The sequence below is a fragment of the Ips typographus genome, linkage group LG12 (genome assembly GCF_016097725.1).
Source record: "Ips typographus isolate SLU linkage group LG12, UJ_Ityp_2.0, whole genome shotgun sequence".
In the NCBI taxonomy this organism is placed as follows: Eukaryota; Metazoa; Arthropoda; class Insecta; order Coleoptera; family Curculionidae; genus Ips; species Ips typographus.
In genome coordinates, this window is record NC_138433.1 from 8,587,609 (window position 1) to 8,659,697 (window position 72,089).

The following is a 72,089-nucleotide window of genomic DNA, read 5'->3' on the forward strand; positions in this document are numbered from 1 at the left end:
AATAAGATAGACTATAACTAAATTTCTACTGAAAAATAATTTTTTTTCGTAGGTTTTTAGGTTAACAAGTAATACGAACACCAAACGAATACGTAATCTCCTATGGTTTCTCGCTGACTGACTTGACCTCGGACTTGCACCCGCACCGTCGCACTACGCGATAGCGATACCAAACAAAGATGGGAGTATGTACGGGCTGTAACGAAGTTACGAATATTTTTTTGCTTTGTTTACTAAGCCGTCCGTTAGTACCGTTGGTTTTGCGGCGATATGCAGATAAGGGAACTATTAATAGAAGCCGTTTAGTAAAGTAACCAGTGCTAGTACTTTGCCAAAATACGATAAGCCGTATTTTTAAGTTATTATATTTTCTCATGATTGGCCAGTCCGATTTTTACCATTCTTGTTGGAAACAATTGGTAGAATTACAGGGTTTACAACAACGCTGCAGTATGATAGCGCGTAATAGGAAATTAGTGGTTTACGACTTGTTCCTTGTAATTATAATTCGCGAGTTGACGTAGCCGGCTAGGTTGGCCGAAGCGTACCGTTTTCCTGCAGTACTGCGGTTCTGTACGCGTCACTCGAGTAGGGCCGTGTTTCCCACTACCCGAAAGTGGGGAATCGGACTGTCTATAAAACTGGCGTGCGCCGCCAGTTCGTTCTCTGTTGAGATCACTAGCTCTCCCCGAGCAACATCTCAACCTCCCAGCAGCACCGCCGCATCACAGTAAGTATACCTGTTTAGTGGCTAGCCCTCCTAGTGCACTGTGTACCTGTTACTTGAACACCGAGGCTCGCTAGACCGGGTGTTCGTTCCTTGTTTACTCCAACCCTGTACCGCCGTTTGTTGTAGCGTCGTGGTTCGCTAGACCGGGCGCTGCTTTAACGTTCACGTCACCAGTTTTCATTGCAAACGCTACATGGTTCTCTAGACCGGGCGTTTGCACCGTTAGTCCCAGCCCGGCCATTTTTCCGGCCCTTTTACTTCAGTAGCATCGTGGCTCGCTAGACCGGGTGCTACGCCATAGATCCGGCATTGTAGGTTTCTATACAAACACTACATGGTTCGCTAGACCGGGTGTTTGTATACTTTTCCCTGATAGGCCAATTTCCGGCCCTAGTTCACTCTCTAGCGTCGAGGTTCGCTAGACCGGGCGCTACACGATAGTTCCACTTTCAACACAAACGCTACATGGTTCGCTAGACCGGGCGTTTGTGACATTTAGTAGTCCGGCCGCACTTCCTGGCCCTGTCTTTTGTTGACTACGCTACATGGTTCGCTAGACCGGGCGTAGGAGGCAAGTTTCTAGATCCTGTTGCCGACAAGAACCACTACAAGGGTCGTATAGACCGGGTGGTTCAGTAATACCCTTTTCCAACTCTTTTACCGACCCGTGACACCGTACCTTTATTTGCACTGGGACGGTTAATTGCTTAGTTGTAAACGTAGACCTGCATTGTCCCTGTAATTAACTTTGATTCATCTTGTACCTGTAACATTCATTGCATTGCGTGGCTTTTTAACTTTCTGCATTATACCGTTGACCTGTTTTGCATCGCATCCGACCCGTACCGTAACTAAGTTGCACACTCTCACTCTCGTTCTTGTTTAATTAAGGGGAGGGGGGATTTAAGATACGCTTATTTGCCTAATTATTTGGTTTAGTTAAGTTTGCTGGCATTTTAAGTTAAGCAATTAGAATATACTTTAGTTGATTGGTACTTTTGGCTTTTATTAGCGTTGTCACCAACTGAACCACTGTTACCACAGATTGTCGGGAACCTTGTCTCCAGCTGTATAAAAGCTACCAAGGCATACGAATTGTGTTTCCTGGTTCACATTTCGAAAACTCTGAATACTTTCTTAAAACCAGGTGGCGCCCGAGGCAATTCTCCTTAACTTTTGTTCTAGAACATACTTTAATTCGAACTCCCGAATAAATAGCGTCACAGGGCTACTACAGGTGCGGTTAGGCCGAAATGTACGCCTACTAGTCTGTTACAAATATTAGAATTTTTTGATTTAGCAGGTTTAATAATACGCATAAATAAGACACGTTTAATGCTGGCATCCAGTCCCTACTAACTCACTTTATTATCGATCGAAAGTTTTGACAATAAAAACTGCATTCCTTAGCAGATAAGAAAAGGCAAGCTAAATACAACCATGTACCGAGTGTTTGAATCTAAACTCTAACACTGTCAACAGGTTATGGGCCCAGGGCAGTAAGAATAAGTGGAAAACATAAAAAGTGTAAATAAACTTGGAGGAAGGAAACGTGATTACAAAAATGGCAGTGGCTAACAACATTAGGCCAGTAAAGCCCGAACATATTTGGTCATTCGAGCCTGATTTAAACAAGTTTTAAATCAGCAGTCACCGGCAAGTTCGACGTATTTCGAACCATTAACATTGTGTTTTTAGGCGTGCGTCAAATGCACATCTAAAAGGGAATATTTGGAACTGCACCATTAAGTTCTGGACGTCATTATTGCTTATAATTATAGCAAAGTCTATAGCGAGAAAAGGCTTTGAAACATTGAAGCAAAGGAAATCAAGTTTAAAAGCATAATAGCCAGGTATTTTCATACAGAAGGGAACAGTGCTAAGGAACAAATACAAGCCTTCCTGCATTCTGGAGTCCAAGGTAACACCTGCATGTTTTTTTGTGCAACTGAAACGGAGTTAAGTGTCGTGTGCCATCCTTATAAATAACGGGAGCTCAAGCTTCGGTAGCTGATTTCAATAAAAACTTTCGGTGATTTTTCGAAGTTTTTCACAATACCTACCTTCTTTCTGTGTTGGCACATCGCACCGTTTACAGTCTGTTTGCTTAGGTATATTATAATACCATTTACCTTTTCCACGTTTTTTTTTTTGTACATTGAATTAATTCTTATTATTTTTATCACAATATGGCTCCCAAAAAAGATAAACTTAAGAAAGTTTCAACCACTAATGATGCAGAGAGTGTGTTTGTTGATATTGATGATAAAATTCGTTGTTTAATTCGTAAACGTGCAAATATTGAAAGCAAGCTGACTCGTTTTTCAAATTATTTTAAATCTGTTAGGGAGGAGACTCCAAACTCAGCTACTTTACTGCAATTAGAATTACGTTTATCTGATCTAGAGTTCAACTTGTTGAATGAATATTCAGAAGTCTCCCTTGAGCTAGAGAGCTTAGATCAAGGTCAAGTAGATGAAAATGATTTAGTCACTTTTGAAAATTTGTATTTTACAACTATATCAAATGTAAAACAGTTTCTTGTTTCTTTTAAAACGCCAATAAATGAGGTTCCAGTGCTTCCACCTACCGGAGAGGTATCATTTCCAAGTGTTCAAGTTAGAAAACCAAATGCAAAATTACCAGTCATTGAGTTACCCAAATTTGCTGGTATTTCTGAAAAATGGCTTGAATTCAGAGACCTTTTCTTATCTTTGGTACATGATAACTCAACTCTTGATGACATTGAAAAATTCCACTATTTAAAGGCCTCACTTAAAGGTTCTGCTTCTCATTGTATTCAAGCTATCAGTGTTACTGCTGACAACTACAAAATAGCTTGGGAAATTTTATGTCAAAGATTTGAAAACAAACGTTTAATGGTTCACAGCCATATCAAAGCGTTATTTAACATTTATGAAGTCAAACAGGACTCTTCACACGCCTATAGAAATCTTGTAGATACAGTTTCAAAAAATATACGTTCTTTACAATCTTTGGGCATCGAAACAGCTTTTTGGGATCCTTTAATAATTTTTTTGGTTACTTCTAAGCTTGATGTTGACACTATTAAAGACTGGGAACAACAAGAGTTTGCAAATGATTTACCTACTCTTGACGAATTAAAACAATTTCTGTCCTCAAGGGCCGACTTTTTAGACAAGGTAGCAATGCATAAAGGTAAGGTGCGCAAATCATTTTATACAGGTTCAACCAGTAAAAATCCATCTTGCTTTTATTGCTCCGAAGCGCATTTAATTTATGATTGTGCCAAATTTTTGTCCTTACCTATTTCTGAGCGTAAAATTAAAGTTGAAAATTTAAATCTTTGTTTTAATTGTTTACAAAAGGGTCATAGTGTGCAAAGGTGTAGATCACAAAACTGCAAGCATTGTCAAAAAAAGCACAATTCACTTTTGCACAACGACCAAAGTACAAACATTAACATGAACGTAAGTTCGAATACTCCACAAGTTTCTTTGCATAATCAAACAATTCAGAGCCAAGTTATTCTTGCTACTGCAGTGGTTGAAGTTTTTGACACAAACGGCAAATTACATTTATGTCGGGCTCTTTTAGATAATGCCTCTATGTCTAATTTCATTTCTAAAGAGTTTGCAAGCATTTTGGGCATTAAGCAACAAAAAATTAGTTCATCGATTTCAGGCATTGGCCAGACAGGCTCCAACATTACTGCATCCTGTAACATTGCATTAAGGTCACGTCATTTTAACTATGCTAAAAATCTGAATTGTCTGGTTATCTCTCAAATAACAAATGAACTACCAAACTCAACTTTCGATCCAAGTATCTTAAATATACCCTCACACTGCCTTTTGGCCGACTCTACTTTCTACGAACCAAACAAAATTGATCTTCTAATAGGTGCTGAAGTTTTTTGGGACTTGCTATGCCTAGAAAGAATTTCTTTGGGTTCCGGCATGCCATATCTTCAAAAAAGCAAGTTAGGTTGGTTTATTTCTGGTCCATTATCATTACCCAATCCTAATAAAGTGTCATTGTGTCTCCTTTCGAGAAACTTAGATGTTCAAGCTCAGCTTCAGAAATTCTGGGAAATTGAAGAGCTTTCTTCTGAACCAGTTCGATCAAAAGAGGAGCTCGAAGCTGAAAAAAACTTTTGTGACAATGTTTCTCGTTCTAAAGATGGTCGTTTTATAGTGTCCATTCCACTAAAGCAATCACCCGAGGTGTTAGGGGATTCATTGTCGCTAGCCACTAAACAATTTCACTCCCTTGAAAGAAAACTTGCACGAGATTCACTTCTAAAACAATCATATTCTGAGTTTTTGCGAGAATATTTGGAGTTAGGACACATGTCTCACTACTCGCCTTCTAGTGACCAAGAAGTTAAATATTATTCACCTCATCATGGGGTTCTGAGGGAACAAAGCCTAACAACAAAACTTAGAGTGGTTTTCAATAGTTCCGCCAGGTCTTCATCAGGCGTGTCATACAATGACATTCAACGGGTAGGTCCTCAAGTTCAAGATGATCTTTTATCTATTATGCTTCGATTTCGTCAATATCAGTACGTTGTTTCAGCTGATATATGTAAAATGTACCGCCAAATACTAGTCATGGACAAATTTAGACCCTTACAGCTTATTTTATGGCGAGAAAACCCGACTGATGACTTGCAAACCTTTTGTTTAAATACGGTAACTTATGGCACTGCTAGTGCCTCTTTTTTGGCTACACGCTGTCTGCAGCAGTTGTCAATCGAACATCAACATTCTCATCCTCGAACTTCCAACATAATAAGTAAAGATTTCTATATGGACGATTTGCTTACAGGAGCTGATTCTTTACCTGAGCTTGTTCAGTTAAGCAGTGAAATATTATCAATTTTAAAAAAAGGATGTTTTGATCTTCGCAAATGGAAATCCAATAGTACTGAAGCGCTAAAACAACTTGACCCTTCAGAATCTTCTCAAGATTCTTATTTTTTTTTGCTCGTCTGAAGTCAGTAAAACACTTGGCATGCTATGGTCCTGTCAATCAGATACTTTTCACTTTTCAGTATCTTCTCTAAATTTAGTTAAACCCGTTACTAAAAGAGTAATACTATCAGAAATATCAAAGATCTATGATCCTTTAGGATTAATTAGTCCTGTCATTATAAAAGCTAAGATAATTCTTCAAATTCTATGGTCATTGAAGTTAACCTGGGACCAGCCTGTCCCTCCTGACCAAGCAAAACAGTGGACAGGTTTTGCCTCTCAATTACCACGATTAAAGGATTTGTCCATTCCTAGGTGGGTATCTAGCAAACGCACTGCTTCTATGCAATTACACGGGTTCTGTGATGCTTCAAATGCCGCTTATGGCGCCTGTCTCTATGTGCGAGTTTTAAGATCCGATGGATCTGCTAGGTCAAAATTATTAATATCTAAAACACGCGTTGCACCACTAAAATCCTTAACCATTCCCCGCTTAGAACTTTGCGCTGCTGTTCTGCTGGCAAACTTATTTCACAAGGTTAACACAGCCATGGATATGAATTCTATCGATACCTTTCTTTGGTCAGACTCAACAGTTGCCCTAGCTTGGTTAAAATCATCTCCAAGTAATTTGCAAGTATTCGTAGCTAATCGAGTAGCTACTATTCAGTCTCTTACTTCAACTTGTTCTTGGAGATACTTACCTAGCAAGAACAATCCTGCAGATATCCTTTCCCGAGGCTTGTCTCCAAATGAATTAGTTCTTTCAAAACTGTGGTTTTGTGGTCCTGAATGGCTCGAAACCTCTGAAGAAACGTGGCCTATTGACATTACCTCACAAAGTCCTTTTCCAGTTGAACAGCTTCCGGAGACAAAATGTAAAACAAGTCAAGTTTTTGTCGAAGTAGACTATAACGACACCTTTCCTTTTAATCGTTTTTCGTCTTTTATACGATTAGTGCGTACTACAGCCTACTGTTTAAGATTTATACGACTAGGAAAAACACTCCATCTTAAATCTCAAAGATCCACCGGTCATTTGACAATTCAAGAACTTCGCCAAGCTAAACTGGTCTTAGTAAAACTTGCCCAAAGGCAATCTTTTCCATCTGAAATGCACGATTTAATAGCCAGGGGTGTGGTTTCCAGAAAGAGTAGTCTTCTTAGCTTGGTTCCCTTTCTTGATGATGAACTTATTCGAGTTGGAGGCAGGTTAAAAAATTCATCTTACTCATTCGATAAAAAGCACCCGGCGATTCTTTCAGCAAGGCATCCTTTCACAATACTATTGTTCAAACATGAACATAAAATGCTTCTACATTGCGGACCTCAAATGCTTTTGGCCCACATTCGTAATAATTTTTGGCCTGTTGCCGGTCAAAGATTAGCCAAACGGACTGTCCGAGAATGCTTAGTATGTTTTCGCTACACTGCAAAGAATCCTACTCCATTGATGAGCAATCTACCTAAGTCGCGAGTCACACCTAGTTTGCCATTTTCCGAAGTCGGCGTAGATTACGCTGGGCCATTCTACATCAAAGACCGCAAGGGTCGTGGATCTAAAACCATAAAATGTTATCTATCATTATTCATTTGCTTATCCACAAAGGGAGTTCACCTTGAGGTTGTGACAGAACTGTCTACAAGCTCATTTCTTGAAGTTTTACTGCGGTTTATCTCTAGACGAGGAAGGCCTTTGAATATTTACAGCGATAATGGTACTAATTTCGTTGGTGCAAGCAATCAGCTGAAGGAACTCGGAAAATTTCTTCGCGACAATAAATCTAGCTTAACAGAGCAATTTATGTCCCATGATATCAATTGGCATTTTATCGCAGCATACGCTCCGCATCATGGTGGCATATGGGAGGCTGGAGTAAAATCCGCTAAACATCATTTACGTCGCGTCTTATCAAATACTTTGCTCACTTTTGAAAGCTTTTCTACTGTCATAACACAGATAGAAGGTATATTAAACTCGCGGCCGCTAACACCGCTCTCTTCGGACCCTAATGATCTTGAGGTGCTAACACCCGCGCATTTCCTCATCGGTCGTTCGCTCCAGTCTCTACCATTCCCGAACGTTAAGGACATTCCAACAAATCGGTTGACTCATTTCGAGCAAATAGAAGCAATGAAACAGCATTTCTGGACCAGATGGTCGAATGAGTATATAAATCAACTCCAACAGCGTATCAAGTGGAAGCTTCCAGAGAAAAATGTTACCTTAGACACTTTAGTGTTAGTGCGCGAAGACCATTTACCTCCATGTAAGTGGCTCGTCGGCCGAGTAATTGAGCTTCACCCGGGAAGTGACGGAATTGTACGCGTTATATCGTTAAGGACACATAAGGGTATAATTAAGCGCCCCGTTGTAAAATGTTGTCCTCTTCCTTAAGTTATTTGCAACTTGACTGTTTAGTTTTAAGTTGTTCATATAATGTTATTTTTAGTATAAGTTTGACTTTGTTGAAATTTCAATTAATATTTCAAGGTGGGGGGCATGTTTACGTTTAGAATCACCTAGCTGAATTTTTATTAGTGGCAACAGCGCCGTGTTTTCTGACCACACGTTGGCAACAAGCAGCCAACGCCCGATGCGCCAGCGCCATCACCTGTTACGGCGGTCCGCCGCACCGCCGCAGTTGTTGTCTATGAAGCCCCAAGCCGTTGATATCGTTTGCCACGGTTTTATTGGCATTTTTTAGTAGACACCCCAGCCCCCCATCGTTATTAATACGTTTATTTCATTAAAAAAAAAACAAAAAAAAAAAATTATTCTAAACAAAAAAAAAAAAAAAAAAAAACCTCAAAACAAAACCTCACCATTTTCAACCAATCAGATCGGTGTTTACCGAATGATGCGGCATTAATGGTGCTGTTCCTAGATTTTGGAACGCCATCTGTACTTTCTAACTCATAGAGTTGAGTACAGATGTCACCAGATGTTGCACACAACTATCATTTCTGGCATCCAGTTGACTATACTGGAACGAAGGTTTTGTTCTTTGGTTATCAAGCCCTATAGCCTCTCTGATGAGCCGTAATACGGCGAAACCGGTCAGAGGATTGGGATTGATAAACAAAAAACAAAACCTCACCATTTTCAAATATATATTGTCACGTTTAGGGGGTAGCGTAGGAAGAGAAACAAGATCGTAGCTTAAGTATGTCGTCTTTATTTACTACTTGGTGTACAATGAACTAGATCTTACCCCCAGATTAAGAGGGCTGCTAGCACCGCCGCAGGCGGGACGCGCATGGAACACTTTCCAAGAGGGGGTGTGTAGGTGCGTGGGTGTGGGGGTATGTGCGTAAGGCCTTCTGATGTGCCGCCAAGCAAAACCCGCTCGATACGAGCAGGGTGCCCCTATGTCCGACACGCCCAAAGGATTTACTTAAGGCACTGCAACAGGGTAACGAGCCGTCCGGGCACTAGAAAGTTCGGACTGTCGCTCGTGACCTCCCTCTGAGGATGACCCCAGAGTTCGGTGGTTTAGCCGAGCTACGGTGCATCCTTTATACTCGTCAGCGACCTCATTACGCTAACCTTGCTGACTATGGTGGTTACTGGGTGTGCACCGTAACTATTAACACGGGTGTGACAATATATATAATAATATTGCACCGAATTAGTAAATGTAGCTGACGTTAAAAGTGACATCCAGTCGGAGAGTCAATAATTTGTTTATCAAAACAACGTCATGTAGGTACCGTTATTTACGGCACTCTTCGCAAAGAAAGTATTTTTTTCATATTTCCTCCAAACTGCAAGTCCGAATCTTAACAAGTGATACATCATTTTAACCAGAAAAAAAGCTGATGATGGTTTCGGAAAATCGAAACGTCGGATTCCAAATTTGACTCCGCGATCTTGTAGAGGAGAAAAAGTGACTGTGAGGATGTGTCAGTCATTTTCATTTGTCTCTTCAAATAATACCAGAAAAAAATAAAAACGTTTTTTTAAAATTTCGCTTTTTTCCAGGTAGTTCCGAAAGTAGCCGGAATTTTCTAATTTTTAAAACGACATATTACAAAGCTCGAAAATGCGCATCTTTGCCCTAATTTAACTGACTTTGTATCCCTTCAAATAACCGAAATCCCCATGGTTAAGCTCGTAAAACGGACACCCTGTATACAGGGTGTTCCATTAAAAAAACGTAAGTAAGGTTAAAATCTTGCAAAATAGTTGGTTTTTCGTTTTTTTTTATTTAAATATTCGATATTTAATTAAAAAAAAACTTGCTATAGTCAAATAAAATTTGGTTTTTTGTTACGTTTAGATATCTTTTTTCTAAAACGAAAAAGTTACAGATGATCAAACTGTTATCAAAGTTGATGAAATAACGCACTGTTGTACAGGGGGAGTCAAAGAAAGAGTGAAGTTCATTATCTCATTTGTTTCGAGAAATAGAAAACTCTATCGTTGACTCACCTTGTACAACAGAGCGTTATTTCATTAACTTTGATAACATCACTTGGATTAAGTAAAATAATTGGATTTTTGGATACATCATTAAATGTCTTATGTGTGCCGAAAAAACACTATAAATTTTGGTACAGTCAAGGAAAAAAACAGTGTTAAAGTTTGAATGGCCAGAAATGCAGTATTTGTAATTTATCAATAATTTACTGATAATTTACCGGTCAAAGTTACTTTAGCGGTAATTTACCCATCACTAAACAAATATGATATGAGCTGTCGTTAGCTTCAATCATTGTTATCTATCTAATCAGATCAAGATTGAAAACAATGATCTACTAAGCCCTTCCACCTACGTCAAGGTCACACAGCTCCATGGAAGGGAAACCTTTAGATTAGTGGTAGGTTGGTTTTTAACCTACTGCTTATCTCTATAATCAGATTTTTAAGATTAGTTACATTTTCAGAAACATTTAGAATTAAATCGAAACCTGATTTATGTGTTAACTATAGTTGACATATTTGAAGATGAGTTGACGTATTTGACAAATAGAACAAGATTTTAATTTACATTAAAAATAATTTTTATACCTATAATATGAGTTAAGATACCAAACATATTAAAATAATAATTATTCTAATATGGTTGGTATCTTAACACATATCGTATTTTTGTTTTGAAACAATTCATGTTTCGAAGCATACCTCGATCTTCATAGTTTTTGATGGTCTCGCAGATGTTCTTCCTCACCGAATATCTCAAGAGACACTCCAGAAGTCGGTCGGTGGTCGGAACTTTCTCGGTAAATTCCTTAGCAATTTTTTGCACCAAATCCTCCGAGGGCAGTTCAATATTTATATCATCGTCCCTTTCCTCCTCGGAGTCGGATATCATTAAATCCGAAACCAGAATCTCACTGGCTTCTTGTCCTCCTTGAACGACATTTTGATGCGGAATAGGAATTGTGATCGACTGAATTTCATTTTGTTCTGCAGCAGCTTCATCAGGAGAAGGTAAGTCGAGGTCCAGACAATTCACTTCTTGCTGATCTAAGTAGTCCCTATTAGCCAACAGTCGATCAAGTCCATCGAGATGATCCAGATTAGGAAGAACATCCTCCTCTAATTCATTGAAAACATTATCTTCTTCGAGTATTCTTAGTAACTCGTCAACAATTCCGCACTCCATTATTTTTCACTTATGGTTTCTTATTCGCACTCAAAAAGTGACCAGAGTAAAAACTTCCGAACTTGCCGAAAACCAAAACAGAAATGACTATAATATCGTACAGGCTCTATTTCTCAGGTAGCATCATAAATTTCCTCAAATTTCTATTGGTCCAAAATCTTCAGGTTTGCTGGTTTGTCATCTTTAAAATGTAGCGACGGTTATTTTCACAATAGATTTAATGGAACCCTAATAAATCCTGTCTGAACCATTAAAAGTTGAAAACATGGTCACTTTTGAAAAATATAGAATATAGTTTAAATAGTTAGGTACCGTTCTACGAATGTTTCTACAGAAGCGTAGAAGGGCCACAGATTTTGACTGAGCATGAGCGTAGAAGAGAACTCAGAATTTTGATAAAAAAATATACTTAGTGTTCAAAGATGAAATGCATGGATACCATATAAGAATAACTGCAAACAGGAAAGTTTTAAACATTTTGCTACATATAGTAAAGGTAGCCATTATTTTACTTTGTAATATGAACAGAACGGTTGACCCCTTTTAATTGAGAAATAAATATGGAATATATGGTATATACAGGATAAATCTCAGAAAGTATAAGAGATACGAAAACATTTTAATTGGGGCATTTGCGCAAGAATCGAAGCATCGCGCAATTAAAAACAGAATCAAATGCCGTTTTAAAAATTTTGAATTACATAGAAATTTAATACGAGCACTTTGAGAGAAAATCAACGTAACTACTAAATTTTATGTTTTCAAGAAAAATGTCATCATTTTGAAAACAGTAGTTTCAAAATATGATGACTATGAACCACATAGTTTTTGGCAGTTTCTAAAACATGGCAGTCATAATAAATGACATTTTAACAAATGACACTTTCCGTCACGTTTCAGGCAGTAAAGATAAATTTCGAAATTCAAAAATTGTTCAAAAAAATGTATAGGGTTAATTAAACCGCCGCCCCCCCCCCCCCCCAATTAAAATTGTCAAAAATCTAGTTTTGTATTTTTCAAGATCAACCGGTGAGTTGTACGGAAAAATGTCATATTTAATGAAAAAAAAAATTGCGTCTCTTTGAGGAGCATACATGGTAAAAATTTCACACTGCTAACTCAAACCGTTTTCGAGATGTTCATGAAAATATTCGAAGAAAAAATAATCAACTTTGTAGCCCTCTAGCTGCCAAACGTTACAACTTACTCTAATTTCACAGTTTTGACGTTACATTGACAGTTGAAGGCGTTCAAGCGGTGTTCGGCGGCGTCGTTCATCCCTCCGCTCACAAGAGAGCGCAGAATGCAATCCAGCCCGTGACTGAGACGTTCCGCGCAATGAATCTGAGTGTCGCCCGTTCACGTCCGATCCCTCGCGGCGAGCACGCGGAAACGTAAACGATTTTCGCGCTTCTTCGAGAACGTGGACAATGGAACGACTGGAACGAGGGGTAGATGACCGTGCAGACAAGGGTAAAACAGTCGCGGCCCGCAAACAACCCGAATCGTCACCCAATCGTTCTCCGCTCACCGTTTGGGAAGTAAAATTTTGAATATTGCGATCTAACTGTTATGAGAATATCCAGTTTGGTTTCTTAAAGGTAATAAAAGATGCAGACAGAGGAAATGTGCTTCTTTGACACTCTTTCCGACGGCTTTGAAGTCGTAGTTATTGTATTGTGGCCTTTGTCGCAAGAAGTAATAAATGCTAAAATATTGTAACACTGTTTGGATCATATTGTCACGACTAACACAGCGTGAAATAAAACACACAGTTAACATTACCATTAAATTTATTAAATAAATTTCCTAACCTAAACAACTCATCACTTACTAATAAAAATATTCGGTTTTCTAACCCATTAAAAACGTAACTAACTTCCAATAAAATTAATATTAACCCTGGATTGCTACCCTTATTTTCAGAACTCAATCTGCTACATGGGGTACAGGCGTACCCCAAATACAAAATTAAATATAAATAACTTATTTGAAAAAAATTAGGTATATAACAGAAAAACCACCTAGAATAGTATTCCAAATATTTGATTTATTTAACAAAAACGGTTTTTATATATATTTTCTTTTGGTGCTGTAAACAAATAAAATTTTTGCATACAGCACAACTAACCCTGGATTTTCGATCTTCGCGACTCGGACAAAATGTGCATCTACCTGTGGTAGTAGCTGGTCTAGGTGCTGCTTCTACGACGTTTGTTATTTTTAGTGTATTGCAATTGGTTTGGCAAAGTTCACGCCCCAAAGTCGGAGTTTCCAAGCGATGTTGCATTTGAGGTTTCACTAAATCAAGTGCCAGTTTTTTCTAAAATACTTATTTAGAGCAGCCATTTTATGCGTAGGTATTCTAAAAAATTATATTCAACTAGAAAACAATGTGATTCAATAACTTATATTGATAATAGTAAATTAGCAAAAATAAATACTTACATGGAAACACGAGCAGATATGCTACGCTGGGGTACACCTGTACCCCGGATAACAAATATCTCCTAAATATGCACACAAACACGCTGCACGCATAAACAACCGACCCGTAAAATGAAACTACTCAGAAGGTCATGACCAAAGCGCCATCTGTTTTCCACTAGCAGGATATTTAGATAAGGCTGGGGTACGAGTGTACCCCAAGTAGCATTCCAGGGTTAAATATGCGTAAAATCAATACACAAGATTAAAATTCAATATTCATACTTATACATCTAATGAAGACAGAATCTTGGAGAGAGGCTTGTTGTGACGACTGCGACCATTCCGCCCTGTCTTTTCAGATCAAAGAAAACAAATATTTCTTTTAATATTTCCTTACCTTCCACCCCACTCCATTTCCTGATCTTTGTCACTTTTGAGCCGTTTTGTCGTAAAACACGAACAAAAATGCGAGAATTTTAACTTTTTACCTACACTGTATAAGCGGTTGTCGAGCAACCGTACCAGCAACAATGACCTGTTTACCCGTTGCTCGACAACCGCCTATACAGTGCAGGCCAAAAATCAAATCAACCGTACAGGCGCTAAAAAAAGCAAAACCGTTTTCCCATGTTAATCTCCTATGTCCAGGGTGCTCTTGGACACCTGGTATATATATTGTTACGGTTTGGGCCTACTATGCTCGATACTCCATGAAACCGATGCGCCGCAATATCTGGCCGGGCGCGTATTAAAGTAGGCCACACAGTTAGGAAGCGCTACCTGGAATATTCTTGAATGGTCAAGGCAACCCGCGAAGCGTTTCGCGGTCATTCTAGAACGTGGTTTGCGAATATAAAAGAAGCGGCGTTGACGACGGCGTAGTTAGTTAGTTAGAAGTGTTGTGGTGAAATAGTGAATTTGGGAACGCGGTAAAGTTTAAATAGCGAAGTAATTGTGGAATTGTAGTAGTGTTTTTTAGTAGCTGTGTTAATTATTGTACGGAGTGTTTTGAAGTGTAATAAATTTATTAATTGTTGAGTTAAACTGACTTTGTGTGAACCCACGGGAAAATCGTAACAATTGGTGTCAGAAGTGCGATCAGACTTTAGTGCGACGTGAATTGGAACTAAACTTCGGGTTAGAGACTTGTGTTCAGAACCGGACTAGAGATTTTCGGAACAGTGGTGTGTTAAATTTATTTTATGCCAATAACAAGACGTCAAAGTGCAAACATGGAGGCCCAACTTGCAGCTATTATGGCAATGCTTGAAAAACAAGAAGATAAACAAGAACAAACAGAAAGGATTCGACAACAAGACAAGGAAGAACAAGAAAGGATTCGACAAGAACAAGAAAGGATTCGACAACAAGAGAAGGAAGAACAAGAAAGGATTCGACAACAAGACAAGGAAGAACAAGAAAGGATTCGACAAGAACAAGAAAGGATTCGACAACAAGAAGATAGAGAGCGGCAAGAAAAACGTAACGTAGAAATATTGAACGTTCTAGCACGGAACAAGACAGAAATCCAAGAGTATGTATCCGATAGTCTTAAAAAGATGGAGTGTGATGTTGAGGAAAAATTAAAGGATGTTCGGGAAGACATTAATGATGTTCGGGACGACATTAATAAAATTCAGAATGATGTTGAGATAAAGCTACGCGACTTAGAGCAGAAAATTGACAGCAGAGGAGTCAGCTCTACAGTGTTCACCGGAAACGGGCTCAACAAGATCAAGCCTCCCACATACGATGGTCAAACTTCATGGGGAACGTACCAACTCCAATTTGAGGCAAATGCAAATGGATGGAGTAACGAGGAAAAGGCTGTAGCACTGGTGGTGGCATTACGAGGACCTGCATTGGAGCTGTTACAGACTCTGCCTATCGCCCAACAAAGCAACTATGACGCATTAGTAGCTGCATTAGAACGACGTTATGGGGATCAACATAAGAAAGGACTGTATCGAACGCAATTAATGGCAAGACAGCAGAAAACTGGTGAAAATCTAGAAGAGTTTGAAACCGAAATTCGTCGCCTTGTGCATCTGGCTTACCCAGCCGTCCCGGATGAAATCCAAGAAGAACTTGTGGCACAGTATTTTGTAGATGGGATTCGAGATCTGGAGGTAAAGAAATGGCTGAAGATGTTCAAAGGGAGCAACAACAGCGAATTACTGATTCGAGCGCTGGAAATTGAAGCTGCGTGCAATGATTTAAAGCCAGAGCCTATTCAAGAGGAAGGAGTACCGCCAGTCGATCATGTTGCTACATCAATAAATAAAATTGAATCAATGTTCGGCCAATTACTGCAACAAATGGCAGCATTAGGAAATGGTCAGTCCAGACAGTTAGAACGGTCACGTCCGATCACGAGAGTGGAGTGTTATCGATGCGGACGTACGGGACACATTAGAAGGAATTGCAGACAGCGGTCTTGTTCTCCAAACCCACAGTGTCGACGAAATCAGGACATCAGAACAAATCACCGGAACTCCTCTGTTAAAAGAAATATTACATGTTATATTTGTCGACGTAAAGGACATTACCAATGGAATTGCAGACAGCAGTCTCGTTTACCGACTCCGCGGAACTGGCGTAACCAGGAGCAGGAAATGAAGAATCCGGAAAGACATTTACCGCGATATGTAGAGGATCGTCAAGCTTTGGATAGTGACTTAAGGTACCGGAAAGGACAAATTCATAATGGTTGGAGGATTGGTCAAATCGCGAAGGTGACGGATAAAGAGGCTACAAGAAGAATGAAGAGCAGCGTTTCTAAGGAAGACATAATAAAAGGGCAGCGCTCAGACTCTGATTTGGAAGTAATCAGAAGATGGTTGGAGAAGGATTTGAAACCGGATTGGCAACAGATTTCCAGATATAGACCAACAGTAAGGGGTTACTGGTTGCAGTGGAATTCGCTTCGACTGCGAGATGACTTAATTACTCGCAAATGGGAAAGTCCAGACGGAAAACGCTTTGTTTACCAAACAATAGTGCCCAATTCCTGCAAAGAGAATGTGCTGCGAGAACTACATGACAGTCGCGGAGGAGGACACTTTGGAGTAAACCAGACTTTGGCTAGAATAAGAGATCGATTTTACTGGATTAACTTCAGAAAGGACGTTGAGGAATGGTGTAAACGGTGTGACCAGTGTTCGTTACAGAAGGGATCCATCACAATTCGGGAACTTGAGAGAGAGAAGATGAAACCAAACAACAACCGTATGAAGATGACACTGGACCACAGACCAACTGGTGGCAATTATAAGGAAGGTGATGCTGTGTGGATGTTTCAACCCAGGAGGAGCAAAGGATTAAGTCAAAGATGGCAACGACACTGGGAGGGACCTTACCATGTGGTAAAAAGGTTAAATGACGTCGCGTACAGAGTCCAACGCAGCCCCAAAGGCAAGATGAAAATTGTCCATCTGGACAGACTCAAGAAATACCAGGGACTAGATGAAGCGGATCGGGACGATCAGCTTTAAGAGGGGGGCAGTGTTACGGTCTGGGCCTACTATGCTCGATACTTCTTAACGAGCGCTCGCTTCGGGATGAAACCGATGCGCCGCAATATCTGGCCGGGCGCGTATTAAAGTAGGCCACAGTTAGGAAGCGCTACCTGGAAGATTCTTGAATGGTCAAGGCAACCCGCGAAGCGTTTCGCGGTCATTCTAGAACGTGGTTTGTGAATATAAAAGAAGCGGCGTCGACGAGAGAGAGGGTAGTGTAGTAGTGAATTTGGGAACGCGGTAAACTTTAAATAGTGGAATACTTGTGGAATTGTAGTAGTGTTTTTTTAGTAGCTGTGTTAATTATTGTACGGAGTGTTTTGGTGTAAATAAAGTTATTAATTGTTGAGTTAAACTGACTTTGTGTGAACCCACGGGAAAATCGTAACATTATAATATGCCAGTCATTGAAGATGTATACAATACCTAATTAGACCCTACATACGATCAATGTCCATCTAATTACCAAAGTGAAAATCAAAGTACATATTATCTTGACGGAACCGTCAATGAACAAACCAAAAATGAAGTTTTTCAAGAAACTATGCCTGAGGAATCTGTTCCAACAGTCCCTTCAGCAAGAAGGAAATTTTCACCAACTTTTCGAAAGCGACAACGACACTGAATAACACCACCAACTAAACCCCAAATTATATCCTTTAACCTAGATTCTAACAGCGAGTTATCATATATAATATTCCCTGAACATAACTTAAAGATACTCATTGACTCAGGATCAACCAGATCTTTCATGAATCCTGACGTAGTAAAGGCAATTTATCCTGATCGAATATCTAACGACCCATTTGTAGTAAGTACAGTTTTCCAAAAATCAAACCACGAGTTTAGTGCACTGTTGCCAACTTCAAAAATATTTAATTTACCAAATTACCAAGATTTAAAGTTCTACTACTAGTCCTTTTTAAAGTTCATCATGCGTCCGACGGTTTGTTAGGATTAGATAACTTAAAATATTTGCAAGCCAACATTAACTATAATACAAAACGTTTAAAAACCCCTTTTGCAAGTATCCAAATTCAATTTCATCAAACAAATTCTGTAAATTGTTTTATTACTGTAAGTCCCCGCATGGAGCAAGTAATTAAGATAAAAACTACGGTTGCAAATGGTAATGTGATAGTTCCTTACCAAAAAATTAACAGCTGTGAAATTCCAGAATCGTTGACAGTTGCAAAAGATGGTTATGCGTTAACCACAGTTTTAAACAGCGGCATTTCACCAGCGACAATTGATTTCTCTGAACCTATTAAAGTAGAAAGTTTCGATATTTCAAAAACTGAAAATATAGATTTAAACAATTTCGACGATAATATGGCATCAGAACCTAAATTGGACACATCAAAACTCCGACTCGATCATCTAAATTCGGAAGAAAAATATCACATTGTAAAATTATGCAAAGCCCATTGCCTAACCTAACCTAACCTAACCTAACCTATAAGATTAAACACTCTATTAAAACAACGAGCGAGTTAAAGAAGGGTGCTTCCATCGAGCACAATAATGGTTTCTTCACTTGTTTTGAAACTTCAAAAAATCTATTAATTAATGAATCCATCTTGCAATATCCGGAATGGTGTCATCATTGACAAATAAGTCTTTGGATGTTCAAATGTCCTTTAATATCATGGGGGCTCACTTTTGGTCCTTCTCTTAGTCTTGGTCATCTACAACAATGATATTCAAAAAAAGTTTAATTTGTTCTTCTTCTTGCAGTGCCTATCCGGTTCGGATGCTGGCGACTAGCATGGCTATTCTGACTTTATTGGCTGCTGCACGGAACAGTTCAGTAGTGGTTAAGGCAAACCATTGTCTGAGGTTTTGAAGCCAAGAGTTTCTTCTCCGTGCTGAGTCTTTATGGCCAAATATTTTGCCCTGAAGAATGAGCTGCAGCAACCCATACCAATGTTCGTTTCGTTTTGTTTAATTTTTTATAAGTTATAAACCCAAGCAAGTAAATAAAAATAAATATAAAGTACCTATAATATATAAATTACTTGATAAATTTTAAAGTGAAGTGAATAGCGTGAAGTATAAATAAATAATTTAGTAATTTTGAATTAGGAACACAACTGACTGAAAACTTAACCCTTAAATGCATCTAGTTGCCATTTGGCAAAATACCTCTAATTAAATACATACAACATACTGGACAAGAAATTTTGGTTTATTGCATGCTGTATCCAATTGGCTACGTTCCATATAAGTATGTAAATCCATTCGTTTGTGATGCCGTGGAACTACCGGTGGACAAGGTTGGCTCCAGGTGGTCAGGGAAAGGCATAGCGACCGCCACAATGCAAACCGTTTATTGCCAGTTGCGTATAAACTTTTTCAACCAGTTTATCGTTGGCATAGTATTTATGCTATAATTTTCTTGTAGCGACACTTGGAAAAATTGTAATCTAGGTTTGTATTTCACGGTATGATAATAAGTAATTAGTTTGGTGCTTACGTTTTAGAACAAAAAAAATATTTTGTTTTGATGCCAATTGGCGACATTATGCATTAGGTGGTGAACATTACAAGTGTTGTTTTATTTATTTTAGGATGAGCAAAAATAATAAACTCTTGTCAGAAAGAGACCTGATTGAATACTGGGATAACTTCACAGGTTTAGAAAGCGATGATGAATTGGATGATAGCGAAGATGATGAAATTGATGCAGGGGAGGGTCCTTCTGGTATTTCGGACTTTGCCCTTCCAATGAATGATGAAGAACATTCTAGTAAAGAGAAGCGCCGCACAGAAATGGAATCTGAAGAAGAGCAAGTTAGCGACGAAGAAGACAATTTACCTTTATCTGTTTTACAAGGTAAACAATTCACAAATAAAATACCTACAAATAAGAATATTTTGTGGAAACAAAAATCTCTGCAACTAAATGATGATGACCCGTTGCGCTTCAATGGAGACACAAGACTTGCTGCCGATATAGGGGAATTGGAAGCACCATTTGATTTTTTTGCTTATATTTTTTCAAATGATCTTCTAGAGAAAATTGTACAGGAAACAAACTTATATACGGTACAGAAGAAACCTGAGGGGCCCCCTTTTTTTACAAAACTGGACATAATATCTTGGAATCATAATATATAGTCACTAGTTCATATGCCTAACACTAGGTCTTTTTGGAGTAAAAATCTAAGATTTTCTAACATAGCAGACTGTATGCCTGTGAACAAATTTGAAAAAATCAGGCAGTTTTTACATTTGAACAATAATCAAACTTTCATACCTCGGGATCAACCAGGACATTATAGTCTTTTCAAGATAAGGCCTCTCATTGATCATCTCAATAAAAAATTCTCAACGGTTGCTATGGAAGAGCATCTGAGTATCGACGAGCAGATGTGCTCCACCAAAGTTCGACACTATACCAGGTGTCCAAGAGCACCCTGGACATAGGAGATTAACATGGGAAAACGGTTTTGATTTTTTTTGCCCCTGTACGGTTCATTTGATTGCACTGTATAGGCGGTTGTCGAGCAACGGGTAAACAGGTCATTGTTGTTGGTACGGTTGCTCGACAACCGCTTATACAGTGCAGGTAAAAAGTTTAAATTTTCGCATTTTTGTTCGTGTTTTACGACAAAAAGGCTCAAGTTACAGATCTGAAAAAAATGCAGAAAACTAGTCCGTGATAGGTACTACAACTTTCATTAATACGATTTTTCAATCAAATGAACCGTACAGGCGCAAAAAAATCAAAACCGTTTTCCCATGTTAATCTCCTATGTCCAAGGTGCTCTTGGACACCTGGTATAAAACAGTACATGCCGATGAAACCTCACAAGTGGGGTTTCAAACTATTTGTTTTATCTGGAGTGTCCGGATTTGCGTATAAGTTTGAGATTTATACTGACCAAGAAAAATTTGAGCAACTAAATGAAGGTGAACCAAATTTTGGTGCAACCTCAAATATAGTGTTGCGACTAGCTCGAATAATACCAAGACAAAAAAATTATAAATTATATCTTATCTTATGACTTACCTTGCAAGGCAAGGCATATACAGGGTGTCCCACGACGAAAGACATCGATTGATATTGGAAAAAGTATAAATAGGAGAGTTTTGAAAATTTGGCAGGATACTGATGTGGGCATGCCCAATCTAACTAAAATATTTTCAAGATGGTTGCACTTCCGTTTATACCGGAAGTCGATCACAACTTTCTTATTTTAAATAGAACACCCTATATATTATTACATATTTGGATTCCTCACAAAATTCTGACCAACTTTTGTGTACAATGCCCTATGCCTATCTCTAGCCGTTTTCGAAATATTTGATGTTTTTCCAAAAAAGTGACAGTTGCAACGCTCAACATATTTTTGTACTCTGTCAAAATCATAATTTATTTTATAATTTATTTTGCAATGAAACTTTGGGTTATTGTAAATAAAGGATCGTTTTATTAAACTGAGGGTGCGTAATGACTCATTTGTATACAGGGTCATCATAAAAAAATCATAAACTTGCCACTAAAAAAAATGAAAAATCTCAAGTTTTTTAAATAGAAACCCACATTTTTTATGACGGAATCATTTTGAGCATTAAAAATTAATATACGTTTCAATTTACTTGCCTATACCTAAATCCAACCCATTTCGTTTTATTTGAGAATAAACATTTTTTATTCATAAAACTCCAGATTTCTTGAAAATTTCTCTCTCTAATTACGTGTGGATTTATCACACCAGTAGTGTGAATTATGTCTGTTGAACATTCCATTTTTAGTGAATTTGGCCTCGTCGCTCTAAATAATATTATTCAAAAACAATTCTTCTCCATAGTGACTAGTCAGCAAAAACTCACTAAAAACCACTCTCTTCGGAAATTCAACCTCTTTTTAAGTGTTGCACTAATTCAAATGAAAAAGGGTGAAATTTACGTTTCTTCAGGATCCTTTGAATTGAGCTTTAGGATATGCCTGATTCTACGGAAACTTGTCTTATTGACGAAGTTCGATTTGCAACAAAATAGCCCAAAATTGCAATTTCTACATTTGTATTATTAAGGATTGGTTTTGTTTTAATAGCTTTTATCTTCACAGATCCCGTATTCTTAAAATATTAAATTATTTGCTTGACAGCTTTTGATGATGGCTTTGGTTTTTTTTGGATAACGAGCGGAAAACACCTCACACGTTCTACTCACAACTTTATCACATTCTCCGTAAATAATTAACAGATTTAAGGAATCTTGGTCTGAATAACGTAACCGCTACGGTATATTTGCTGTTGTCAAAACACTCAAAACTAATGTTATTAACATGCTCTGCAGGTCTCCAATATCATGTGTGTCAAAAGCATGACCAACTAGAACACCAGATAATCCCAACCGTGCAGCATAATAAAAAAAAATGTTTATTCTCAAATAAAACGAAATGGGTTGGATTTAGGTATAGGCAAGTAAATTGAAACGTATAGTAATTTTTAATGGTCAAAATGATTCCGTCATAAAAAATGTGGGTTTCTATTTAAAAAACATGAGATTTTTCATTTTTTTTAGTGGCAAGTTTATCATTTTTTTTTTGACGACCCTGTATACAAATGATACATTACGCACCCTCAGTTTAATAAAACGATCCTTTATTTACAATAACCCAAAGTTTCATTGCAAAATAAAATACGCATTTGACAGGGTACAAAAAGATGTTGAGCGTTGCAACTGTCACTTTTTTGGAAAAACATCAAATATTTCGAAAACGGCTAGAGATAGGCATAGGGCATTGTACACAAAAGTTGGTCAGAAAGGAAGTAGTTGTTATTTGCATTTATAGACCCCCTGCAGGAAATATAGAAACTTTTTTTGATTGTCTTGAACGCGCATTGAGCATTATATTTGATGTAAACAAAATAATAATAATCACTGGTGATTTTAATATTGTTGAATTTCTTAAGGACAACAAAAACAAACATAGAATTTTATCACTTAGGAACTGTTTTAATCTTCAACATACAATTACAGCAATTACCAGAATAACGAGTCGAAGTCAAAGTTGCATAGATAACATATTTGTTAATTTTCCTTACATAGAAAGTTCTGTAATAAACACGCACATATCAGATCATTCTGCCCAATGCGTCACGTTTCAGATGTCAACTAAGGCTATTAATACAAGCTATTACACTCGTATCTTTTCTGAACAAAACAAACAACAATTTGTAAACCTCCTTAAGAGTGAAAACTGGGGAATAGCCTTCAGTTCATTTTATCAAACTGTAGCGCTTTTCTCGCGGTTTTCTTCGGTTACGTTGCCTCGGGCGCCACCTTCGTTATTTATAGTGGCTGAAGGTCCACTTTGCGGTACCTGGGTAGCCTTTAGACAGCTGGAGAAAAGTTCCAAAGGGTTCGGGAAGAAAACAAAATTAAAACAACTGTTTTCACCAATTGCACTGTATTACGGCTCTCAATACTTACAGTAAATACTCACGGTAACGAATACCCAATGAAACGGAAATTACCTTATACGGTGGTACGGGGAAAGCGTGTAACGATAATGAAAACTACCTACGGACCCTTCACTACTGATTAGCCTGACTACGGTAGATTAAAACTGACTGTGACACGGTGAAAGAACGGCGGTACGGTACGGTTATGTAAAACTGACTATTCGACGCCGGAATTCGTTCCAAAACCCAATGAGGCCCAATTACGTGACCAGCGGTGTTCCCGTCACTCGACCTAACTTCTAGGTGCCTCTCCCCGATTCCCCGGGGTTCGACAAATAGAGCCTTCGTTGCACACTGTTTCCCCAAGCATGCAACAGAGGTTTGAAGTCTCGTGGCGTTGCCAGTCACACAGCCGCTAATCCCTCCAGTATCCCCAAACCCGTTTACTGCTCCGTTTCCCCGGAGCTAAGCAAACGAGTCACAGGTTTCACCGTTCCCGCTTGCTACACCGTTTCCCCGGTGTTCAACAAACAGGAACAGGACCAGAAGGATTACCTGACTGTTTCACAAACAAAGTAACTGAAGCCGGCGCCGTTTCACCAGAAATACCCTCTAACGGAAAACCCCGGAAAAATATAGCAAATGCCTCAAATGAAAATCCCCGGACAAATTTAGTGAATGCCCCAAATGAAAAATCCCCGGACAAATATAGCAAATGCCCCAAATGAAAATCCCCGGAGAAATACTGAAAATCCCCCAAACGGAAACCCCGGGAAAATACTAAAAATGCCCCAATTTACAGTCTATTAAAATAACTATAGTTAACGGTACGGGTTTTAAACAGCAAACAGAACAAATACCGGACGGTCGGTATGTGTCTATTTTTTACTTACAAATTCGCGGAGATAAGAGATAACGGTCGGCACGGATCGGCTTAGCTGGCTGGTTTCGATCTTTTGATGATCGAAGAATCCCTATTTTCCGGCTCGGGGCCTTCTTTTATACACAAATCCCACGGTGGGGGCTGTTAGTGGCGGTACCCACTCTCAGCGCCCACCGAACCATTTCGAACGGCCCCGGACGGTCCCGATAGAATCGACGCCACGACGGCCTCGGTCTAGCACCCAGCAGTGAAGGTCACGCGTATTTTAACTAAATCAGCGAAAAATTAGTAACTTCGTTACACACCCCCCCTTCTTACGGAAAAAAAAAAATATTTGTCCCAACATAATTTATATTTTTTTTTATCAAACGAACCAGAAAACGAAAAAACTAAAAAAGAAACTCTAACGGTAATTAACGGTAATTTAAGCTTAACCTAACTTAACCTAATCTAAAACTAATCGACTAGACGGTGGCGTCTCTCGGGGCACCCACACCGTGGGCAACCCCGGGACGAGGATCGGCGGCGGACAGGAGACGGATCGGCGGGCGACCTGCGGGAGCGCGAAGGTCGCGGTGGCGGCGGAGGCGGCAGCGGCTGTGGGCAGCATCGACGGGTGGTGACACCCAGCCTCCCACACTGCGAGCAAAACAGCAGAGGCGACAGTTGGCACTCAGTCCGGTAATGCCCCCGGTGACCGCACCTCCAGCACGAGTCTGGGTGCACCGTTACCCGGTGGTCCTCCATCCACCTGGTCTCCTCTCGGAGGCGTCGGATTGCCACTGGCGTCTCAGGTCGGCTCGGGGGCGGCGGCGACGGTGCGTGGCGGTCCACCTCCCGATAAAAGGGGTCACCTCCCGTTGGGACCACCACCAAAACATCGGACGACGCGTCACTGTCGCTCATATCGGCTAGTAAGAGAAGAAAAGAAAAAAAAATAATTGTCGGTACTGAACCCCCGAAACAAACGAACAGACAACACAATCTACCCCCACAATACTTGTTACCCCCTTTCTACTTTTACGGTGTTACCAACTGTTTTCTCCCTTCCCGGCGCCCTACGGCGGTGCCTGCGACCGCCTAGGCAGCGCCACGCGCACCCGCGCCCCTGTGGAGTTGGTCAACAGGACACGGCGGCGCCCGCTGGACGCCGAAAACCTCCCTCCCAACGCCGCCACAATATCGGGTGGCCAGTCCCTCGGGTCCGGATATACTCCGGCAAAGTCCGCAACCTGGTGATCTGGCCAAGCCTCTCCGTCGCGCGGTGCCCGACCGCCATACCGGGCCAGCAGGATTTCGGCCGCCGACAGGCCGGGTGTTGGGGGCGGCAGAGTGACGGGTATTAACCTCCATGTCGGCGGCAGTGGTGGCGACGGCGGTATTGGAGACAATAAGGGCGGCATCGGGGACAGACAGGGCAGCGGCGGCGTTCGAGGCGAGGCAAACGGGGACGGCACAGACGGCGGCGGCGTCGGCGGGCCAAACAGGTCGGTCGACGGCGGCGGGGGTGGCGGTACGGTCGGCGGTGACGGTCGCGACGGCGGGGCGAACACCCGGTTGTCCGGCTCCCCTAAATCGCCGAGGAACTCGAGCAGCTCCTCTGGCCAATCCCGAAGGTGGGGAAACTGCTCGAGACAGGGGCGCTTTGACGGCGGCGGAGACATTCTCTGTAAACATAGTCGTAAAATACGGGTATTTCGGCACATTACCTGCCCACATAATCACTAGACGATACAAAAAAAAACGGCACAACCCCAATTACAACCCCCGGAACTCTACGGTACATTAATACATCACCTCCGCAGAACTTAATGGTTTTAAGTCCTTGATATGTATACGGCGGTACCATTTTCCGTTCTCATCCCTTAAGTCGTACACCACCGGTGACACAACTCGTTTTACCAAGTACGGTCCGGAAAACTTCGGGGCTAACTTTGCAGCAAAACCCTTGTCGGCGGATGACAACGGATTTTCCCGTTTCATAACTCGGTCCCCAACTTTACATCTCCATTCTCGTCGGCGCAAATTGTAGTTACGGCTCTGAGCGGAGAAAGCTCGGCCCAGATTAACTCGGATCAACTCATAAACTTCAGCAAGCTTTCGGAGATGTTCGGTATAGCCTGGGTAGTCGGTTTCGGCGGACGGGCGGTCGTTTGTAAGTTCGGTGACGGGCGGGCGGTCGTTTGTAAGGTCGGTGACGGGCGGGCGGTCGTTTGTAAGGTCGGTGACGGGCGGACGGGACAATGCAGCGGGCGGCTCCAACTCTCGGCCAAAGTTCAGAAAAGCCGGAGTAAACCCTGTAGACTCATGCCGGGACGTGTTCACGGCGAAAACCAAATCTGTAAGATAAACATCCCACTTTCTGTGGTTTTCCTCACAAAAGGAAGCCACCATAGTTTTCAAAGTTTTATTTGTACGCTCTACCGGGTTTGCTTGCGGTGTGTACGGCGGAGTCAGACGGTGGTTTATTCCCATTTCCTTCAGTAAACCACGGAACAGTTTACCAGTAAACTGGGTCCCGTTGTCGGAAATTACGGTTTTCGGACACCCAAAGCGCATTAAGACTTCCTCGTGTAAAGCTTGACTGACGGCCTTGGCGGTAGCTTTGCGGATGGCTTTGCACTGGACCCACTTTGTAAACCTATCCTGAAACACAACCAAATAAGAGTTACCCTTAGAGGACCTCGGTAACGGCCCCACTAGGTCAGTGCTAACGGTTTCCCACGGTTGACAGTTGCGGGACGGTTGCATCTTTCCAGGCGGTTTCTGGGATTCACCCTTAAATCGCTGACAAACAGAGCAATTCCGGACGAACCGAGCGGTATCTCGGAACATCCCTGGCCAATAATAGCGGCGGGCAATGCGGGCTATTGTCTTGGCTATGCCCTGATGGCCGGCGGTCGGTTGAGAGTGGTTTTCATCCAGTACAGCTCTTCGAGCATCTTTAGGCACGCAAACCTTCCATGGATCGGCCATTTCGTTCTCAGTCAAGTCGGTCATGTCCCAGAAATGTCGATAGAGACGGCCATTGCGCACACAAAAATCCGGAAAAGCTTCGGGGTTCTTTTCCACGGCGGTTTTCTTCGAACTGTACCAAGGACAAGGTACGAAGTCTTCGAGAGCGGAAACGGGGTCCACATCGTCTTAAGGCTTGCCTACCGGACTCCTAGACAAAGCATCGGCTACCTTATTAAGTATTCCCTTACGGTATTTAATTTCGAAGTCAAACTGTTGCAAATACACACTCCATCGAGCCAAACGGCCGGACGGGCTCTTTAAGGAGTGTAACCAGCGGAGCGACGGGTGGTCAGTCACTACGGTAAACCGGTAGCCCTCTAAGTACGGTCTCATCTTTTCGGTGCCCCAAACTATGGCCAGACACTCTTTTTCAGTCACGGAGTACTTCTTTTCGGCGGCGGACAGACTACGGCTGGCGTACGCTATGACATGGTCACCATCGGTGTCATGCTGAATTAGAGCTGCCCCTAACCCAGCGTCGGAGGCGTCAGTCTGTAAAATAAACGGCTTGGTAAAGTCAGGACATGTTAATACGGGAGCCTCTGTAAGCCGGATTTTTAACTGTTCAAATGCAGCCTGCTGTTCTTCCTGCCACTGCCAGCGTACGTTTTTCTTTAACAGGTGGTTCAACGGGGCGGCTAATTGTGAGAAATTTTCCACAAAACGGCGGTACCACGATGCAATTCCCAGAAATCTTCGGACGCCCCTCACGTTAGTCGGCGGCGGTAAACTGAGTATTGCCGAGACCTTTTCCGGGTCAGTGCGGATTCCCTCGGATGTGACAAAGTGACCCAAATATCGGAGCGACCGGCGCCCGAATTGACACTTCTCTGGATTCAGTTTCAGGTTGGCGGCTCGTAGACGGTCAAACACCTGTTTTAAAAAGTGTAAATGCTCGTTAAATGTCTCGCCCAGTACTATTATATCATCTAAATAGGCGAAACAGTACGGCTCTAACTCAGGCCCGATCACACGGTCCATTAGGCGCTGAAAGGTGGCGGGGGCGGAATGAAGACCAAACGGCATTACTCGGAACTGGAACAGGCCTCTACCCGGTACGGTAAACGCGGTAATCGGTTTACTTTCTTCCGTCAACGGTACTTGCCAATAACCCTGTTTCAAGTCTATACTAGAAATGTATCTGGCTCTGCGCAGCTTGTCTAGTATTGCGTTGATAAACGGCAACGGGTACGCATCCGGACGAGACACAGAGTTCACTTTCTGAAAATCGATACAGAACCGGTGCTTACCATCCTTTTTCTTGACAATCACCACCGGCGAGCTCCAAGGGCTCATGGAAGGCTCAATAACGCCCTCTTCCAGCATCCGATCAACCTCTGTGTTGATCACTTCCTGCATTTTCGGATTGCGGGGGTGGTATCTTTGTTTTATGGGGTCGCTTTGCGTCAAGTTAATGTGGTGGTAAATCAGCGGTGTTGTGCCCTCTATTGACTCAAAACCGGGTAGTTCGGCGGCCAAAAAGTTCTGAAGTCGGTCTTCTTCATCGGCGGTTAGCAACAGTTTCGGCGGTGCGGTAAGACCCAACGGACTGCATGGAAGAGGCAGCGGTACCACGGTAACCTGACTGGTGCTTAGATCAATCTGAAAAGCATGTTGTTTTAACAAATCCATGCCAAACACAACGTCGGAAGTGAGATTTGGCAAATAGCTCAGATCTGCCTGCAAACTAAGATCATTAATAGAGACGGTAAGCCGGAAAGCTTCGGTGATCTTGACCACGCCTCCACTAGCAACTTGAGCGGAACTGGTGTGCGGGGTGATCTGTTGCGAACGTCTTAGCAACACACAACTCCCTAACGGCGTCACCTATGAAAGAATGAGCTGCTCCGGTATCTATTAATGCCCTAAACGGTGTTTCTAAAATTGTAACAGGCAGGTGCGGACGGCAATCTTCTTTTGTACGGACAGGCAAGGTTTCGGTTTGACGGTGCTGGACGGACCTTGCTGCAATGCAACACCGATCTAGTTTCCCGTCCGGCAGGTGCAATCCCGGCTCAATACACCGGCCTTGCCACAACGGGAGCAAAACAGCCTTGCCTGGTTTCTGCAGGCCGAACGGTAATGGCCTTTTTGACCGCAGTTCCAGCATTGAGGGCCGTTATCCGTAGCCTGTTGGCTTGGTCCGGCTCGTTCTTCGGTCCCAGTGGATGGTCTAGCTGGCGGCACTGTCGTTGGCCTAATTGTCCGGTTTGCTTGATTTTCTGTAAATTGACGGGTGTTAGTAAAATTTCGGGGCCCTGAGAAAGGCCGTGACGACGGTACGGAGGCGGGAATTATAGGCGGCGGCGGTGAGTGCAGCTCCTTGAACAATAGTTCGGTTTCTCGAACCGATCGGGCAAAGCTGGTGCGATCCGAAAAATCGCCCCGACGGATTTGTTGTCGGTACTCCGGCAACAAATTACGATAGAGCCACCTCAGCTCTTCTTCCGGGCTAATTCCCCCATGACGGCGGATTAACGTCTGCAGCTCAGTTATATACGCACCAGCCGATTCATTCGGTCGCTGACGTCGCCGACTGATTTCCAGCTCCAAATCTTCGGCATAATTTATGGGGAAGTAGAAGCTGCGAAAATCAGCCAGAAACTGCCCCCAGGATCGCCAACTTCCTCTGTTGTTACGGAACCACAAAGCGGCCTCACCCTGTAACAAATCAGGCATATGTGGCAATAAAACGTCCATGGAAATGCCTTGAGCGTCACAGAGCTCTTGGACACGCTCCACAAATGCAACGGGGTCGTTTCGGCCATCAAAGTACACTTTCCAGTTGTGTACTTGCACATGGGCAGTCGGCGGCGGTACGGTGGTAAACGGGGATCCAGAAACGGCGGGCGGTGAGTGAACGGTCGGCGGCAGGGCAAACGTGACGGCTGGCAAGCCTGTCATAGTGACAGGAGGCGTTGTCACCACAGAAGTACCTGTAACAGTCGTAAAATACCGGGTGGTCGTCGACGTTACGGCGGTAGTGGTTGGCGGTGACAGTGGGTGGTTTGGAAACCCAACAACCGGTACTGCAGGAAACGCAAACTGTTGCAAGTGTGGGGACGGTGTTGCCACACCCTCACGCATGTAACGCACCAGTCGTCTACGCAACATTTCCACGGTCCCAGTCACATCCAGGCAAAACTTACTGAGTTGACCCTGCAACTCTTCCTTTTTCAACCCGTAAATCCAACTCACCCTCACGTCAGTCGGTCCCGGTACTACTGACAACTCCATGTTGTCGCTGTCTCGACCCTCGGTCACTCCACCAGCGGCCCTGTCTCCGCTGTAGCCTTCCTCGTCCATTTCTCTTCAGCTAAAGAAAACCGGCAAAAGAAAACAGTCTATAATAAAGGGGAAAAAAAAAAATCGGTCCCTGCTCGGGCGCCAAATTTGTAGCGCTTTTCTCGCGGTTTTCTTCGGTTACGTTGCCTCGGGCGCCACCTTCGTTATTTATAGTGGCTGAAGGTCCACTTTGCGGTACCTGGGTAGCCTTTAGACAGCTGGAGAAAAGTTCCAAAGGGTTCGGGAAGAAAACAAAATTAAAACAACTGTTTTCACTAATTGCACTGTATTACGGCTCTCAATACTTACAGTAAATACTCACGGTAACGAATACCCAATGAAACGGAAATTACCTTATACGGTGGTACGGGGAAAGCGTGTAACGATAATGAAAACTACCTACGGACCCTTCACTACTGATTAGCCTGACTACGGTAGATTAAAACTGACTGTGACACGGTGAAAGAACGGCGGTACGGTACGGTTATGTAAAACTGACTATTCGGCGCCGGAATTCGTTCCAAAACCCAATGAGGCCCAATTACGTGACCAGCGGTGTTCCCGTCACTCGACCTAACTTCTAGGTGCCTCTCCCCGATTCCCCGGGGTTCGACAAATAGAGCCTCCGTTGCACACTGTTTCCCCAAGCATGCAACAGAGGTTTGAAGTCTCGTGGCGTTGCCAGTCACACAGCCGCTAATCCCTCCAGTATCCCCAAACCCGTTTACTGCTCCGTTTCCCCGGAGCTAAGCAAACGAGTCACAGGTTTCACCGTTCCCGCTTGCTACACCGTTTCCCCGGTGTTCAACAAACAGGAACAGGACCAGAAGGATTACCTGACTGTTTCACAAACAAAGTAACTGAAGCCGGCGCCGTTTCACCAGAAATACCCTCTAACGGAAAACCCCGGAAAAATATAGCAAATGCCTCAAATGAAAATCCCCGGACAAATTTAGTGAATGCCCCAAATGAAAAATCCCCGGACAAATATAGCAAATGCCCCAAATGAAAATCCCCGGAGAAATACTGAAAATCCCCCAAACGGAAACCCCGGGAAAATACTAAAAATGCCCCAATTTACAGTCTATTAAAATAACTATAGTTAACGGTACGGGTTTTAAACAGCAAACAGAACAAATACCGGACGGTCGGTATGTGTCTATTTTTTACTTACAAATTCGCGGAGATAAGAGATAACGGTCGGCACGGATCGGCTTAGCTGGCTGGTTTCGATCTTTTGATGATCGAAGAATCCCTATTTTCCGGCTCGGGGCCTTCTTTTATACACAAATCCCACGGTGGGGGCTGTTAGTGGCGGTACCCACTCTCAGCGCCCACCGAACCATTTCGAACGGCCCCGGACGGTCCCGATAGAATCGACGCCACGACGGCCTCGGTCTAGCACCCAGCAGTGAAGGTCACGCGTATTTTAACTAAATCAGCGAAAAATTAGTAACTTCGTTACAAAACCATCGATGAGCAATGGAACTTATTTTTGTCGGAATTTACAATCCTGTTTAATCAATGTTTTCCTCAGAAATTAGTAACAAATAAAAGCAGAAATAAGTGCAAAACATTCTACAAATCGGATGAATTAAATGAGTGCAAGCTAGATTTGCTACTTCAGCTGTCAAGACATGATATAAGATTTAAACCTCAGTATATCACTGTAAAAAAAGGAATATGACAACATTTTATTAACATCAAGAGCGGATAGTTATAAAAAACAAATAGAATCTTCTGACAATAAAAATAAATGTATGTGGTCAATTTGTAATGAGATATTGGGGAAAACTCAGTGTTGGCTTGAGACTGATATAGCGGGTGATCCTTGTGTTATAGCAAATAAATTTAACGACAAATTCTTGTCGTTGGTCCCTGATATATTGGAAAATATGCAGCACACGGAGTAACATTCCTAGGTCTACAAGAAACAGGTTGATCATTTTTTAAACCAATTCGCATTTCAAAAGCAACATTGGGTCTCTCAGGTCTGGGAGCCTGTAAATATTCATTTAAAAACTGAGTTTCTACAGTGTGAATAACATCAGAAGGTAAATTTGGGTTTATTTTCAAGGAATCACCAAGATTAACGTCATAATCAATTAAAAGTAGCTCTTGCTCAAAATTATCTAAAGCTTGGTCAAGATTAAGTGATTCAGACAATTCTGAAGATTTTCCATTAGAAATGTACTCAACCATAACATTTCTACCTAAAGTAATTTGAAAGTTTTCTAGAGATGTGAAATCACGACCAATAATCGCAGGTTGTGACATTGTATCGTCACTGACAACATGAAAAATTATGGGAATATCCAAATTATTAATCATAACAGACCCATCAAAAATCCCTAAAATGTTTAAAGTTAAACATTCTTCTCATCTCATATTTTAGGCCTTGCCAGTCTAACAGTACGTATTCTGGCTTTGAATGGTACCACGTCTTGGCTTGATCTGTAAACTTCCCAACAACCATTAAGGTCATCAGACACACCTTGGGCGGGACTTCATAAGTTAACTCCACAGTTTCCACACGTTGTAACCAGGTTTCAATATCTTGGCCTTGTCCACTAAATTCCGGTAGTAACATAGCTATTTCAGCGTTCGAGTACCTTTTCCTTCCTTCATTTGCTTGTTGCTCGGGATTTCCCTGTCCTTCAAGGTTAACTTGGCCTCTACTAGCCCTGATTTCTTCATAACTAATCATGGCTCTAACTGTTGCCTGTACAATGTCGTCTATTAACACTGCTCCGGCATTTCCAGAAGGCTCCTGTTGTTAGAATTTGTTATAACTAATCTTAAATAAGACGAGTTAAAATTATGTCTAGTTTGTAAAAAGGTAAAATTACCTTTTTGTAATATGGTACAAGTTAGTTTTGTTTGAAGTTGATGTTGTGTAATTTTTCGGGCTGTCTAATTTAATTTTCCTATCATAAAATAAAACGTTCAAAGTTATTACTCTGTTGCTGATTACAACCCAACAGGTTATGGGCCCAGAGTTCGTTAAGCTGCGGAAGTGATTTTGAAGATAGTGTTACAGAGGTCTTCAGTAAAAATAAAATTTGGACCTGGTGTTTGGTCGTGGTCATAAAGGCATAAAATTAAAAACTAAAATGACGGAGGAAGACGTTTCTCAGATTGAGAGATTAACAAATAGTGAAACATATCAAATTTGGAAATTTCAAGTCACAATCCTGTTTAAGGCACATGGATTATGGGAAATTGTGTCAGGAATAAAGAAAATGGAAGATCTGGCAGATGATAAGGAAAAAGCAGATTTTGAAAGGAAAGACGCCCGAGCTCAGAAAATAATAATAACAGTCATAGATAAGAAGCAACTAATGCATATTTTTAACTGTAAAAGTTCTAAAGAAATGTACGACAAGCTTAAAAACATATATGAGAAACAATTAACAAACAGAAGACGAAAAATGTTATTGGATGCAACAATTTTGGAAGTGACATTTTAATGCACATTAGCAAAATTGAAAACTTGGCATGTAGGCTGAGAGTACTTGGACAAGATATCCCAGACAGTATGTTGGTATCTAAAATACTTGCAACATTACCTGATCAGTTTAGAAATTTTGCTACGGCTTGGGAATCCACTTCACAAGGTGATAAAACCCTTGAAAATCTCTCAAACAGACTGATTGGAGAAGAAGAAAGACAGAAGAAACAATGCGAACCCGAAGGTATGGTTTTTAAAGCTCAGCTACAACAACCAGTAAATAAGAATAAAACAAGATTTGGAGGAAAATGTTTTAAATGTGGCAAGGAAGGACATATTGCTCGTTATTGTGACAAAAGGTCATGTAAAATATGTAAAAAAACAAATCATATAGAAAGCAATTGTTACTTCCGAAACAGACAAAGCCAAGATCAAAGTCGACAGGAAACTCAAAGCAAAATAGCTTTTCTATGTGAAGATATGGATTTAGAATCAAATACAGCAACTTTCTTCATTGACTCTGGAGCTTCATCGCATATGACAAGCAATAAATATCTGTTCACTTCATTACAAGCAGATTGTTCAGATGTTTTAGTAGCCAAGAAGAATTCATCTATAACATCAGAGGGTAAAGGATTCATTGAAACAGATCAATGTGTTCTTGAAAATATGTTGTATGTTCCGGAGTTAAGCAAAAACTTATTATCGGTCAATAAAATTACTGAAAATGGTGGTGAAGTAATATTTACAAAAAACAATGGGGTCGTTTCTAAAAATAAACTACCAGTGTTGCAAGGTCAAAAGGACAGTAGTGGACTTTATTGTATTAAGTTGTCAACTGAAGAAAAATTTTTAATGACAGAAAGAAAGGATCAAAATGTTTTGTGGCATAAAAAATTAGGCCCTTAGTGGTAGTATGAAAAAACTACAAGATTTTTCAAAGGGCATGATTTTAAATACTGTAGAATGTGTAATAATATATATATAATAAAGGATTGTGTAGTTTGCTTACAGTCTAAGCAAACTCGTAAACCCTTTAACAGCACTAGGACCAGAGCCACAAGACCATTAGAACTGATACATAGTGAAGTGTGTGGTCCAATTGAACCAGAAACCTGGGATGGCAATAGGTATTTCTTGACAATAATGGATGATTTCACTCATTACACTCAAGTTTACCTAATGAGACATAAGAGTGAATCAGCTGAAAATCTTAAAAACTACATACACGAAGTGGAAGCTTGTCAAAATTTAAAAGTCTCAAAAATACGGTGCGATAATGGAGGAGAAAATAAAAATCCAAACTTCATGGATTGGTGCAAAGCTAAAGGTATAGTTGTAGACTATACAGTGGCCCTACTCTTCTCAGCAAAATGGTCGATCTGAGAGGCTAAATCGAACCATAATGGAAAAGGCTAGAGCTCTTATATTTGAGGCAAACTTGGACAAGGCTTTCTGGGGTGAAGCTGTATACACTGCAACTTATTTGTTAAATAGAAGTCCTTCAAGTACTATTGATAAAACTCCTATTGAAATGTGGAATGGAAAAAAACCTGATTTAACAAATTTACAAATCTTTGGATGCATAGTTTATGCGAAAAGACTGGGACCAACGAAGAAGCTTGATTATCGTTGTGATGAGTACATTTTTGTTGGATACTCTTTAGGAAGTTATCGCCTGTGGGACAATAAAAATAGAAAAATCGTAACTTCCAGAGATGTTATCTTTAAAGAACCAGTGGTTAGACCAGAATTTAACACAACTAAAAAAAACGTGTTTCTGGAAGATAATCTAAATAAAGAGATTGAACATCTGGAACCTGCTTCAGATGTAAATTTACCTGAAAATGTCATGGATGAAATCTGCAATGAAAATGTACCTAATGAAGAAGTTTCTGATGTCGAAGAAGAAATCGAAAATAATGTTCAAACAAGAAGTGGAAGAATCATCAAGAAGCCTCAACGATTAAACGAAGCTATAAATGGGGTTGAAAAGCACAAATGGGTTGAAGCAATAAATGAAGAGAAGGAGTCATTAGAGAAAAATCAAACTTAGATGTATGTGGACAGAGAGGCGGCTAAAAGTAAGAAGATTTTAAGTAGTAAATGGGTTTTTCGAATTAAAGAAAATAATAAATATAAAGCTAGACTAGTAATTAGGGGATTTGAGCAAGAACAGGGAATAGATTATACGGAAACGTTTAGTCCAGTCATAAGTACAGCTCCGTTAAGAATTTTGATTGCTTTAGCTGCTAAAAATAGTTTAATAATTAGGAAATTCGATGTCAAAACGGCCTTTTTGCATAGCGAATTAAAAGATAAAATTGTGAAAATAAAATCTGTTTGTTAAAAAAAGCATTTTATGGGCTTAAACAAAGTCCAATGAGGTGGAATGAACATTTTACTTCTGTTTTAAAATCAATTGGTTTGATACACTTTAAAAGTGAACAATGTATATTCAAAAATGAATCCTCTACCTTATTTCTAGCGATTTACGTAGATGATGGTCTAATTTTAGGAAATGATGAGGAACAGATTAATATTTTGATTCAGAAATTAACAACTAATTTTGAGATAGTGTCCTGTAAAAATCCAACTTCCTTTTTAGGTATTGAGATTTGCAAAGGCAAAGATTCTATTAAACTTTCTCAAAGTAAGTACATATCAGAAATCTTGGATGATTTTGGTTTGGAAAACCTGAAACCAGTTAGTACTCCTATGATTTATAATCCAAGTACTGATGATACTTGTTTGAACAAAGTTTTTCCTTACAGAGAATTAGTAGGTACATTACTATATGTTTCAAATAAAACTAGGCCAGACATATCTTATGCGGTAGGATATTGTAGTAGGAAATTAGATAAACCCTCAGAACGTGACGTAGGAAATATTAAAAGAATTTTGCGTTATTTAGTTTCAACAATCAATTTGGGCATTCAATATACAAGTCATAGTGAGGATTTAAATTTGTTAGCTTATAGTGACTCAGATTTTGCAGGATATATATACTCAAGGAAAAGCACTACAGGGTATATCATAAAATTTTGTGGTGGTCCTGTGGCATGGTGTTCTAAACGCCAACCTATAGTATCACTTTCCAGTACTGAAGCAGAGTATATAGCTGCTGCAGAGTGTATTAAAGAAGCTTTGTTTTTAAAGTCAGTTATAGGTGAGCTTTTGGGAGTAAATATAAATATTGTTACGATTTTCCCGTGGGTTCACACAAAGTCAGTTTAACTCAACAATTAATAACTTTATTTACACTTCAAAACACTCCGTACAATAATTAACTCAGCTATTAAAAACACTACTACAATTCCACAACTATTTCACTATTTAAACTTTACCGCGTTCTCAAATTCACTACTCCACTAATCTACTAACTCTCGTCGACGCCGCTTCTTTTATATTCACAAACCACGTTCTAGAATGACCGCGAAACGCTTCGCGGGTTGCCTTGACCATTCAAGAATATTCCAGGTAGCGCTTTCTAACTGTGGCCTACTTTAATACGCGCCCGGCCAGATATTGCGGCGCATCGGTTTCAATCTGACTCGAGTATAGTAGGCCCAAACCGTAACAATATAAATCTACATGTTGATAATCAAAGTGCTATTACTATAATTAAAAATGGACAGTTTAACAAACGCAGCAAGCACATTGATGTCCGGTATCATTTTATTAATGAGAAGGTATCTGAAGGTATTGTTAAATTGTTTTATTGTCCGAGTAGTGAGCAGCTTGCAGATAGTTTAACCAAACCTTTAGATAAAGTGAAATTTCAAAATTTTAAATGTAATACGATGTTGGATTAGATTTATCTGTTTGTACTTGTAATAGATAATAAGTATTCTTATTTAGGATTAGGAGAGGGTGTTAGAATTTGTTATAACTAATCTTAAATAAGACGAGTTAAAATTATGTCTAGTTTGTAAAAAGGTAAAATTACCTTTTTGTAATATGGTACAAGTCCGTTTTGTTTGAAGTTGATGTTGTGTAATTTTTCGGGCTGTCTAATTTAATTTTCCTATCATAAAATAAAACGTTCAAAGTTATTACTCTGTTGCTGATTACAACCCAACACCTGTGGGGCCTTATGCGGTGAATCTTCAGAAGACATAGTAAAAGTACCTCGTGTCTTCGTGCTTGGTTTTCCTCAAATTCTCGTTCTTGCTCGAATCCCACTTCTGAACTGTAGTAATAGGGTAAATATATTGGGATTCGGGTGGATTAGCGGTTTTCTTAACTTTGGGGCGTAGGCGTAGGCTGATCAGGAGGAGAAGAATGCAGTGTCAACAGATACATCAAGGATTGAGAATGCAGCAGGTGCAGTGCGAAATTCCATTTTCCCAACCAACCTTTTTTGTGTGAGACAGAAGACCCAATAAACAAAGAAAAAATGAGTAACTCGTCTCAACAAACATATAGAACATATCTGCAGCAGGTCAAGTTTTTAATAATAATAATAATATAATATTTATTTAGCATAAAAAGCTACATGGAATAAACATTAAAAATAAAAACAAATCACACAAAGTTAAAATAGATAAAAATAAAATACAAACAGTAATTAATAATTCGACAAATAACCTATCCTAAAACATGTTTTCTAATTAGACCCATAAAAACTTCCATATCACACTCTTTAATCACATTGGGTAACTTGTTGTATTCCTGTAATCCACCATACAAAATAGAATTGAACATTTGGCTGCTCTTACACTTATCACTCAATATAAAATCAAAACAGTTTCTCGTATTGTATTGGTGTACATCTTTAAAAACTTTTATCCTATCGCAAATGTATGGCGGTATCATTCCATTTTTAATCTTAAATATAAAAACATAAACATCAAACATAATCCCTTGTTTAACAGATAAAATGTTCAAGACGTTGAGCATCGTCGATACAGGGGTGTATCTGTTACATTTATATTTACACTAATATACACCTGCAGAAGAACCATTGGCAAACAATGGGGGCTGAGACCCAGCATTGTTCATTGGTTATACACGACGGTCGTAAGACCCACACTTATGTATGGATCATTAGTATGGTGGCCAGCCCTATGCAAGGAGGTTAACCGAAAAAGGGTGGGAAAAGTACAGCGACTAGCTGCCGTTCTCACGACGGGGTGTCTTAAGACAACCCCGACAAAAGCCCTGGAAATGATCTTACATCTAACTCCATTAGACCTATATGGAAAGGAGTGCGCAGCCAGCGCTGCTCTCAGGCTCAATGCAGTCTCACGATGGCCTAAAGTAAACTACGGCCACTCCAAGATTCTGAAAGAATTTAATCTCACCTTAATAAACACAGACTACACGAAACCCACCCCGATGTTCGACCGCAATTTCGCAGTGGACATTCCGTCCAGAGAAAAATGGACGGCGAACTTAGTTAAGCCAAATGGGACGCTTTTTTATACAGATGGCTCAAAACTAGAGGGGAGAGTAGGAAGTGGAGTCTTCTCAGAGTCCCCACCTCTCAATCTATCATTTCGGTTGCCGGAATACTGTAGTGTTTTCCAGGCAGAAATGGTAGCTATAAATGAAGCAGCCAAATGGGTACTTCAAAGTGGACTTGAGTCTAAGGAAATATCTATTCTAAGTGACAGCCAAGCTGTCATCAAGTCTCTAAACTCGGTCTACCTGACCTCAAAGGCGGCTATACAATGCCGGGAAGCCTTAAATGAGCTGGCGACTAAAGTAAGAGTCAATGTTGTATGGGTACCCGGACACAGGGACATAACAGGCAACTGCATGGCGGACGAATTAGCAAGAGCTGGTACAAAGCTCGCGGCTATATCCGCTAATACTATACCAGGGGCACCTATCGCTGAACGAAGGTCGCTCCTCCGGAAGGAAATACTCCGCCTAACCAACCTTAGGTGGCGGGAGGAGCGTTCTTGCACCTCGTCAAGACAGGTATGGCCGGAGCTTAACCTGCGACGCACTAAAGATATTTTATCTCTTTCCAGAAACTCCATTGGAAACGCGATTGCGGCCATTACTGGACACTGGCTTGGAGGATGCCATGCTGCACGTATGGGAATCCTAGAACAAAATGACTTCTGCAGAAGCTGTCGAGATGAGGAGGAGGAAGAGACGATGGTCCACTTACTCTGTCACTGCCCTGCCCTATGTGGGTTCCACCCCGGACCACCGTGTTAACCTAACCTAACCTAACCGTGTCCGAAACTAGTAGAGCAGACCTTACCCTTTGAAGGTCGAAATAAAGTATTGTGGAGACGACTGCGTGTCATTCCTTTCCTTTTGAACTTAATAAATATTTTGTGGAGATCGACTTTGAGTTTTGTTTTCACTTAAATCAAAATCGGTTGGAACAGATGACTTGAATATCACCCTTATAAACTTCTGTTGTCCCACAATATTACCCTTCTTAACACACAGTATAAATTCTTGTTTAAAGAAATCGTACTTTCCAAAAAATTGGAAACACGCTAAGGTTATTCCTCTACCAAAGAAAAATAATCCAACAGAAATGAGTGACTTGAGGTCGATATCAATACTACCAGTATTTTCAAAAATTCTTGAAAAAGCGATGTATTACCAAATAGCTGCGTTTCTGACAACTTGTGGTGTAATACCCCTAAGTAATACCCCCTAAGCCATCTGATTTTCGTAAAAGTTACTGGTGTACTACCGCGTTGTCTGATATAGTGGACGACACTGTTGATGCTCAGGATAAAAATTTAGCTACTGTTCTCATACTGCTGGATTATACTAGAGCATTCGGCATAATAGATCATAAATCTATGATTGCAATTTTAAAATTTATAGGGTTTGGAGAAAGAGCATTGTCTCTTCTTGCATCTTTCCTTGTTGATAGACATCAAACAGTTCAAATAGGTGATAAGGTCTCTGATAACTTACACAGTTTTGAGTAGAATGCCGCAGGGGAGAATCTTGGGATCTCTATTGTACAGCATTTATACTTTTAATTTTACAAATACCCTTTCTTTCTGTAAATATCATTTGTATGCTGATGATGATCAAATATAAAGGGTAATTCAAATTTGACCCTCACCATTGGGATCCCAGAAACCATAAGAAATACGAGAAAGTTTAAATTGGGGCAAAGTTGCGCAATTTAAATCTCAACCAAAGGCAGTTTTAAAAATTTCAATCTTCCGAGTGCTTCCGAAGATATCCGAAAAAAACTGAAAATTTGATTTTATGTTTTTATTTATTTCTAACCTTAATTGAAGAGATATCCCAAAACTAAAAGCATCTTTTTATTGCCACTTTTCCCCAGGTATTCGATGATGGATTGAAAATGATGAAAAAAAATGATGATGAAAAATGTATCTAGAAAAGAAACCGCCGCACAAAATGTTATTATTATTTAAGCATTGCTGAACTATTTAGGTTAATGAGAAGAACAGATTTGTTAGCCTTATCTTTAACTTAAACCGCTCATTTATGTTTCCAAGAGAAAGATCATCATTTTAGGAACTTTATTTTAAATAATTTAATATTGGGTTTTGAAAAACACCAAATGGAGCCATGTTTTGGTTAAGTTTTTATTAAATAAAGTTATGTTGGGCGGTTGGCTTAATGATTACAGTTGGCTTGCTCTCATATTAGTAACTTAATATCAAATTTGTGAAGAAGCTTAAAATAATATTTCCTCGTTTTTCCTCATTATGACTAAGTATGTTCAAGCTAATTGCGTGTGACAAGTACTACCAAGTAATCTTCATAAAACGTCTCATTAACTCAAAGCCAACTAAGGTAAAATTAGTTTTTATTGAATTATTTTGTTATAAGCAAATCATAAGTTATTATACATCACTAAAATCAGAATAAAACGTACTATTTGGTGGGCTAAAAATCCAATATGACACCCATCAGGAAAAAGAAAGTTGATGATGACTGCCAACAAACGAAGCGTCGCACACTGGTAGTTTTTTTAATTTCATTGGCATAAAAGAAATACTTGGAGTTTTATATATTTGGCTAAAAGTCATTCAAATGTCGAATAATGTTTTCAAAGAACAAGTTGGCTATGATAGAATGTCACATTCTTTTATTATTGTTTGACAGTGATTCGTCAAACTCAAATGCATTATTTTTTTCTAGTAAGTTTTTTTGGATGCGTTACGAAGGTTTTGTTGTTATAACTTAGTAGAAGTAGACAAGTTTCATTTTTGTTTTAAAATGGATCCTAATTGTAGGGGTAAGTAGTAAGTTTTTCACATAAAAACGTTTGATCAAAAGTTTACTTTTAAATATTAATATACTCAAAATGGAAATGCGTTTTTACGTCACTATTAAGAGACAAAATTTTGAATGTTTTTTTTTATGTTCCGCCCAATATCCCACGGGTTTGTTTAGTGTTTTGTTGAAGAAACTTACTTAATAAACTAATGCTAAACAGAAACCTTGCTCATATTTGCACATAAGTCTAAAATACGGGGTTAATTTTTTACTGACGTTTCAAAAGTTCAAAATGCTATACTTACCTATATTTTGTTCTGCTTACAGATGTGGACGAAAACTTTTTTATTATTAGTTACCAGGACCTTTTTGACATGGTTCAGAGTTTTTCCGATAAAAGTATTAATAGTAGATTCACTACTTTAGAAAATAAAATTTTAGAACAGACGAAAAATGATTTAAATCAGATTTTTTAAAAAAATGGATGGTTTCGTGTCGATCTAAAGACAGATTCATACAAACACATGCAAAATGGTTGAGTTTGCAAATGAAATTTTTCAAAAGAAGCAATCAAGTCAAACGAAAATCAAGCAATAAAGGTCGACCTAAAGTATCTTTTGAAGATAGCAGTGATCGTTCCAAAAGAATGAAAACTAGTAATTTGCGAAATACATCTAGTGCAGTAGAACTCGCCTATGCAAAGCAAATGAATTTTCGTGCCGAAGGAAACAATCAAGCTGCAAAAATACTCAAAGACATTACCAATACACCATCAAAAGCTCACGAGTATTGCAACGCCTTAAAAAATCAAACAACAACTTAAGTTTCGCAACAACCTCTTATACTAAATTGAGTGCTGATGAGGCACTTTCTCTTCTAATAGAAAGCAAGAGTCAATACAATTTAATCAGGAGTCAAGTCAAAGAAAAAAACTGTCATATTATTTATCCTTCCTATGATGAAATCCTTAAAGCAAAGAAGCGATGTTACCCTAACTCAATAATTGTCTCTTCGGATACTGTAGCCGAAGTTCCAATGCAGTCAATGCTGAATCATACTTGCAAAAGATTGCTTCAGTTACAAGAAGAAGTTATTGATAAACTCTTCAGTTACAAGAAGAAGTTATTGAGAAACTCCTGCTCAAACGTAAATTTAGTTTTAATATGTAAATGGGGCCTAGACGGTTCTTCAGGTCAATCGGAGTACAAACAAAAATTTGACAAAACCGGTAGTTCTGACTCTAGTATAGTATTGACATCATTAGTACCCATAAGGCTTATATATCGTACAGAAACCAATAAAAATAATCAAATAATTTGGCAAAATGTAAGAACTTCATCGCCTCGTTTTTGTCGTCCTTTAAAATTACAGTTCATTCACGAAACAGCAGAGCTAATTAAACTAGAAAAAGAGTTTGTGGACCGTCAAATTAATAATATCGTTTCCATTTACTTGTACCATTAATAACTCAAATGTAACTATTAATTTTGAACTACATTTTACAATGATTGACGTTTGCAATTCTTTAACTTCAAACAAATCTACTCAAAGATGTTATATTTGTGGAGCCTGTTCTAAAAACTTTAATAATATCAACAATATTGTTCTACGACCAGCAAATACTGATAACTTTAAGTATGGCCTGTCTACTTTACATGCTTGGATACGTTTTTTTGAATGTCTCTTACATTTAGATTATAAAATGGATATTAAAAAATGGCAAGCTAGAAGTGATATTGATAAACAAATTGTGTTGGATACCAAAAAGCGTATTCAAGGGCAATTGCGCAACCAGATAGGGCTTATGGTTGATAAGCCTAAGCCTGGTTTTGGTAGCTCCAATGATGGTAACACAGCTCGTAGGTTCTTTGAAAATGTAGAAGTAGTATCAAATATAACCAAAATTGACAAACAATTAATTACAAAATTTCATGTAATATTGCAAACTTTATCGTCTGGATTTGACATCAATACAGATAGATTTAAGGAATATGCTTTAACAACTGCAAGACTTTTTGTAACATTATATCCTTGGTATGCCATGCCTCCAACTATACACAAAATTTTAATACATGGCTTTGAAGTTATTAAATCATTTTGCTTGCCAATAGGACAATTATCCGAGGAGGCACAAGAGGCACGCAACAAGGATATCAAGAAGTATAGAGCGGATATTTCCAGAAAAGATAACATACAAGATATAATAAATCGCCTTCTGGTTTCGTCAGATCCTTGCATCTCGAGTTTACGTAAACTACCTATTAAAAAATTAAAATGTTTCCTTCCTGAAACTTTTGAGTTATTAGATACTCCAAAAGTAAATAATTCCACGGATACTAAACTTTTAGAGTTAAGTAGTTCTGATGAAGAATAAAAATATCATTAGGTATTTTTTTTTTAATTAAAAAGATGTTTTTAATGAATTATGTACGATATATAAGACCTTAAAATGAAATCATTAGACACATTGAACCGAATATTACCATTCAGCACTTTACTTTAACTAACAACTATTTATCTTTATGAAATACTCTGTATATTATATTGTGCGACTATTAATTTCTTTAAAACTCTGCTTAAAAAATTCCATTGTGTCATTTATTAAAAATTGCTTAACTGCATTTAACTCTTTCAATTATTGCCTAGATTTTTTAAAAATCGACCACTGTGCGTCGTGTGGCAAATTTGAATCCATCATCGCGTAGCTGGGAAAAAGTGGCCATGTAAAGTTGCTTTTAGTTTTGGGATATCAGTGTAAAAGGTCAAAATTAATATTTTTATTTAATTATTTACAAACACGTTCTAAGTTTGTATACATAAAAAAACGCGGGTTTTTGAAGTTCTAATAATAAACATTCTGGCTCGTTTTAGAAAACACACGTGATAAAAGGTTGATTACAGTGAAGTACAAGCAAATAATATTCTAAAATCCGAAGAAGCAGTTGGTAGGCAAGGGCATTTTAACAGTTTTAAGCTTGAAAATCAGGAAAGGTCTTATGTTGTTACTGGTGCACAAACTTGTGTATTTTGTAAGAATTCTCATCTGAATTATAACTGTCCTGAGTTTTTGAACCTTAGTGTTGCATCTCGTAGTCAAGAAATCAAGAAACGACATTTGTGTTTTAATTGCTTGAGAACAAATCATCAGCTTAAAGATTGTCATGCTATGACATGCAGAAAATGCAATAAAAAACATCACACCCTTTTACATTTCGAAAATTCAACATCTATCGTTACAAATACAAATCAAACTATACAACCACACTCAGAGTCTAAAGAAGATAGTGTTTTGAGTAACCATTCAATGTGCCATTCTACCGGTGTCGATTTTTATCCTAATCAATCTCTATTAGCAACAGTTGTTGTGTCAATTAAAGACAATCAATCAAATCTAGTGTCTTGCCGAGCCCTTCTGGACTGCGGCAGTCAATCTAATTTTGTAACTGAGGGCTTTTGTCGTCGTTTGAATCTCCAAATGCACAATGTTAATGTTAGTGTAGCTGGAATCTCTAATATTTCATCTCTTATCAGGTTCAAGGTTGACTTAGAGTTACATTCAAAAAGAAATAATTTTGAATCTAGTATCTCATGTTTGGTTTTAAAACAAATTACGGATTATCTTCCATCCCAGTCTTTAAATATCTCGAAATTAAATATACCTAGTAATATACAGTTAGCGGATCCTGAGTTCAATAAGTCCAGACCAGTTGATCTTCTACTGGGAGTTTCCACATTTTGGCAAGTCTTATGCGCAGGTCAAATACATCTTGGAGAGAATCTACCCATATTGCAAAAAACAGTATTTGGATGGATATTATCTGATAATTGTAATTTTAACGCAAAGTCATCGAATGTATCTCAATCTAACACTTTATTAGCTCATCACTCTGTGGAAAAATCTTTAGACATAGTGGTGCCCACATTTTGGGAATTAGAGGAAGTAAAGCACACTCTAAAACCATCTATAGATGAGAGCTACGTTGAAGCTCATTTTATCAATCATCTGAAAAGAAATAATTCAGGCCGTTTTATAGTAAACATGCCTTTTAAAGACACTGTTAGTGAATTAGGTGAATCTCGATCAACAGCTTTAAAACGTCTTTAGAGCTTAGAAAGAAAACTTTCAAGGGACACTAGGCTGAGAAACAGCTATAATTCATTTCTGAATGAGTACGAAAAACTAGGACACATGTCAAAAATTACTGAGTACCCCATCCCAAAGAAATCGTGTTATCTTCCACATCATTGTGTTCAAAAATTATCTAGCACAACCACTAAATTGCGCGTCGTATTTGACGCTTCCTCAAAAACGAGCTCAAGTCTATCTCTGAACGATGCACAGAGGGGCCATTTATTAATAAGGTGGCAGAAAGTCGAGTTTACGAACTTTCAGTAATTCTTTTTCTAACTATATATTATAATAATACATTTATCATAGTACTAGAAATGACCTACAGAGGGAGTTGTAATGCAACTATTCCGCTGTTGACATGGTAAATACTTTTATGTTGTAGAACCACATGATACGACTTTAACGGGTCAATTTCTAGTCTCAACTACAACTTTTTTGTTACTTTTATCAATATGAAATCTAAAAAAAATGTTAAATTATACCTTTAAATATATAAATATAGGAAAAATGTATTGAGATTTGAATAATATTAAACCACTTTGTCACTTTCTTGTTTCGCTGCTAAACACAAATTTAGGTATAAAACATTAATGAATTTAGTTGATTTCCGGTCTCTTCCCGTTGGAATAGTTCTTCATACATTATACCCCTGAGTCTTAGCTACAAGATGTCATTAAAACATTTTCCGCAAACTTCCGCCATTAAAAAAATCGTGGTTATTAATTATAGTCTGTCGCGACTAATTTTCATCACCTGAACTTGCAGCGAGTGCGAGAACCGTAAAGTCATTTGACAGTGTATCACGTGACATTGGTTTGTTCTGGCAATAAATTGATGAAATGACGTCACGGTGATTGCAACCATAGTATTTCTGAACGTTCCCTTAATGTAATTTATACACATATTAGTCAAGAAAGTGGTGACCCCGAATATTTGACACGCGCTTGCGGACGGCCGGCGGCCATGTTGAACTCCACTAGATATGTCAAATAGTTGAACTCAGTTTTGGTACTATTGTTTGTGGATAGTATTTAAAGTTGAATCGATAAATTCATAGTTCGAATTATAGTAATTCTATAATTTTTATCACCATGGAGCCAAAACCAAGTGGTAAGTTAATTGAATTGTTTATTTTAATATTTTAAATTACAAAAGCATGGAAAGGCATGTAAATGGCGGCATAGGGTTGATTTTAGGAATTTTATAAGCCGCCCCATTAATTTAAGGAAACTAAGCCGTAATTGGGAATAAATATTATATAATTATTAATTATCCTTTTCAGGTTCTAAAAGTTTAGATAAAAATGGTAGTATCCAATTATCTAAAAGAAAACTTTTTGACGTATTAATGTCTTACCCGACATTAAATATTGATGACAGGACTCAACGCGTAATCTTATATGTGATAAATATTACCAGTTGTCCTGAGACATTACTTAAGGTAATAAAGCAAACGACTTCTCGTTTCATGTCAGAATTTAAGGCAAAGATAAAAGCTGCTCAGTATAAAAAGGATCGATTTATTACTGAAAATTCAAAATGGCTGGAAGGTACTATAACATTTCCTATGTTCTTACAATCCTCCAACAAATGCAAGCCAAGAATTGGTAGACCTACAAACGATTATTTACACAGTAGCGAGAGAACCAAAAGAAACGAAACTAAATAAATCGTTCTTCAGCTGAAGTGACATATGCCGCTCAAATGAGCCTTAGAGCTGAGGGAAGTGTCGACGCTGCAGCCATAGTAAAAGAAGTAAAGTTTAGTACACCTACTCGAGCGTCGAAATATAGACAAGCATTCAAAAGACGAGAAGGGGAATCACTGTACCTGTCTGAAGATAAAGCTTTATCCGTATTAATAGAAGCTAAATTGACTAGACATCAATACATTATTATTAGAGAAGCAGATAAAAAGAAATTTCCGTCTTACAAGAAAATTCAGGAGGCTAAAAAACGTTGTTATCCGTCAAAAGATCATATGCAAATAAACGGCAAAGTGGCCGAGGTAAAGCTACAGGCACTTCTCGATCATACTGGGAAACGCATTGTTGAAGTTCAGCAAGAGGTATTGCATTCAGTTACTGAAAATAACGTGTTTAGTTGAGTAATGATAAGACTGCTTTAACCAATACTAACTTTATTCTTCTATCTACTTCTACAATCACTTAAAACTAACCAATATTACCAGTGATGTTCAAACTGTTGTACAAACATAAGGTACAATATATTTACTGGTTTCACAAACAAAACAGTTTAGTGGTCGCTGTAAACCTGATGTTGCAAATGCTGCCTACTGATCGTCCTACATAATATAGCTTGTACAAACACATTATGCGGATGTTTACTATTTCTTAATGGTTTTCGATTGAGCCATATTGAAAGTAATTAAACACTTAAATCATGTCATGTCAATAACCTATTGTTTAAATGAAGATTAAACATGCTGGCAACCCTCAAGTTGAGAGGTGAGTGGTCGAGGTGTTTTCCTTAGGTCAGCTTTGCAGTGTTAATCATGGGTGTCGTTTGCCTGATGACTGTAGTGACGGCAAATTGATTCTGTAACAGTATAACCGCAGCAGTTTGATGCTCACATGGATCTTATCCTAAATACAGCTTAATGTTGTTTTAATCATTTCAGTGCAATAGACTACTAATAACTGAATTATAAAGATATCTTATCCCCTAATTTACCCTGGTTAATGTAGTATACTTCTAACTAAAGGAATTTTGTTCCTTACGCACAAATCTAACTAAATAGTGCAACTCTAAACTTTCGTATATTAAGCCAACATTATAAGTCAAGATTTATAGTCGGACCAATGATATGCTAATAAAATGGTTGACCACATTCTATGACTAGGCGTATTTATTTTATGACCTTGATCTTAGGACGGCAGTTGTTGTCTTGTGGTTCTTAACGAGCGTAGTTCGATTTCTTCTTCTTCATCCTCAGTTGGTGCCCTAGGAGTTTTTGGTTTTAATCCTTTTTTAGCGACGATATGCTTTCTAAGTCGCCAACCTCCAAACACTACTATAGCTACTACTGCCGTGAGTACTAGTGTAGTAATCACACTTGATATTGATGCGTGATGTCTTAAGTTTTTCCAAACTGTATGTTGAAGTTCTTCTTGGATCTTCTCTTGTTCCTCAAAGAGATCATTAATTTCTTCGTCGGGTTCTATAATGTCCTCATTCTCCGTTGTAGAGTGAGATGGTTTGCTGTGAGGTGTGGGTGTTTTTGACAACGTCAAATTTGCCTCCACCGGCCTCATATAGCCGGCAATGACTGGAACGCTCTGTATTCTCGCCGATGATAGTGTCGCTGTTCTAGTTACTATCACACAATTCTGTGATATTGTAATAATGCCACATTGATGTAACATTACCTCCTCTCTATGCCCACTGCAAGTGATTGCCACTTTAATCCTTGCAGGTGCCACAAAAATCCACGTATTGCTTGTGTATACCTTTTTCCAGATAGTACTCGTTAGTCTCATTTCTTTCACTGGACACGTCATATTTTCGGTTCTCTGGTATAATTCGTCTATCAAACAATTCGGGTTGTTCTCAATATTCCTTATGATAGATGGAGAACAGATGTAAACTGTCTTATTCAATTTTACACTGTTTTTTAGCATCGCATCATTTAGTTGAAAATATCGCTGATTATCATAGTCTATTGCGATAATGTCGGTGCTTATATCATATATCCAGTAGTTGTTTGTTTTCATTTTTAGTGGAAGTACATTTGCCTTAATTAGGTCAAACTGTGTACCTTCCGTCATTGCAAGGTAAACGTAAATGTACGTGTCGTTGCCAATTTGTGTTAATTCTGTTTTAATTATAGGCTGTGACTGAATTTCTATGTTATGAGGTAATTTTATAGATGCTTCGTTGACAATTTCTTCTATATGTACTGGAGATACTATCTCATAAATGTTTTCTTTACTGGTTTGTATATTTAATATATTCTGATAGTAATCTATCAATTCGTCGATGTACCCTTTTGCTACATCGTACAGATTTAGTAATTCAATTTCCAATTTGTTATTGTCAACTTCGGAGTACCAATTTTGCATTTGTTCTATCACCTCCATGCCTTTCTTAATTTTTACTGTAAATTGGTTGAGCTTCTTAGATATTCTTTCCTCCGTGTCGTTAAACTTTAATAGTGCTTTAAGCATAAACTTGGTTTGGTGATTTGACGCTTGAATCAACTCTTTTTGATTTTTATCAAGATCATCGATTTCCCTGTATACTTCATCGTTCACGCCAAAAATTGAAGTTAGTAGGTTTCCCCATAAACCTCGTCTTGTCCTATTTAAAACAATTTTTGACACACCTTTATGTATCCATTTGATTCGCCTTTCTTCTTCGTGAAGATGATCAATCAGTGGTTGGCAATCCACGTGAATAGTGGTTTTTTTAACCTCATTGCACATCTTGTCTACCTTTGATATTACATCCTGTATAGACTTTATGTGTGCCTCTAAATCTTCTTTTCCTATTTTAGCTTCGATTCTTAAAAAAACTCGATCAATTTTGGCTGTTCCAAGATGTTCTATGTAGAATCCAGGTTTTGGATATTCCACGTGATATTGTGCTGTACTTGTTTTTATGTGGGCTGCATGTGCTTTCCCGCTGTACAATTGGAGTGCAAAAATAATTGCCAATGTCCAAATTTTCCAAATGTTACTTGTTTTTCTACGTGGTTTTGAGTTGTTTTCATTGTGGATTATCGATAGCGGTACTAGTTTATGGATTGGTCTTTTAATTTCTGCTCCTTCCGCTTTTTTCAACGTGACGACTCTCACTAAATTTTTGTCGTCTACTTGAACTCCTTCCACCTTTGCCATTGGCCATTTGCTTGGTGACATTCGATCATCCTTTATAAGTACTAATTCTCCCACCTTTAGATTTTCTTGTTCCAGTTTCCATTTGTTTCGTTGTTGAAGTTCATGCAGATATTCATTTGTCCACACTTTCCAAAAATCTTTTTTCATTTTTTGTATTATTTTCCATCTGCCTTCTAAACCTGTATCATTATGGGTAATAATTGGACTACTTGGTGATAATAGTTCTCTCCCTATCAAGAAATGCCCTGGCGTTAGTACTGAAATGTCATTTATTTCTTCTGTTAGTTTACACAAAGGCCTCGAATTCAAACATGCTTCAATTTGGTGTGTTAATGTAGTTAATTCTTCATAAGTTAGGGTTGCACTCTCCAATCACCCTTTTTAGGTGATGTTTGGTTGATTTCACACCTGCCTCCCAGAGCCCTCCAAAATGTGGTGCTGACGGCGGTATAAAATGCCATTGAGTTCCAATGTTTGCTAATTTGTCCACAATGCTGGAAGTTTTTATCGTGTTTGCTACCTCAACATTTAATGCATTAGCTGTCCCCACAAATGTCGTACCATTATCGGAGAATATATTTGCGCACGTCCCTCTTCTTGCCATAAATCGTTTTAGTGCGGCAATAAAGGTTTCTGACGTCATGTCGCTCACCACTTCTAAGTGAATGGCCTTTGTACACATACATACAAATATTGCAATGTAGCCCTTGTAGGACTTATGTCCCCTGCCTTTAGTAGTTTTTATTTGAATGGGCCCAGCGTAGTCAATTCCTACATTTAAAAACGCTGACGCCGGATTAACTCTTGTTGGTGGTAGTTGACCCATCAATTGACCAGCTGTCTCAGCCTTGAATCTTATACACCTTGCACATTTATTAATTATTTTCTTTGTAACCTTTTTTCCATTTATTATCCAATATTTTCTTCTTACAAAGGCCATTGTTTGTTGATTTCCGCCGTGTAGGGTTCTGTCATGTGCATTCCTTACAATCAATCCTGCTAAGTGATCTGACGAAGAAATTATGATCGGATGTTTTTCACTGTAACTTAGTAATGAGTGTTGAAGCCTGCCTCCCACTCTAAGTACTCCATGGTAATCTACGAATGGATGTAAATTTAGAATTTTGCTCTTTTTTGATACTCTATTTTTGAGTCTTAGTTTGCGTATATCCTCTGAAAATGAATCTTGTTGATCTAATTTGATAATTCTATTCATCGCATCTTGTAGCTCTTGAACTGTGAATGGACCTACTAGTTTCCCGGTTTTGGGACTGCAATTGTTAATAAACCGAAAACATACAGCTATCACACGTGTTGCGCGATGTAAAGATGAGAATTTCTCTAGAACATTGATTTTGTCGACTTCTATGCTTACTCCCACATGTAAGCATTTTTTACGCTCCACCTCAGTGCTGTAATTTTTGTTGTATTGTGGCCATTGGTCTTCACTTTGGTTTAGCCAATGTGGTCCATTCCACCATAGTAGATTGTCCTTAATTTTTGACGGTTTAATTCCTCTTGTTATTAGGTCTGCTGGGTTGTCTTTAGACCCAACATGATGCCATTGTACTTCTGAAGACAGTTGTTTAATTTCTGAAACTCTGTTTGCTACAAACGTCTTCCAATGTCTTGCGTCGCTCTGAATCCATGACAAGGTGATCATCGAAGTCCGACCACGCGTGAATATTCCAACTTGGTGACCCAAGTGTTTCCTTGACTCTCCTTATTAGTTTACTCAGTAGCACCGCTGCACATAATTCTAACCTAGGTAGTGTAGGTTTAGTTCTTATTGGTGCAACCTTTGATCTGGACACCAACAACGAGATCTGTATTTGTCCTAACTCGTTCATGGTTCTCACATATACTGCAGCTCCTAACGCCTTTTCTGACGCGTCACAAAATCCATGTATTTCTGTCCTTCTGGAGTTTGAAGTGTAACTCCACCTCGGAATTTGTATTTCTTCCAACTGGTTAAGTTCCTTGTAAAATTCCTTCCACTTGGTTGAAATCACTTCTGACACAACGTTGTCCCATGAATTTTGTTCTCTCCACAATTCTTGGATGATGAGTTTTGCCGTAATTACAACAGGTGATAAAAGTCCTAATGGATCAAACAGCTTTGCTACACTTGACATTATTCCTCTTTTTGTTAATTTGTTCAAGTCCGTTAAATTAACTTTAAATTTAATTGAGTCATTGTTAGTTGCCCAAAATATGCCTAATGTTTTTTGAAGTTCATTATCATTCAAATCTATTTGTTTTATCTCTCGGAGTTCTTCTGAGATATTCGTAAGTATCGCAAAATTATTACTACTCCATTTTCTCAAGTTAAATCCTCCTAATTTAAACATATTTATTAAATCTTGCTGCAGTTTTGTTGCTTCTAACTCAGAGTCAGCTCCAGCGAGAACATCGTCTACGTAGCAGTTTTTTCTTACGATCTCTAACATATTAGGAAAATTATCTTGTTCATCTTCAGCTAGTCTTTGGATAGTCTTTACTGCTAAATATGGTGCTGCCGCAGTACCATATGTGACTGTCGTTAATTTGTATTCACGAATTGGCTCATCTTCTGTACCCCTCCAAAGAATTCTGTGGTATTCTTGATCAGACTCCTTGATCTTTATCTGTCTGTACATTTTTTCAATGTCAGCTGTAAACGCTATCTTGTAACTCCGCCACCTAATTAAGATGTCGCAAAGCTCTTCTTGGATGCGTGGTCCAGTGTGCATTAATTCATTCAAGCTTTTTCCGTTTGACGATTTGCATGATGCATCAAACACAACTCTTAATTTAGTTGTTGTGCTTTCTTCTTTTATTACATAATGATGTGGTATGTAATATTTTCCTTTCTTTTCGTCTGCTTGGCTGACAAGTTTCATGTGGCCTAACGTTATATAAGTTTGCATAAACTCTTTATATGCAATGTTTTCGTTCATTTGTTGACGTAATCTTTTTTCTAGTTGCAATAACCGTGCCATTGCCCTAGTTCTTGACTCACCTAAGGTCAGGTCTGTGTTTTTAAATGGAATGCTGACCGTGTAAGTCCCATCGTCGTTTCTCATTGTATTTTGATTATAGTCACGTTCACATTCTTGTTCTTGGTTATTTACAGCTGGTTTTGACGTTACTTCTTCTAGCTCCCAAAATCTCGTTATGTCTTCTTCTTGCAGTGTTCTTGTCATCATACTAGCAATTTCTATGGTGCCATTAGTTTTTCCTGGGCTACACCCAAGTAAAATCCATCCGAATTCAGTATTTTGTCCTGTTAGTCCAACATCCGTTTTCTTTATACCATTCAACAAAATTTCCTGATATTCCTTTGCCCCTAAGAGAATGTCTACCGGACCTGGCTTGTAAAATAGTGGGTCTGCTAACATTACGTTTTTCCAATAATTCTCGTCGTAATCAATTTCACGCTCCGGTGAACTTTTTGTTAGTTTTGGTAACACTAACAATTCTGTACTTAGCGAGTACGCACTTGAAGCTCGCGCTTTACATTCTACTCTTATTTTATTATTGCTGTACTTAGGCTGTTCTTCTCCTAACCCGGTAATTTCTGCTCGAACTTTTTCGCGTGGCAAACCTAACAGTACTGCTGCCTCTTCGGTAACAAATGCCGCCTGAGATCCAGGATCAATTAACGCTCTAAAATATTCCCATGTATTGTTCACGTTTTTAACTTTAATTAAAGCTGTTGCTAATAACACCGTTTCGCCTTGCACAGTCATGTGGTTTGCAACCCGTGCAACTCTTTCTTGGCCCTTTGCCTTGTCTGAATTATAATTGTGGCTATTTTTTAAATTTCTGTAGTTATCTATATGAATCAGCGTATGATGGTTTTTGTTACAAGTTCTACATTGAAAACGAGAAACGCATCTTTTACTACTATCATGATTTAAACAGTTAAAACATAATTTTTGTTTTTTTATAAATTCATGACGCTGTACATTGTCTAACCCTTTAAAATCTACACATGAATAAATAGAGTGCGATCGATTACAATACTTACAATTAGTTACTGCTATTCTCTTGTCCTCGACATCTCTGGAGTTTGCCTGGAGCCCTCGTTCGTAAGTGCCCTTGTAGCCTCCTCTCTCCTCAAAGCCTCTGTAGCCTGAGTGTGCGCCTCTTTCCTCAAAGCCCCTGTAGCCTGAGGGTGCGCCTCTTTTCTCACTTGATTTCGTCTCTGACGCCTCCATGGTTTGAAATCGCCTCAGTATAAATTTCAATACACTCTCCAATGATTGCACTTCGAAGATGTTGTCAACCGTCGACTCATACAAGTCGTTGGTTCTGGCATCCCATTTATTGCTGACGATGCATACTATAATAGGATCCCATGATGCTATGTCAATTTTTTGCATTTTTAACGCTTCCAAACACTCTTTTACTGTATTGTACAGGGTTTTCAAATGTTCGGCTGATTCTCTTTGCGTCTGTGGAATATGTAGTATTTTGTTAATGAGCTTATTGACAATTCGTCTTTTATTGTCATATCTCTCTTTAAGTTCATTCCAGGCACTAGTATAGTTTGTTTCTGTTATCTCGTAATGTTGAATTGCTTTCTCTGCTTCTCCTTTCACGTACGTTTTAAGGTATTGCATTTTTTCAACCATGCTAATGTTGACGTTCGTGTCGATCATTGTTGCAAATATGTCCTGGAAGGTAGGCCATTCGTCATATTTTCCATTGAAAAATGGTATTGTTAGCCTAGGTAATGCCATAGTGTTGGTGGTGTGTGTAGGTAAACACCGTTGCTGTTTAATTTGTCTGTCTAGCGCTATTGTTGCAGTTCGATACTCCCTTTTAATGTTATGAAATGTATCTTCCGTATAGTATTGACGGTCAGAATATTCGTGCCTTATGCGGCTTAGCTCTATATCCTTGTCTACAACTATCATAAATTGCTTTTTTATGTCTTCCAGATATTGCTCATATCCTTCAGTGGCCGTTTTTGAGCTTTCTATGTCAGCTCTTAGGAGATCAATTCTTCTTTCCTGGTCACAAATTTTCTGCACTTGTGCATCGTTACTTCTGTCTCTTAGAATTTCTTGCTGTTCTTTCAAGTATGCCTTTGCTTTCAAGTATATTACCTCAACTTGATTAAAGTAGTTTGTTTTTATGTACGGGTTCTCGGTGCTCTTACCAGTAATTTTTGCGATCTCCTGATGTTGAGAACTAAACTCTTGCCATATGTCGTCAACCTCCTTCAATTTTTCCAGCAGGTAAGCTTCCGTTTTTCTGGACCTTGGATCCTTTTTAATGTTTATGAACTTTTTGTTAAGTTCTTCTGCTAGCTGCTCCTGTTTTTCTACAATTTTGTTCAATTGTTCCATGTCTGTAGTAGTTTCTTTGTAGTTTGTGTTGACAGTAGTTGTTTGGTTTTGTTTAATGTAGTATAACTGTTCGTATTAATGTCACTTGGTTCACTGCTTTACTTCACAGCGGTTAGGTTAAGTTAGTCACTACGCGTTTTTCCTTTTCCTGTTAACAAAACGCGCACTTTTACTGTTCGTAATCCGGTTTAACGCGATTACCGTATGAAGAAAATCCCGAACGCTATTTTCTTCAGTTACCCATGACTTATTCCTTTTTTGCTCGAAGGACCATGTTTAGTTGAGTAATGATAAGACTGTGCTTTAACCAATACTAACTTTATTCTTCTATCTACTTCTACAATCACTTAAAACTAACCAATATTACCAGTGATGTTCAAACTGTTGTACAAACATAAGGTACAATATATTTACTGGTTTCACAAACAAAACAGTTTAGTGGTCGCTGTAAACCTGATGTTGCAAATGCTGCCTACTGATCGTCCTACATAATATAGCTTGTACAAACACATTATGCGGATGTTTACTATTTCTTAATGGTTTTCGATTGAGCCATATTGAAAGTAATTAAACACTTAAATCATGTCATGTCAATAACCTATTGTTTAAATGAAGATTAAACATGACGACATTCGATTAACATTGATTTCTAAGTGGGGTTGTGACGGAACTTCTGGTCAAAGCCAATATAAACAAAAATATAACTACGATGAAGAGTTTGATGATGCCTCTATATTTATAACATCCTTTGTACCTCTTCGATTAATATATGAAACCCCTGAAAAACATAGTTATTTGGCAGAACCCAAGAACCAGCTCACCACGATTTTGCCGGCCAATTAGGATACAATTTATCCACGAAGCTCCTGTCATCTTCGTTAGAGAAAAAACATATATAGAAAATCAGATAAAAGAGCTTCAGGCTACAAATATAAACTTAGGAGGAAAGCTTCTCAATATATCTCATAGTTTATTATTTACCATGATTGACGGAAAAATTAGCAATGCGGCATCGTCGACAACGTCTACACAAAAATGTTATATTTGTGGAGCAACATCAACATCTTTTAACAACATTGATCTAGTTCTGAAAAGAGAAATTAAGCCATCAACTTTGTCATTCGGTCTTTCTAGTTTGCATGCCTGGATTCGGTTTTTTGAGTATTTGCTACATTTGTCCTATAAAATGCCAATTAAAAAATGGCAAGCAAGAGGTGTGGACCATAAGAAGGTAGTTGATGAAACCAAAAGAAAAATTCAGGAGCAGTTTAAAACGCGAATGGGTTTGATTGTTGATCGCCCAAAAATTGGATTCGGTAGCTCAAACGATGGAAATACTGCCAGGCGATTTTTTGAAAATGTATTTATATCCTCTGAAATTACTGGTATTGATGCAGATATTATCACAAGACTAAAAATTATTCTGCAGACCATTTCATCTGGCTTTAAAATAAATATAGATAGGTTTAAAACATTTAGCCTGCAAACAGCTAGATTATTAGTCGAAAGATACCCATGGTACAACATGCCCACAACTCTCCACAAAATTCTTGTACATGGACCAGATATTATTAAGTCGTTTTGCCTCCCTATCGGACATTTATCCAAGGAAGCCCAAGAGGCGCTAAATAAAAGCATCAAGCAATACAGGGAAGGTTATGCTCGTAAATGCTCTAGACAGCAAACACTTGAAGATGTGTTTAAAAGACTTTTGGTAACATCGGATCCGGCAATTTCTAGTATACGGAAATTACCCAAGAAGAAAAGCAAGTCATTTGAGAAGGAAGTTCTGGACTTACTTTCCCCAGAAGAAGATGAATCGGAAACTGATCAAATAAACTCTAGTGATGAGCACAGTGCTTCTGATGTGGAACTGTGTTAAGTTTTGTTTTGAATAGGACTTTGTGATACATAAAAATGTCAACATATTGTTTATGAAATGTTCACATTATTTCTCTACTTTTTGCTGTTCGAATTTTGTTAATTAAATTATTTTATTTTTTAACTGTTTTTATATAATTTAGTTACCTAAAAATTTTCCTATTTTCCTCTGTTAATCATTTTATTTGAAGAAACGAGGCGAGGCGAGGCCGATGCCGAGGTTATTTCAGCAGCAGAGGTAATTTCACAATTTAAGGATGTGATCATGTATTGTTATGTATGTGTACCTCTAAAACAAGCAAAATAAACTATTATTATACTGTTACGGTCTGGGCCTACTATGCTCGATACTTCTTAACGAACGCTCGCTTCGGGATGAAACCGATGCGCCGTAATATCTGGCCGGGCGCGTATTAAAGTAGGCCACAGTTAGGAAGCGCCGCACCTGGAACAATCGTTAATATTCGACGCAAATCGCGAAGCGTTTCGCGGTCATTCCAGAACGTGGTTTGCGAATATAAAAGACGCGGTGTCAACCGCGGGAGTAGTGAATTTGGGAACGCGGTTAAGTTTAAATAGTGGAATAATTGTGGAATTGTAGTAGTGTTTTTAGTAGCTGTGTTAATTATTGTACGAAGTGTTTTAAAGTGTTAATAAATTTATTAATTGTTCAGTTAAGTTGACTTTGTGTAAACCCACGGGAAAATCGTAACAATTGGTGTCAGAAGTGGGATCAGACTTTAGTGCGACGTGAATTTGAACTAAACTTCGGGTTAAAGACTTGTGTTCAGAACCGGACTAGAGATTTTCGGAACAGTGGTGTGTTAAATTTATTTTATGCCAATGACAAGACGTCAAAGTGCAAACATGGAGGCCCAACTTGCAGCTATTATGGCAATGCTTGGAAAACAAGAAGAGATTCGACAGCAAGACAAAGAAGAACAAGAAAGGATTCGACAACAAGACAAGGAAGAACGACAACAAGACAAGGAAGAACAAGAAAGGATTCGACAACAAGAGAAGGAAGAACAAGAAAGGATTCGACAACAAGAGAAGGAAGAACAAGAAAGGATTCGACAACAAGAGAAGGAAGAAAAAGAAAGAATGAGACAACAAGATATAGAAATGTGTCAAGAAGATAGAGAGCGGCAAGAAAAGCGTAACGAAGAAATATTGAACGTTCTAGCGGGGACCAAAACAGAAATCCAAGAGTATGTAACCCATAGTCTTAAAAAGATGGAGTGTGATGTTGAGGAAAAATTAAAGGATGTTCGGGAAGACATTAATGATGTTCGGGACGACATTAGTAAAATTCAGATTGATGTTCGGGAGGACATTAATAAAATTCAGAATGATGTTGAGATAAAGCTACGCGACTTAGAGCAGAACATTGACAGCAGAGGACCCAGCTCTACAGTGATCACCGGAAACAAGATCAAGCCTCCCACATACGACGGTCAAACTTCATGGGCAACGTACCAACTCCAATTTGAGGCCGCTGCAAATGCAAATCGATGGAGTAACGAGGAAATGGCTGTAGCACTGGTGGTGGCATTACGAGGACCTGCATTGGAGCTGTTACAGACTCTGCCTATCGCCCAACAAAGCAACTATGACGCATTAGTAGCTGCATTAGAACGACGTTATGGGGATCAGCATAGGAAAGGAGTGTACCAAACACAATTAAAAGCAAGACTGCAGAAAACTGGTGAAAATTTACAAGACTTTGAGGCCGAAATTCGTCGCCTTGTTCATCTGGCTTACCCAGCCGTCCCGGATGAAATCCAAGAAGAACTTGTGGCACAGTATTTTGTAGATGGGATTCGAGATCCGGAGGTAAAGAAAATGCTGAAGATGTTCAAAGGGAGCAACAGCAGCGAATTACTGATTCGAGCGCTGGAAGTTGAAGCTGCGTGCAACGACTTAAAGCCAAAAATCAGGGCCGTGACTATTCAAGAGGAGAGAGAACCGCCAGCCGATCATGTTGCTACATCAATAGATAAAATTGAATCAATGGTCGGCCAAATAGTGCAACAAGTGGCAGCATTAGGAAATGGTCTTTCCACACAGTTAGAACGATCACGCCCGATCACGAGAGTGGAGTGTTATCGATGCGGACGTACGGGACACATGAAACGAGATTGTCGAGTAAGGATACCGTCCCGCTCTCCAACGAGGGACGTACAACCATCCAGAAGGGACCAGGAAAACTCCCACTAGTCAACATTACGGGGCGAATGTTGACTAGCGAAGACAAAGCCCCCAGAATTATCTCCATCAGAAGCCTGGGTAGATCAATGGGAAGCCTGAACGTAGATGGAAAGGTGGATGCGATGAACGTTACTTTTACTTTGGATACCGGTGCGGCAGTATCTTTGATCCGGTCAAACCTTGTGGATAAAAGTCAAGTTAAGCCTTTACGAAGAAGTATTCTCCTGCGCACTGTGACTGGAGAATCGGCTAAAGTTTTAGGAGAAATAACAGTCAAGATTTGCCTTGGAAGGATTACGTTTTACCACACCGTGTTAGTAGCAGATATTGAAGATGAATTTATTCTGGGAATGGACCTGATTCGTCAACATGGATTTTCTTTTAATCCCGAGCAAAATATCCTAAGGTTTGGAAGTGAAGAGTTCATCCTGTCAACTAGTCACCGCTGTGAGTCACTCATTAATGTTTTGGCATCTCAGACAGTTAAAATAAGCGGCAATTCCGAGCAAATAATCATTGGACATTTGGAGCAGAATTCTGGGAGCTGTGTTGGACTTGTACGAAACCCGGACTGACCAGGAAGATGCCTCATTGGGAAATCACTTGTAAATGGAGGAAGTGAAGTCCCAATAAGAGTTGCAAACATTTTTCCAGACGACGTCAAAATCAACAAAGGCGAAATTATTGCGGTATTTGAGCCTGTAGTCAAAGTAACCAATTGCGATGGGTTACCAGAACAGGAAGAGCAGTTGGGGGAAAACAAGCTCTTAAATGAACTTGAAAAGACCTGGAAACATCTGTCAACACCACAACTAAAGAAGGCTCGGAGACTGATTTTGGACCATGCTAGCATATTTGGAACACCGAACAATATGGGAAAAACTACCATTGTAAAACACCGAATTAACACCGGCAATGCACAACTGATTCGACAACCACCTAGGAGACTACCAATAGCCAAACAACAGGAAGTGCAGAAATTAGTGGACAGGATGCTTGACGACGGAGTTATAGAAGAATCCTGCAGCCCTTGGTCATCGCCTGTTGTTCTGGTCACTAAGAAAGATGGATCAAGCAGATTTTGTGTAGATTACCGAAAACTGAATGACGTGACCAAAAAGGACAGCTATCCACTTCCCCGTATCGACGATACACTGACGACTTTGGCAGGATCCTGTTGGTTTTCCACTTTAGATTTGAAAAGTGGGTACTGGCAAGTTGGCATTGAGGAGCAAGATAAGGAGAAGACTGCTTTTTCTGCTGGAAATGGGCTGTACCAATTCAATGTGATGCCCTTCGGACGTTGTAATGCTCCTGCTACGTTTGAAAGACTAATGGAAATTGTGCTTCGTGGCCTTAACTGGAAGACTTGCTTGGTTTATCTGGACGATATCATGGTGATGGGAAAAACTTTTGAAGAACATCTGGACAACTTGCAAGAAGTATTTGCTAGAATAGGTGGTGCCCATCTTCGATTGAACGCCAAAAAGTGTTGGTTCTTCCAAAAGCAAGTCGAATTCCTTGGGCATGTGGTGTCGGTCGACGGAATCCAGACGGACGACAAGAAGATCCAAGCAATTAGAGAATGGCCAGTACCAAAGGATAAACACGAACTCAGAAGCTTTCTAGGACTTGCCACCTACTACAGACGGTTTGTGGAAGGATTTGCCAATATCGCAGCTCCGCTACATCAACTTACTGAGGACAAAACACCCTACTGTTGTAATACCCAATGTGATCAGGCGTTCAGAAGGTTAAAGGCATCACTTTGCTCCAGTCCCATCCTCAGTTATCTACAACCAAAAGGAAAGTTCATTTTAGACACAGATGCCAGTAATTCTGGTATTGGAGCTGTATTGTCTCAAATCCAAAACGGAGAAGAACATGTTATAGAATACTTCAGTAGGAAACTTCCCAAAGCAGAACGGAACTACTGTGTAACGAGAAAAGAGCTACTGGCAATAGTAAAATCAGTCGATCACTTTCACAAGTACTTATACGGACAGGAATTTTTGATAAGGACTGACCATGCGGCACTCAAGTGGCTCCTCGGAATGAACAACCGGAAGGACAAGTAGCAAGATGGCTTGAAAAACTCCAGCAGTATAATTTCAACATCAAGCATCGACCCGGAAAGCTGCATAATAACGCAGATGCTCTATCAAGAAGACCTTGCGCCGAAGAATGCAAACATTGCCAGAAAGCGGAACAACGTGAAGAAGTTGTGTCCATCAGAATGGTTCAGCTGAAGACCGATGATGATTGGAGTCCCGATGAAATTAGGAAGGATCAACTAGAAGACAGCGACATAGGCCCATTGTTGTTGAGAAAGGAACAAAGCGAGCCAAGACCAACATGGCAAGAAATCTCTAGCAAAGGCCTGACGTTCAAAGCACTTTGGGCTCAGTGGGACTCGCTTGTGGTTGAAGGCGGCTTGCTAAAAAGAGCTTGGGAGAGTGCCGATGGAAAAGAGATAAGGAAGCAGCTGGTAGTTCCCAGAGGAAGGGTCGACCACGTACTGGAGGAAATGCACAATGGAAAGACTGGTGCTCATTTGGGAGTAAATAAGACTTTGGACAAAATCCGGCAACGCTTTTACTGGTTGAACTACTGCCAAGACGTGAAATCATGGTGTCGACAATGTTCCATTTGTGCAGCTAGCCACGGACCACAGACGAGATCCCGGGGACCTATGAAGCAGTACAACGTAGGATTGCCGTTCGAACGTTTAGCCATAGACGTTGCTGGGCCTTTTCCTGAGACCAACAGAGGCAACAAGTACATTCTTGTTGCCATGGATTACTTTAGCAAATGGCCTGAGGTGTTTGCGATTCCAAATCAGGAAGCCAGCACAGTCGCTGATATTCTCGTCGAAAATGTCTTCAGTAGATTTGGTGTGCCGTTGGAGTTACACTCTGATCAGGGACGAAACTTTGAGTCCAAGCTCTTTCAGAGGCTCTGTGACCTGCTAGGCATTAGGAAGACCCGAACAACGCCGCTTCATCCTCAGTCGGATGGCATGGTCGAGAGATTTAATAAGACCATAGAGCAACATCTCTCAAAGGTTGTTGATCAGCATCAGAAAGATTGGGACCAGCATATTCCGCTCTTCTTGATGGCTTATAGAGCAGCAGTCCACAACTCAACGGGACAGTCACCATCTAAAGTTCTGTTTGGTCGAGAACTGCGACTTCCATGTGATGTGGTGTTCGGATCTCCAACAGGCCAAAGCACGAACATTGAGAACTACGTTGACGAGTTGCAAGACAGATTACTGAACGTCCATGATCTGGTCAGGGAAAGTTTGAATCTAACTAGCGACAAGATGAAAGCTCGTTATGATCTGAGGGCCAATTTGGGAGGGTTCCAGAAGGATGATAAAGTTTGGTTGTTTAACCCTCAGAGGAAGAAAGGCAAATCACCAAAATTAACACCTGTTTGGGAGGGACCTTACAATGTGGTAAAAAGGTTAAACGATGTCGTGTACAGAGTCCAACGCAGCCCCAAAGCCAAGATGAAAATTGTCCATCTGGACAGACTCAAGAAATACCACGGATTAGATGAAGCGGATCGGGACGATCAGCTTTAAGAGGGGGGCAGTGTTACGGTCTGGGCCTACTATGCTCGATACTTCTTAACGAACGCTCGCTTCGGGATGAAACCGATGCGCCGTAATATCTGGCCGGGCGCATATTAAAGTAGGCCACAGTTAGGAAGCGCCGCACCTGGAACAATCGTTAATATTCGACGCAAATCGCGAAGCGTTTCGCGGTCATTCCAGAACGTGGTTTGCGAATATAAAAGACGCGGTGTCAACCGCGGGAGTAGTGAATTTGGGAACGCGGTTAAGTTTAAATAGTGGAATAATTGTGGAATTGTAGTAGTGTTTTTAGTAGCTGTGTTAATTATTGTACGGAGTGTTTTAAAGTGTTAATAAATTTATTAATTGTTCAGTTAAGTTGACTTTGTGTAAACCCACGGGAAAATCGTAACAATACTATTTCTCAAAATCGATTATGCTGCAAAAACTACCATAAGAAAGAATAAATATATTTTTTGAGTAGAAATTTAGTTGACCAATAAAAGAAATTCTAACTAATGCCGAATTTAAGAAAAAAAACTCTCTGAATCAAGATACTCAATAAAAATATAGGTATTTTCTTTAAAATCAAGCCCAGGAAACAAACTCACATTTGTTTTTTTTTCTGAATATTTTAATAATGCAGAAAAAATTATAATAATCATAGAATTTTACCCAGTTTTATGTTATAATTATGTCAAATTTAATAAATTAAATATTATTTTTAATTCCAAACCTTTAATTTATTAGAATTCTGGTAATAAACATTTCTGCCACAAATTTTGAATCTTGCCCCTCTGTGCGATGTTCAATTTGTAGGCCCAGTTATACAACGAGATTTATTTACCTTATTATTAAACTTTCGATCTCATACATATGCATTAACGGCCGATTGCGAAAAAATATATAGACAGGTCCTTCTTTCAGACGAAGATAAAAATTATCATCGTATCAGAGAGATTCAGTGTTTTGTGTTAAATACTGTGACCTACGGCACTGCTTTGGCAAGTTTTCTCGCAACCAGAGCACTGAAACAACTATCTCTTATTTATGAAAATGAATATCCAACAGCTTGTAACGTAATTCGCAATAGTTTCTATATGGATGATTTTTTAACTGGGGCCGAAACATTAGAAGACTTACTCAACATTAAACGCGATATTTCATCGATTTTAGAACGAGGCGGTTTCAATCTTCGAAAGTGGACGAGTAACCATTTATCAGTGATTTCATCCACACCAAATGATATTCCTTTTGGTAAAATGGAAAACCAAGCAACACTCGGAGTAATTTGGAATCCTTCTCTTGATGTTTTGAAATATTCAATCGGTTTTCTAGGCAAATCAACTTCTGTAACTAAACGAACTATCTTATCTATTGCGTCTCAAATTTTCGATCCTCTCGGACTTTTATCTCCAATAATTATTGTCGCCAAACTAATAATCCAGCGTCTTTGGCAATTAAAATTGTCATGGGATGAGGCTGTACCTTTGGAACTGTTGACTTCTTTGAATAAATTTTGTGATCAACTCGCGGTAATAAATAGTTTAGAGATACCCCGACACGTTTTACTTAGTTGCAGTCGTGTTGTAGAGTTGCATGGTTTTGCTGACGCAAGTCAGAAAGCTTACGGTGCTTGCATCTATGTGCGTTCTGTTAACTCAAGCGGCGAAGTAAGGACTAGATTACTTTGCTCAAAATCAAAGGTAGCGCCAATTAAGAGCACATTGCCTCGTCTAGAGCTCTGTGCTTGTCTTCTATTGGCCAATCTTAGTAGTAAGGTTAAAAACAATCTTGATTTTGAAGTACATTCTTGTTTCTTCTATTCCGATTCTACAATAGCATTATCATGGATAAAATCTGAGCCACAAAAATGGAAAATCTTTAAAGCTAACAGGGTGGCTGAAATACAAGAACTAACCGATATTAATGAATGGTACCATGTTAGATCAGGTGATAATCCTGCCGATTTAGTATCAAGAGGGGTTGAACCGAACACCTTGCGGGGTTCTTCTTTATGGTGGTTGGGTCCGCCTTGGGTTCTTCTTTCATCTGCCGAGAAACCTGTGAGTGATTTTAACTTTGACGAAATTGACGATACTGAAGTGCGATCTAAGAGCGTAACATTGGTATCCGCATTGGATAACTTCGATGTGTTTAGCAGATTTTCATCTTATCAAAAACTATGCCGTGTTATAACTTACTGTTTAAGATTCACATCAAACATAAAGGCCAAATTGAGTAATAAACCTTTGAAAATATAATCTTTAACCGTAAATGAATTCAATGAAGCTCAATTGCGAGTTCTGTTGTTAGCTCAGAAACAGGGTTTCTCTTCGGAATTAAAGATGTTGAACGCTGGGATATCTTTGGACAGAAAAAGTTGTATTCTTTCTTTAAACCCCTTTGTTGATCCTGAAAGTGGTTTATTAAGAGTGGGAGGTAGGTGAATAAATTCTCAATTTGACAAGGAAAAAATTCATCCAACTATTTTGCCAAAACATCATTATATATCAAAACTTATCGCACGTGACGAACATATAAAACTTATGCATTGTGGTACACAACAATTACTATCTTCACCTAGAGAAAGGTATTGGCCTCTCGGTGGAAGTAACTACTACTAACTAACCTTTCGAGCAATTAATGGGCTCATTGCCTGCTGATTGTTTTAAGGTTTCATTTCCATTTCAAGTCACAGGAGTCGATTATGCAGGTCTCTTCCAACTGCGGGATCGCAAAACAAGACACTTTAAAATATTAAAGGCTTCAAATCTTTGGACCAGTGCGCAATTACTTCTATACTATCGAGTTTCAAAAACGGGGACTACCGCACGCTCACCTTCTAGTCACTCTTCATAATAATTTCAAACCCAATACAGTCGAAAAAGTTGATAAAATAATTTCGGCCTGTTTTCCTGACCCCAACTCTCAACCGTCATTGTTCAATTTAGTGAGTCAGCATCAGATCCATCGACCGTGCGGCAAATTAAATCCAAACGCTCCTTGTACCACCAATGAGGGAAAGTGTAACAAATTTTACCCCAAAAATTTCTGTGACACTACTAATCTTCACTCTGGCAGCAATCAGCGTCCAGAATATCGTCGCCCTAATGACAACAGGGCATGTTTTCATAGCATTTTCGCTATCAATGCCACATCAACGTGGAATTATGCGGGAGTCTAGCATCTATGAAGTACCTTCACAAATATGTCACAAAAGGCGTAGATTTTTGCACCATTGGAGCAGCTCTTGCACCACAACCCCCTTCCGATACAACTATTCCTACACCAAATACCAATTCCGCCGCAATTGTAATAGACGAAATTAAAGAATACGTTAATTGTAGATACGTAGGTGCTATGGAAGCAGCCTGGCGTCTATTTGGCTTCAAACTTCACGGTCGTTCACACAGTGTACTTACTCTGCCCGTTCATTTACCCGGCGAATCTTATGCGGCGTTTGACTATACTCTTGACGTTAATGGAATTCAAAACATACTCGAACGGAAAACTAAACTTGAAGCTTTCTTTATTTTAAATCAATCCGACCCTTCAGCTCGTATTTATCGTTACATAAATATTCCCGAACATTACGTTTGGGATTCTCGTTCAACTAGTTGGAAAGTTCGTCGTAAACCACAACGACAAATTGGGTCGATTGTCTCTGTATCTTCCACAGCCAACGAATTATTCTTTATCCGTATGCTTTTACGTCATCGTACCGGACCACAAAACTTTGACGATTTAAAAACAGTCAACAATATTCTTCATGACACTTTTCACGACGCTTGTCGAGCACTTGGACTTCTTACCACAGACGAAAATTTATATGAAACAATGGACGAACCTATTCTTTTACATTCTCCGGCACGTTTACGACGCCTCTTCGCAACAATTTGCGTAATAGCAGAATGCGCACCTATAACCCTAGCCAATCTCTGGACTAGATTCAAGAGATATTTTGTGGAAGATATCTTAAAGCGCAATCCACATTTCTCCTACGTAGAAGCGCTAACTGAAGTGGCAAATAAAATCGATTTAATTATACAGCGAATGCGGAACGATTCCAACTTTTCTTTAACTTCTTTGGGTTGCGTTATTTTCGACCCGTCAATTGACGGTCCAATAGAGGATATCATTCGAACTGAACTCGATATTCCTACCAATACCAATGATGTCGATGCTCATAGCGACAGCAGCGAACTAAACACGTACCGTTCTTTTGTTGCCAACTTTAACATCAACAGTTTTAATAGTGATCAACTGGTGGCGTATTTATTAATTCTTCGTTCTGTAACAACAGTACTAGGCAAAGAGGAAACGTTTCAATTTCACTGTAACACTCACGATGATCACGTTTTTTTGCATAACGCATTAGCCGCTCTACCCGACCCTAACACCAATGTTTCCAATGTTTTTTATTTAGACGGACCCGGCGGTACCGGGAAAACTTATCTCTATAATAGTCTGATTTTAAGTCTTAAACATATATTTAGGGCAACTTGTATTGCCGTCGCGTGGACCGGTATCGCCGCTTGCCTTCTAATTAATGGACAAACCGCTCATCGAACCTTTAAAATCCCGCTCAATCTCGATGAAAATTCAAGAGCGGGTTTCGATATGGAATTCCACGAAACTGAAGTTATTCGGAACGCCGCATTAATTTTATGGGACGAAGCTCCAATGAGCAATCATCTTGCGTGTATATGCAAGTAATGCGCGATTTTGAAAAACCTTTTGGCGGAAAATGTATCGTTTTTGGAGGTGATTTTTGCCAAACTCTTCCAGTCGTTTCGCGCGGTAATCGAGCTGCAATTATCGAGTCATGTCTGATTCGCACAACTTTTTGGGATAAAGTTTATCGTATTCAACTTCGCACAAACATGCGAGCTGCTCGCCGACCCAACGCCACCGTCACATTTAACACAAACAAAAAACACACGAAAACACAAAAACCGATACCTGAAACATTACCTTGGCCTGATTATCTTCTCACTATTGGAGAATATTCTCGTCCATGTGCACCTACCCTCTATCGTAAACAACATATACCCGACATGATAGAAATACCCCAACAATTTATCACTGAGTCCCTAGAAGACTTAATAAAATTCTGTTACAACGACCTCACTTTCAACTCCACCACCTACAATACATACAGCACTCGCGCAATCCTTTGCCCGACTAACAAAGCCGTCAATGAAGTCAACAGTCAAATCATTAAACGCATGTCAGACCACCAAAACCAAACCCGCATCTATTATAGCGAAGACAGTACAATTCACGATCCAAACGACCTGTTCATTTCCACTGACGACGTGCTAAACTCTATAGATGTCCCTAACCTTCCACCTCACGAACTCGACTTAAAAATCGGAGCAATCGTTGTACTGATTCGCAATCTCGACGTAGCACGCGGTCAATGTAACGGCACTCGCATGGCCATCGTCGGAATGTCAAATCACATTTTAGAATGCGAAATTCTAACAGGCGTCAGTAAAGGTACTACCATTTGGCTACCTAAATGTCCCATGATTTCAAGCACAACTTTTTTGCCACAACCTCTTCGAAGACACCAATTCCCTATTCGTCTAGCATTTGCTATGACAATTAATAAAGCTCGTCAAAGTTTCGATCGTGTAGGCATTTATCTACCCGACCCTCTTTTTGCCCACGGTCAGCTGTATGTCGCTATGTCACGAGCTAGTTCACCCCATGACGTCAAAATACATCTAATACCCGGACTCAATCAAGGTTCTTTCCAGTATCGGACTAAACGCGTCTTTACTAAAAACATTGTTTACCCTGAAGTCTTACACTCTTCAAACACGACACATTTGCCAACATCTACAAATCAACCTTCAACGTCAAACCCAAACATAAGATCTGCCAACTTTCCTCACTATGCCCATCCAAAATTCCTCGACAACAGTAATGACGACGACGATGACGACGACGATGACGATTCCGAGTAATCCCAAATACGTGATGTAACGGTAAAGTCGGCTTTAATAAGATTTATCAATTATTACCCTCATGACTTCTCATTTAATTTAAATGACTCAAAAAATAACATCTACCGATTGTGACACATGACAACCCGTTCATATAGAATCTTTCACTACTCAATTATGTCCCACATGACTACTCATTTAATTTAAATGACTCAAATAAACCGATTGTGACACATGACAGCTCGTTCATAAAGAATGACTGATTACTCAATTATGACCCACTGAAATACTAATCTAATTAAAATGGTTCAAATAGATTATGTCATTTCTATACTTACTTTCTGTTTTCACTGAGTAAGAAAAAAATTTAAAAAACCCAAAAAAAAAACAAAAAAAACAAAAAAAACAAAAAAAAACCAAAAACATTTTTGGAATGCGACAGTGGCTCACTTCCTCGTAGTGCATTCTGGATAACGCCAAGAAGCCACTATATAGAAAAAAAACATATTAAATATACAAATACTTTTCTATCTCAATACCTAAACACACTCAGTTTCAAATACATAACCTTAATCGAAAATCCGGATATAAAATTTACATGGATAATTATTTCACGGGATTACCCCTCTTCGATTACCTGACAAAAACAAACTTTTGTGTTACCGGAACAATAAGGGATAACCGGTTGGAGCAATACCCAGCTAAAACTAAAAAATACTGGAAAGATCAACCCAGAGGTAGTTTCCATATGTTTAGAAATGACAGTACCATGGTTGTACAGTGCAAAGATAATAAAACAGTATCAGTAGCTTCAAATTTTGAAACTACAGAAGTCACTAATACTTTACGTTGGGATAGGACTACTCGTTCCAGGAAAAGTGTGCCCCAGCCAAAACTAATAGCGAATTGTAATAAGTATATGGGAGGTGTAGATAAGATGGATGCTCTTGTTGCTGCATATAGATCACGGTCGTCAAAAAAAATGGTACTGGCCATTAGTTCTTTATTTGCTAGACGTGTCTGTCGTAAATGCTTTGATTCTCATGCGGAAGCTAAAGGCAAATCATTCGGACTTGGAAAGTTTATTGCGGTTTCGAAGACACATAGCCCTTTGTTTTTTGAAAAGCTATGGTACCAAACCATTACAAGGAAAAAGTAAGGTTGCTCCACGACCTTTACATGACCTACGTTATGACAACATTGGACATACAGTTATATACAATGAAACTGACCGCCGGTGCGCTCATTGTAGCAAAAAGAGTCAATTTATATGCGAAAAATGTAACATAGCATTGCATCCCAAATTTTGTTTTAAACTTTATCACACGTTGTAATATTATTTAGCATGTAATAATAATTTTCATATATCAATAAAATAAATTCATAATACAGGTATTAGGTTTTTTCTTTTCGTACTCAAAGCCCAGCGTCCCTTTTAAGGGACGGCTAAATAATAAAAAATTCTCTATAAAAAAAGTGAAACACAGTTTTTAACAACATACTGGGCATATAATAAGCACACTTTTTTGGTTTATGCAAAAAAAAAAGACGAAAATACACTTTGGGCAGTAATGGGTTAAAATATTAAAGGCTTACATTGCTGTGTTCATTTGTTTTTCAACAAAGGCGATACATATTGAG

At 39.2% G+C, this 72,089-nt stretch overlaps 2 protein-coding genes across 2 annotated transcripts; one reads left to right on the forward strand and one right to left on the reverse strand.

Annotated features, from left to right (window-relative positions):
* Window positions 1–29,396: 29,396 nt before the first annotated feature.
* On the reverse strand, window positions 29,397–30,893 carry LOC145736804 (uncharacterized). Its single transcript, XM_081991230.1, has 2 exons — window positions 29,855–30,893; window positions 29,397–29,793 (listed from the first exon to the last, which is right to left on the reverse strand). Exons 1-2 carry the CDS (start codon window positions 30,875–30,877, stop codon window positions 29,587–29,589), a joined length of 1,230 nt encoding a protein of 409 aa, XP_081847356.1. The 5' UTR covers window positions 30,878–30,893; the 3' UTR covers window positions 29,397–29,586.
* An 8,451-nt stretch (window positions 30,894–39,344) lies between these two features.
* LOC145736702 (uncharacterized) lies at window positions 39,345–40,436 on the forward strand. The gene is made up of 2 exons (XM_081991118.1): window positions 39,345–40,235; window positions 40,289–40,436. The coding sequence occupies exons 1-2, from the start codon at window positions 39,345–39,347 to the stop codon at window positions 40,376–40,378; spliced, it is 981 nt and encodes a 326-aa protein (XP_081847244.1). The 3' UTR covers window positions 40,379–40,436.
* The last annotated feature ends 31,653 nt before the right edge of the window (window positions 40,437–72,089 follow it).

Coding starts and splice junctions, on each gene's coding strand:
- LOC145736702 (XM_081991118.1), top strand. CDS start 39,345: ATGTATGGATCATTAGTATGGTGGCCAGCCCTATGCAAGGAGGTTAAC. Junction 40,236..40,288: donor CTTGCACCTCGTCAAGACAG/GTATGGCCGGAG, acceptor ATCTCTTTCCAG/AAACTCCATTGGAAACGCGA.
- LOC145736804 (XM_081991230.1), bottom strand. CDS start 30,877: ATGGACGAGGAAGGCTACAGCGGAGACAGGGCCGCTGGTGGAGTGACC. Junction 29,794..29,854: donor CGCCTATAATTCCCGCCTCC/GTACCGTCGTCA, acceptor GTCAATTTACAG/AAAATCAAGCAAACCGGACA.